The 72089-nt window shown below is 37.3% G+C and overlaps 1 protein-coding gene and 1 long non-coding RNA gene across 2 annotated transcripts; one reads left to right on the forward strand and one right to left on the reverse strand.

Moving 5' to 3' along the window:
* Positions 1-10068: 10068 nt before the first annotated feature.
* LOC130460757 (uncharacterized) lies at positions 10069-11268 on the reverse strand. Its single transcript, XR_008920879.1, has 3 exons — positions 11204-11268; positions 10266-10373; positions 10069-10148 (listed from the first exon to the last, which is right to left on the reverse strand). It is a non-coding gene; the product is annotated as an uncharacterized lncRNA (long non-coding RNA).
* Positions 11269-32462: 21194 nt separating this feature from the next.
* Positions 32463-37322, forward strand: LOC110778617 (mitotic spindle checkpoint protein BUBR1). Its single transcript, XM_021983165.2, has 11 exons — positions 32463-32867; positions 32954-33013; positions 33096-33240; positions 33336-33493; positions 35669-35753; positions 35839-35905; positions 36008-36056; positions 36166-36334; positions 36460-36539; positions 36803-36877; positions 36955-37322. The coding sequence occupies exons 1-11, from the start codon at positions 32620-32622 to the stop codon at positions 37016-37018; spliced, it is 1200 nt and encodes a 399-aa protein (XP_021838857.1). The 5' UTR covers positions 32463-32619; the 3' UTR covers positions 37019-37322.
* Positions 37323-72089: the final 34767 nt, after the last annotated feature.

Genomic DNA, 72089 nt, shown 5'->3' on the forward strand with positions numbered 1-72089 from the left:
AAACTTCAAGTTTCCCATCCTTGTCCTTTTTCAGTTTGAAAACCCATTTGCTTCCAATGGCTTGGTAGCCATCTGGCAAATCGACCAAATCCCATACTTGGTTTTCAGACATGGAGTCTAATTCAGATTGCATGGCTTCTTGCCACTGCTTGGAGCTAGGGCTCGTCATAGCTTGCTTGTAAGTCGCAGGTTCATCACTTTCAAGTAATAGAACGTCATAGCTCTCGTTCGTCAAAATACCTAAGTACCTTTCCGGTTGAGATCTATATCTTTGCGATCTACGCGGGGTAACATTTCTAGATTGACCATGATTCTCACCAGATTCTTCTAAAGATCTCTGAGTTTCATCCTGAATGTCATCTTGAGCATTCTCTAGAGTTTGTTGTTCGACCCGAATTTCTTCGAGGTCTACTTTTCTCCCACTTGTCATTTTGGAAATGTGATCCTTCTCCAAAAAGACACCATCTCGAGCAACAAACACTTTGTTCTCAGATGTATTGTAGAAGTAATACCCCTTTGTTTCCTTTGGATAGCCCACAAGGATACATTTGTCAGATTTTGGATGAAGTTTGTCTGAAATTAATCGTTTGACGTATACTTCACATCCCCAAATCTTAAGAAAAGACACATTTGGAGGCTTTCCAAACCATAATTCGTATGGAGTCTTTTCGACAGCTTTAGACGGAGCTCTATTTATAGTGAGTGCAGCTGTATTTAGTGCATGTCCCCAAAATTCTAATGGAAGTTCGGCCTGACCCATCATTGACCTGACCATGTCTAGCAAGGTTCTGTTCCTCCGTTCTGACACACCGTTCCATTGTGGTGTTCCAGGAGGAGTCAATTCTGATAGAATTCCACATTCTTTCAGATGGTCATCAAATTCATAGCTCAGATATTCACCGCCTCTATCAGACCGCAGTGCCTTAATCTTCTTGCCTAATTGATTCTCTACTTCACTCTGAAATTCCTTGAATTTGTCAAAGGATTCAGACTTATGCTTCATTAGGTAGACATAACCATACCTACTGAAGTCATCAGTGAAAGTGATAAAGTAGCTGAAACCACCTCTAACATGTGTACTCATTGGTCCACATACATCTGTATGGATTAAACCCAATAGTTCATTTGCTCTTTCTCCAACTTTAGAGAAAGGTTGCTTTGTCATTTTGCCAAGTAAACATGATTCGCATTTACCATAATCCTCTAAGTCAAATGGTTCTAGAATTCCTTCCCTTTGAAGTCTTTCTAAGCGTTTCAAGTTTATATGGCCTAATCGACAATGCCACAGATAGGTGAGATCTGAATCATCCTTTTTGGCCTTTTTGGTATTTATGTTATATACTTGTTTGTCGTGATCTAATAAATAAAGTCCATTGACTAATCTAGCAGATCCATAAAACATCTCTTTAAAATAAAACGAACAACTATTGTCTTTTATTAAAAAGGAAAATCCCTTAGCATCTAAGCAAGAAACTGAAATGATGTTTTTAGTAAGACTTGGAACATGGAAACATTCTTCCAGTTCCAAAACTAGCCCGGAGGGCAACGACAAATAGTAAGTTCCTACGGCTAATGCAGCAATCCGTGCTCCATTTCCCACTCGTAGGTCGACTTCACCCTTGCTTAACTTTCTACTTCTTCTTAGTCCCTGTGGATTGGAACATAAGTGTGAGCCACAACCTGTATCTAATACCCAAGAAGTTGAATTAGCAAGTATACAGTCTATAACGAAAATACCTGAAGATGGAACGACTGTTCCGTTCTTCTGATCTTCCTTTAGCTTTGGACATTCTCTTTTGTAATGGCCTATTCCATCACAATAAAGACAGCTTGATGTGGACTTGTCCTGCTTTGATTTAGCATTGCCCTTGGACTTTCCACCTTTCTTGAATGGTCTCTTTCTAGCCTTGAGTAAATCTTTGGCTTCACAGTCCAGTACTATTTCAGCCTTTCTGACAAGGTGAATAAATTCTGCAACTGTTTCTTCTCTTGGTTCACTTAGGTATAGTTGCTTGAAGCGACCAAACCCACTGTGTAGTGAATTGAGCAAGACAGAGACTGCCATCCTTTCGCTTATTGGTGTTCCTAGTAGACTTAGGCGATCAAAATATGAACACATAAGATCCACATGGAACCTCAGTGGGACGCCTACCCTCTGTTTAGTGCGAAGGAGCTGAACATGTGTTTCTTGGACCTCCATCCTATAACACCTGTTGGGAGAACTAACCTTTAGACCAGACATTGATTCAATCAACTCATGGACGTTCAGGTCCCTGTCCTCCGTACTTCCACGACAGATATCCCTCAGATTCTTGATGAGCGTAAAAGGTTCATAGGCTACAAACCTTTTAGCCCAATCATCAGGGATATTGTTCAGCATGAGATTCATAACCTTTTTGAGATCCGCATCCCAGGCGTAAAATCTCTCAGGGGTCATGTCTCTGGCATAGTAGCTTGGCATGGGATGTGACAGTACATACTCAAGTCCATTGAGTTTGACTATTTCAACTAGCTTAGCTTCCCATTCAAGAAAATTTGTCAGGTTCAGCTTGACCATAAGCTCAGAACCCATGATGATGTTTTGATTGTTGTTTGCCATATTAATACTACAATTGAAAAGAATAAACAAATAAATAACCATTCATAGTTTCTCTTAATAAACTTAAATTCTAGCATACATGCATAATTCAATGTTTATTAAGCATTTTATTCAAATTATGTGTTCCGGCAGGTGTGAATAAAATGATTCCAAGATCCTAAAATCATTGAAGAACTAAGCACAGTTTGTCGACTTAATCCTAGAACATCTTAGGTAAGCAAAAGCCTTTTGCTAATAGTCTAGAAACTATTCTTGGTTGATAGGTACGTCTAAGAACTTATTAGGTAAACCTATCGAATTTGCCACGACATAAAAGGACTCCTTACTTATATCGTTGAGTTTCACCAAAACTAACATGTACTCACAATTATTTGTGTACCTTGCCCCTTTAGGACCAATAAGTAACACCTCGCTGAGCGAAAACTATTACTAGATTGATGTAAAGGATATCCAAGCAAGTGTATATTTTGGCATGGCACCTTTTAACTCAATTTTTAAGTTTGGAACTTAAGGTTCTTACTATGTTGGTTAGATTTTAAGTGAACTAAAATCCTTAATCATGCAACATAATCAAGCTTTTGATCTCATGCATTTTAAGACATATTTAAAACAATAAATAACTTAAAGCATGCATAAGATAAATGTGATCTAGTATGGCCCGACTTCATCTTGAAGCTTTGACTTCAAAGTCCGTCTTGAAAATCTCCGTGGGAGGCACCATTTTCTTCAAATAGGATAAGCTATAACTAATTACAACTATTTGATGGTTCGCATACCATATTTGAATTGAAAAACAACTTTGGTACTTTAGACCAATTACATTCAAATTAATGGTACGCAGACCATATTTTCTATCCTATTTGGGCCATACTAGTCACTTCATAACCTGCAAAACAGTACATATACAATATATACCATTCACCCATTCATTATCATGAATGGCCCACATAGCTGGTTAGTAAAACACATTATGCATCACGTAAACATTTGCAGCAATTAATCAAGGGCACCAATAATCTACCAATTATTCAGTCCTTATTAATTCTAATCAAGTTGTTTTAACCTTAAGGATTTGTAGACCTAATCAAGAGTTTATGACTAAAAAACGCTCCCACTTAAACCAATAAATTTATATGCTTTACTAATTTTAAACATAAAAATGTATTTCTAGTCTAACCGGAAACATACAAATTTAATTAAAATTTAAAGCTCATATAAATTTATAATTGAATCCAAAAAGTTTAATTTAATTTCAGTCGTATTTAAATTAATTCATGATTTTAATTTTAGTAAAATAATTAGAATAAATAAAATTTATTATAATTACAATATTCAAAATTAAAATCCAAGAAAATAATTTAAATTATTAATTTTAAAATTAATTAAAATTACGTGAACTGAAATTTTCAAATTAAACATTCAAAACGATCTTTAATCGTAACGCAAACACCCTACGCGTTGCACGCCCATGGGCCGCACGCACACAACCATTGCTGGCCATGTGCGCGCAGCCCATGCGCTCGTCGCATAGCTGCTGCATCCCCATCGCAAGCCTTCGCACGCATTGGTGCTCGCTGCGCGCGCCAGCGCTCATCGCACGCGAGCTATCGCTCGCAGTGCGCGCGCGACATCGCTCGCTGGGCGGGCGACATCGCTCGCTGGGCGCGCGAGCAATGCTGGGCGCAGCGCTCGTGGAACGCGAGCTTGCGCTCGCTGCGCGAGAGGCTGCGCGCTCTTGTGCGAGGCAGCGCGCATTGTGGCGCAGCTCGCTTGCTGCCCACACGCGACTGCCTTGGCTCGCCCTTCGCCCATGCCCATTCGTCCATTGCTCGTGGCACACGACACAAGGCAGGGCTGCTGCCTTGTGCTCGTGCACTACGCCCTTGCTCATTGCATTCGTGCCGCACGGGCGACGAGCTCCCTTGCTCGTCGTCGCATGCCCGCATTATACAACACCCCTTAAGGGTAACACGAAGCGTCCATTGCTTCGTGCGTGCAAGTTTTATGAACGAATCGCATAAAAATTTAAAATTTATATTTAAAATTAATGACAAATTAATAAATAATATTAATTTCATAATTTTAGGGCGAAAAAATCGAAAATTTATTATCCAATTGATTTCCGATTGTTATGGATTCAAGTCTAGGTCATAAAAATTTAAAATTTATCATAAATTTACAATTTTTATGGTGGTTTTTAATCATAGGTTTCTAATTAAATTACAATTAATTATGAAAATCAAATTAATTCTAAATTATTCTAATTTTCAACAAATTAATCATAATTACAAATTAGATTGCATAATTAACAAGACTAGGCATTCAAACTTGTTAAACATATGCAGTAGGTCAATCAAAAATTCAAGATTTATCAACAAGAATCGCAAATATTTAATTTAACATCTTAAATTTACGAAATTTTGCATTCGAAAAACTAAAACCTTCGAAAAGTCATAGTTAGGCTTCGAATTTGAGAATTCTGGGTTCGGCAGAAAAATATTATTTTTGTCAAAATTTTAGAATGCCTTTTACATGCGGAATTGACACAAAAATCACTCAATTCGGATGAGTAACGAAGAAACTGCCGAAAAACTGCGTACGTATAATTAAATAAACGCAATTTGTAATTAATTAACAATTACGAAAATTAATCACCCCTTTTAATTCTTGCAAATTTGTAATATTTAACCATGTTCATACAATTTAGATTATGAAAATAATAAGGGGCTCGTGATACCACTGTTAGGTTATGATACATATGACATTACATAGATCATGCAGAAACAACCATTAACCCAGGACAACATATTATTTACACATAATCATATAGCATAATTTAGATGCATACTCTTTGTTGCGTGCCCTCCCTAGCTGCGCCCGAACCGAACAAGAACAAGTCTTTAGGACTCCAAGTGTCGTCCCTCCGTAGATAGTTCACAGCACGTCCGGATCCGCCTTAAGATTGACCAACTAGAATCGCCCTTAAGGTACTAGAAAATTTCGGCAGTTTTATGAGCAAGATGTGTGTTTTAATTTTCTCTCAAAAACTCACTTTTGAATACTTTGAAACTTGTTATAAATTGTGAGCCCTAGCCTCATATTTATAGGGGTATGGAAAGGGAATCGAAATCCTATTCAGATACAAATTAATTAAACCTAGAATCCTACAAGAACTCTAATTTAATTAATTTATCAAATAGAATTAGGAATTTAATCATTAACCGAACTCTGCACGTTTTAGGAAACGTGCACGAACACAAACACTTGCACACACACGCACGGCAGCCACGATGGGCCCCATGCGTGCGCGCGAGCAGCAGCCCACGCAGCGCCCGCGCGCGCTGCGCGCTGCGCGTGCTGTGCGCGCTGTGTGCGCTGCGCAGCCTGCTGGGCCTGGCCTTGCGCTGGGCCTGGCGTGGCTGTTTGTGCGGCGCGCTTGGTAGAGCTGGCAAAAATTGACCCAACCCACCAACCCAACCCGAACCCAACCCAATAATAAAGGGTTGGGTCAAGATTTTCAACCCGTTTAATTAAATGGGTCAACCCAACCCAACCCGTTTAATTAAATGGGTTGGGTCAGGTTGAAATTTTCAACCCGAAAATAACCCGTCTAACCCGTTTAAGTGCAAGCAAGTATGTAATATATATATGTATAATGTGATTTGAAAGATTTTATTTCTCATTTTCTCTTCAACATTGAATAATTATTTGACGTTTTGATTCATGTCAAATACATATTGAAAAATTACTTTTTGCAATGAGATATGCCATAACAAAATCACCTCGCAATTCTATAGTCAAATCAATTTACAATTTAAAGTGGGAAAAAAAATTAAACGGGTCAACTTCAGGTCAACCCGTTTATAGTTGGGTTGGGTTGGGTTGAAAATCTCAACCCGTTTAATTAAACAGGTCGGGTTGGGTTGGGAAAATCTCAACCCGTTTATAAATGGGTCGACCTGATTTCGACCCAACCCAACCCATTGCCAGCTCTAGCGCTTGGCTTGCTGGGCGATGGCCTGGCTTCGTGCTGGGCCTCGTCTGGCAGGCCTCGTCCGATGCTTATTCGTACGATGCGCTTCCGATTAAATTTTCCGATTCCGGAATTCATTTCCGATACGAACAATATTTAATATTTCCGATTTCGGAATTAATTTCCGTTTCGAACAAATATTTAATATTTCCGTTTCCGGAATTATTTTCCGATTCCGGTAATATTTCCGATTCTGACAATATTTCCGTTTCCGGCAATATTTCCGATTCTGGCAATATTTCCATTTCCGATAATATTTTCCGATACGTACCATGTTTCTGTTTCCGGCAACATCTACGACTTGGATAATATTTATATTTCCGATACGATCCACATTTCCGTTTCCGGCAATATCATCGTTTCCGGAGTATTCATTTCTTGCCTGTGACGATCTTAGCTCCCACTGAAACCAAGATCCGTTGGTTCCGAATATTCATAGATGGAGTATTTAATGCCATTAAATACTTGATCCGTTTATGTACTATTTGTGTGACCCTACGGGTTCAGTCAAGAGTAAGCTGTGGATTAATATCATTAATTCCACTTGAACTGAAGCGGCCTCTAGCTAGGCATTCAGCTCACTTGATCTCACTGAATTATTAACTTGTTAATTAATACTGAACCGCATTTATTAGACTTAACATAGAATGCATACTTGGACCAAGGGCATTATTTCCTTCATATATATCTGTTATTTGAGTATTCTAATTTTGTAATAAGTAATCATGATTGTAATTTTTTCTATAAAAAAATTATTCTTTGACTTTACTTGACTGCAATCATCACTACTATATTAAAAAAAACAAACATGATTTGACTTTACTTGACCGCAATCCTCTCTAATATATACGAAGTATTAGAAAAATCTCACTTTTATATAGTGAAAGTTAACAAAAAAGAACCTACAACAAAATATTTTACTATTTTTATAGAAATAATCTCACAGAATCATTTATTTCATTATTTTTTAAAATTAAAAGAGAGGCCAATCAATGAGTGACATTTGTCATCACCACATTAATTTCCTCTCTTTTAGTATATTATACTAGTCTTATATACACGCGATGCGTGCGAGATTATACACAAACTAAAATTAAAAATGGATATATTGTCACAAACCAGACCACATTACATAATTCAGGGTAACTTTCCTTAAAATAAGAAATGAACACAATTTATTCAAATTCAATACTAAAAAGTAAAAACAACTAAAACAGTTCAAAATTTGCATCAGATTACTTAATTTCTTCTTTCGTAGATTTTTTTCCTGGATTGTTGATTTTTCTCCTTGATGCGTCTCCACTTTTGATCGAACTGGAAAAAAAAATCAGAAAAATTCTAAAATAAAGAAATGACCAATTAACTCATAAATTTAGAAAATAATCCCAAAAATTTCAGAAAAGTTAAATTAACTAAATGAACCTCATAATACAGAACACCAAACTGCTTGATCAAATTAAACCCGGAAAATGTATTCACCCCCAATTTCAATCAACCAACTTAAGTATAAAATTCAAATCTCTATTATATAAATGAAGAGATTGTTTGGTTTCTCCAATGGATCAAATTACAGAAAATAAAGCTTACAATCTAAAGCACAAAATTTGAAGAACTCTGGCTTATAAACCTTCAATGTCATAATGATTAAAAATAAAATTCGAATCGACTTTAGCTCCAATCTCCGTCGAATGCTCGAAATTATCCATAGACAATACACAAATTTTAGCATGAACAATAAGCTATGTTTACTTTCATCTCATTTCAGATTTGCAAGTTTGAAAATATTCTACTTCAGTGCATTAACGGTCAAAACTCTAATACATGTTCAACTGCAAACTTCAATACATCCTAAATATAGATTTACTCATATTAAGTACAACTTGTCACTAAGATTGAAGGTAAAATCGAAAAGAGCAGAACAACACATCATCAGAGAGAGAAATAGAAGGAAAAAAGCATTGATACCATCTGCGTTTTGTCAATAGAAGAAACAAAATGCCACTCACCAGTCCCAGCAGAAGTGACAGGCTGCCTATACTTCTTGTCTTGAACATCATTAGCAGCAAAACACCTTTAACATTGGTCTTTGTCGTCCACGGTGTATCACCACATATCCATCAGCATCCAACTCCAGCTGCCCACCCAAAAACTTAGTATGCGGTTCATTTCCTATAGCAAAAAACAACCCAGAAACTTGCAAATCCTTAACCTGATATTTCACCCTTGTCTCGGCTTTGTTCCTGCAAACAACGAACCACAGTTGCATTCAGAATAAACGCGAAACAATAACAGAGGAAAAACAGAATTCTGACTGCAAGAAAAACTGCAGAAAATCTACAACAGAAATTTCAAAGGTTTTTTTTTTCAATAACAAAGAAGCTGATTATATAACAACCGCAGGCCAAACTCTCGGGTTGTAATACTTTTTTTTTTCTCCAGAGAAATTAAAAATTATATAATCAACTAAAAACATGAAAGAAAAGTTGTACATCTTCAGCAAATTGGGATTATAAAAATGAGGTAATGTAATAAGCTACTGCGTAATTTTCCAGCTCAATTAGACGTGTCTCTCTAAACAGGTGATAACCTTAACATATTTATATTCTAAATAAATAAATATGTAAAAAAGAACTACGTATATGATCATGTCCAAGATGTCAATGGTCAGACATAACTTGAACATGTGATCAGAGGATGTGCTCTCTCAGGGGAGGGGAGGCATGTGATAAGAAGTCATGTGATAACCATATCCATATCAATCCAGATCAACAGCTAGCCATATTCATTTACAGCGACCAATTGAGGAACTCAATGACAGCCATATCCATATATCTGATGATATTCTTATGCATCCCTACATTTATTACAACTTAAAAGATAAAGTAAAAGTTCAATGACCCTTTTTAGTTATTTGAAGGATACAAAAGCATCATAGAGAGAACAATACAATGTTCCAAAGCCTGACAATTAGAGATTAGCAGTTCAAAGAAAAAGTAGTCTTCTTCTCAAAATAGCAAAAATCAAAGCATTTAAAATTGCATTGAATCAGACCATACAATTTCAATAATAATCATAGTAAAGCCTGATATTTTAATAATTATCAATATTTTAAAAATAATCACACAGAAAATAAAGGAAATAAATAAAGATTATCATAAAAGAATTAACCTTTGAAAGAATAATATCAAGCAGCTTTGCCCAAGCTTTCAAATCGTTCATCTCTGAAGTATTACTGCATAATAAAATGATCAATTAAAATCAAATAATTCCTCAAATTTATAACTCAAACTAAAAATTAAGGGAAAAATAAAAACAAACGGCCCAAAAAAGGGAGCTTTAAAGGCATATATCATAGTTGAATGTTTAAGAGTACTGTCTAACTCCTTATCAAAGGGTGAAATTAAGAAGAAAACATTACCTTCTAGCATCATCACAACCTTTTGCATCAATTTCTTTGTTAGGTGGATATATTGGAAAAGTTGATGGATCGCACGCATAGGGTTTGCTGTTGAAATACTGACAATTAGACCAAAAGATATCTCTATTAAGTGACATTGTCATAAACATTAAATTACAATGTGAAGGAAATATTCGAAAGGGATGAATTTGAATCAAACTAAGTACTCCTAATACCTCAGAACATAGAGCAGAAGAAGCATTTCCACGCATAAAAGTACTTGTTGTGTTGACTCACCTCCATCTTCTTAATCTGCTTACGCAGATTAGCACCATAACGGGTACCTAAACAAAACAATATAATGATATTAATTAATTGTGATAATAAATTTCATCCACTCAGCCAAATCAGACAACAAAAGTAAGACGATAACTCACTCCTAATTCAAAATAATCAAGCAGAAACAATTACACAGGAAAGTCTTGAACTAACTTCTCATTATCCTACACCACTTCAATATGAAGCTGTCTTCTCCCAGCCTACTACTAAGAGCTTGACAACCACCAGAGTCGTGAGACAGGTTACCCAAGACAGAAAAAACAAATTTAGCATTCTACAATTATTTCAGATGCATAAAATTAATACCCCAATCACCAGAACATCACAAATGTGAACTACAAACTCAATCAAGCTATTGACACATAACCAAATCAATCAAACTACAAATATTAGGTGTACCCAAATCAATCAAATTTAAACCGAAAAATCTTTAAGTTGGAGGAAATAGACAGAAAGGTTAACTCCAAATCAAATTTAAGTTACTAAATTGAGATTGAATTTATGTCTAGCTATTTAATGTAATTTAATCCAAAATCAATTGAAATCAATCAATTGAAGTATTATATGAAAATTTCGAAATCAGATTAACAAAAAAAGAATTTAATAATTACCTGACAATCAGAACACAATCACAATCTTACACATTTTAATCAAATTCTAAAAACAACTAAGATCCAAGTTTTGAATAATAACTTGGAATCTTTGGTAAAACAACGAAAATTCAGCATCACATTATGAACAAACAATCCCAATTCACAGAAATGCCCTGGAAATTACATCTTATCAAACTTTCAATATTAAACCTTAAAAAGGTAGTAGTGCAAAGGAGCAAAACCTGGGCAAGAACTTGTTTATTCAAGCCAGATCCTTGAAAAAAAGTGACGGGCTTCGGCACCACCAATCCGACCATCATGATCCAAATCAACCCAAATTTCTGAAATTTCTCCATTCAATAGAACAAACTCCATCAATATCAAACAAATTACCAAAAAGACCAACAAAAACACCCAATTATCGGACGACTTTGGTGAACGATGGGTTCCGATTATCGGAAAATACAAAACCTCCTTCACTTAGTTGATCAATTCCCTAACATACAATTCCAAGAAACCATATCACAGGATATTCAACAAAATAAAACCAAATTAAGACAACATGAAATCACATTCCCATATCACTAACATTTTCTGCTTGTATACCACCAGTTTTCATAGAAAATACAGGATTCGCCTGTAAAACTGAAGACCTCTGATCATTCTTGCTCAACGGAGCAGAAACACCAGCAGCAGGACCCTCACTTTGCCCTTCACTGACTGGGATTTCTCCTTTAGACGCCTCCCCTGAAGGAAATAATGCCCTTGGTCCAAGTATGCATTCAATGTTAAGTCTGATAAATGCGGTTCAGTATTAATTAACAAGTTAATAATTCAGTGAGATCAAGTGAGCTGAATGCCTAGCTAGAGGCCGCTTCAGTTCAAGTGGAATTAATGATATTAATCCACAGTTTACTCTTGACTGAACCCGTAGGGTCACACAAATAGTACGTAAACGGATCAAGTATTTAATGGCATTAAATACTCCATCTATGGATATTCGGAATCGACGGATCTTGGTTTCAGTGGGAGCTGAGATCGTCACAGGCAAGAAATGAATACTCCGGAAACGATGATATTGCCGGAAACGGAAATATGGATCGTATCGGAAATATAAATATTATCCAAGTCGTAGATGTTGCCGGAAACGGAAACATGGTACGTATCGGAAAATATTATCGGAAATGGAAATATTGCCGGAATCAGAAATATTGCCGGAAACGGAAATATTGTCAGAAACGGAAATATTATCGGAATCAGAAATAAATTCCGGAATCGGGAATTTAATCGAAAGCGTATCGTACGAATTAGCATCGGACGAGGCTCGCTAGACGAAGGCCCAGCACGAAGCCAGGCCATCGCCCAGCAAGCCACACGCATCACCAACACACGCCAAAGCCTCGACCAGGCCCAGCGCAAGCCAGGCCCAGCCGAAGCCATGGGCGCGCGCGGATAGTAGCGTGGGCCGAGCGCTGTGCGCTCAGCGTGGGCCGCAAGGCCTGCGCGGGTGTACGGTGCTCGTGCGATGCTCGTGTGCGAATCCTAAAGCTATCGGGATTCAATAAAAGATTAAATCCTAAACCTATTAGATAAAGTTTATTTAAATAGAGTCCTAGCAGGATTCTAATTAAATAAATTAGTATCCTAATAGGATTCCAATTCTCTTTCCATACCTCTATAAATAAGGGCCTAGGGTCATTGTTTATACATAAGTTTTCAAGTATTCAAAACTAGGATTTTTAAGCACAAAAATCAGCCATAATTCTTGCCCATTTAGCCGAAAATAAGTAGAACCTTAAGGGCGATTCTAGTTGGTCAATCTTAAGGCGGATCCGGACGTGCTGTGGACTATCTACGGAGGGACGACACTTGGAGTCCTAAAGACTTTTTCTTGTTCGGTTCGGGCGCAGCTAGGGAGGGCACGCAACAAAGAGTATGCATCTAAACTATGCTAAATGATTATGTGTAAATAATATGTTTTCCTGGCTTTATGGTTTTTTTCCGCATGATTTATGAATTGTCATATGTATCATAACCTAACAGTGGTATCAGAGCCTCTTATTATTTTCATAATCTAAATTGCATGAACATGGTTAAATATTACAAATTTGCAAGAATTAAAAGGGGTGATTAATTTTCGTAATTGTTAATTAATTGCAAATTGCGTTTATTTAATTATATGTACGCAGTTTTTCGGCAGTTTCTTCGTTACTCATCCAAATCGAGTGATTTTTGTGTCAAATCCGCATGTAAAAGGCGTTCTAAAATTTTGACAAAAATATTCTTTTTCGGCCGAACCCAGAATTCTCAAATTCGAAGCCTAACTATGACTTTTCGGAGGTTTTAGTTTTTCGAATGCAAAATTTCGTAAATTTAAGATGTTAAATTAAATATTTGCGATTCTTGTTGATAAATCTTGAATTTTTGATTGACCTACTGTATATGTTTAACAAGTTTGAATGCCTAGCCTTGTTAATTATGCAATCTAATTTGTAATTATGATTAATTTGTTGAAAATTAGAATAATTTAGAATTAATTTGATTTTCATAATTAATTATAATTTAATTAGATACCTATGATTAAAAACCACCATAAAAATTGTAAATTTATGTTAAATTTTAAATTTTTATGACCTAGACTTGAATCCATGTTAATCGGAAATCAATTGAATAATAAATTTTCAATTTTTCGCCCTAAAATTATGAAATTAATATTATTTATTAATTTGTCATTAATTTTGAATATAAATTTTAAATTTTTATGCGATTCGCTCATATAACTTGCACGCACAAAGCAATGGACGCTACGTGTTACCCTTAAGGGGTGTTGTATAGTGCGGGCATGTGACGACGAGCAAGGGAGCTCGTCGCCCATGCGGTACGAAAGCAATGAGCAAGGCCATGGTGCACGAGCACAAGGCAGCAGCCCTGCCTTGTGTCGTGGGCTGTGTGCGATGGGCGAATGGGCGAGGGCGAGGGCAAGGCACGAGCAGTCGTGTGTGGGCAGCAAGCGAGCTGCGCCACAGCGCGCACTGCCTCGCGTACGCGTGCGGAGCCTCGCGCGCAGCGAGCGTAAGCTCGCGTGCCACGAGTGCTGCGCCAAGCATCGATCGCTCGCGCGCAGCGAGCGCTATTATGCGTGCGACGAGCGCTGCGCCCAGCGATGGTGCGTGCGAGCGCTATTGTGCGTGCGACGAGCGCTGCGCCCAGCGATGGCGTGCGAGTGCTTGTTGTGCGTGCGACGAGCGCTGCGCCCAGCGATGGGCTGCGGGTGCGTGTTGCGACGTGCGACGAGCGCTGCGCCCAGCGATGGGCTGCGGCAGCATGCTCGTGCGTCGAGTGCTGGCGCGCGCAGCGAGCACCAGCTCGCGTGATGCCTTGCGATGGTTAGCAGCAGCGATGCGAGGCAGCGCATGGGCTGCGCGCACATGGCCAGCGATGGCTGTGTGCGTGTGGCCCATGGGCGTGCGTTGCGTGGGATTGTTGCGTTGCGATTAGATCGTTTTGAAATTTTAATTTGAAATTTTCAGTTTACGTAATTTTAATTAATTTTAAAATTGATAATTTAAATTATTTTCTTGGATTTTAATTTTGAATATTGTAATTATAATAAATTTTATTTATTCTAATTATTTTACTAAAATTAAAATCGTGAATTAATTTAAATACGACTGAAATTAAATTAAACTTTTTGGATTCAATTATAAATTTATATGAGCTTTAAATTTTAATTAAATTTGTATGTTTCCGGTTAGACTAGAAATACATTTTTATGTTTAAAATTAGTAAAGCATATGAATTTATTGGTTTAAGTGGGAGCCCTTTTTAGTCATATACTCTTGATTAGGTCTACAAATCCTTAAGGTTAAAACAACTTGATTAGAATTAATAAGGACTGAATAATTGGTAGATTATTGGTGCCCTTGATTAATTGCTGCAAATGTTTACGTGATGCATAATGTGTTTTACTAACCAGCTATGTGGGCCATTCATGATAATGAATGGGTGAATGGTATATATTGTATATGTACTGTTTTGCAGGTTATGAAGTGACTAGTATGGCCCAAATAGGATAGAAAATATGGTCTGCGTACCATTAATTTGAATGTAATTGGTCTAAAGTACCAAAGTTGTTTTTCAATTCAAATATGGTCTGCGTACCATCAAATAGTTGTAATTAGTTTTAATTATAGCTTATTCTATTTGAAGAAAATGGTGCCTCCCACGGAGATTTTCAAGACGGACTTTGAAGTTAAAGCTTCAAGATGAAGTCGGGCCATACTAGATCACATTTATCTTATGCATGTTTTAAGTTATTTATTGCTTTTAAATATGTCTTAAAATGCATGAGATCAAAAGCTTGATTATGTTGCATGATTAAGGATTTTAGTTCACTTAAAATCTAACCAACATAGTAAGAGCCTTAAGTTCCAAACTTAAAAAAAAATTGAGTTAAAAGGTGCCATGCCAAAATATACACTTGCTTGGATATCCTTTACATCAATCTAGTAATAGTTTTCGCTCAGCGAGGTGTTACTTATTGGTCCTAAAGGGGCAAGGTACACAAATAATTGTGAGTACATGTTAGTTTTGGTGAAACTCAACGATATAAGTAAGGAGTCCTTTTATGTCGTGGCAAAATCGATAGGTTTACCTAATAAGTTCTTAGACGTACCTATCAACCAAGAATAGTTTCTAGACTATTAGCAAAAGGCTTTTGCTTACCTAAGATGTTTTAGGATTAAGTCGACAAACTGTGCTTAGTTCTTCAATGATTTTAGGATCTTGGAATCATTTTATTCACACCTGCCGGAACACATAACTTGAATAAAATGCTTAATGAACATTGAATTATGCATGTATGCTAGAATTTAAGTTTATTAAGAGAAACTGTGAATGGTTATTTATTTGTTTATTCTTTTCAATTGTAGTTTTAAATATGGCAAACAATAATCAAAACATCATCATGGGTTCTGAGCTTATGGTCAAGCTGAACCTGGCAAATTTTCTTGAATGGGAAGCTAAGCTAGTTGAAATAGTCAAACTCAATGGACTTGAGTATGTACTATCACATCCCATGCCAAGCTACTATGCCAGAGACATGACCCCTGAGAGATTTTACGCCTGGGATGCGGATCTCAAAAAGGTTATGAGTCTCATGCTGAACAATATCCCTGATGATTGGGCTAGAAGGTTTGTAGCCTATGAACCTTTTTCGCTCATCAAGAATCTGAGGGATATCTGTCGTGGAAGCACGGAGGACAGGGACCTGAACGTCCATGAGTTGATTGAATCAATGTCTGGTCTAAAGGTTAGTTCTCCCAACAGGTGTTATAGGATGGAAGTCCAAGAAACACATGTTCAGCTCCTTCGCACTAAACAGAGGGTAGGCGTCCCACTGAGGTTCCATGTGGATCTTATGCGTTCATACTTTGATCGCCTAAGTCTACTAGGAACACCAATAAGCGAAAGGATGGCAGTCTCTATCTTGCTCAATTCACTACACAGTGGGTTTGGTCGCTTCAAGCAACTATACCTAAGTGAACCAAGAGAAGAAACAGTTGCAGAATTTGTTCACCTTGTCAGAAAGGCTGAAATAATACTGGACTGTGAAGCCAAAGTTTTACTCAAGGCTAAAAAGAGACCGTTCAAGAAAAGTGGAAAGTCCAAGGGCGATGCTAAATCAAAACAGGACAAGTCCACATCAAGCTGTCTTTATTGTGATGGAATAGGCCATTACAAAAGAGAATGTCCAAAGCTAAAGGAAGATCAGAAGAACGGAACAGTCGTTCCATCTTCAGGTATTTTCGTTATAGACTGTATACTTGCTAATTCAACTTCTTGGGTATTAGATACAGGTTGTGGCTCACACTTATGTTCCAATCCACAGGGACTAAGAAGAAGTAGAAAGTTAAGCAAGGGTGAAGTCGACCTACGAGTGGGAAATGGAGCACGGATTACTGCATTAGCTGTAGGAACTTATTATTTGTCGTTGCCCTCCGGGCTAGTTTTGGAACTGGAAGAGTGTTTCCATGTTCCAAGTCTTACTAAAAACATCATTTCAGTTTCTTGCTTAGATGCAAAGGGATTTTCCTTTTTAATAAAAGACAATAGTTGTTCGTTTTATTTTAAAGAGATGTTTTATGGATCTGCTAGATTAGTCAATGGACTTTATTTATTAGATCACGACAAACAAGTATATAACATAAATACCAAAAAGGCCAAAAAGGATGATTCAAATCTCACCTATCTGTGGCATTGTCGATTAGGCCATATAAACTTGAAACGCTTAGAAAGACTTCAAAAGGAAGGAATTCTAGAACCATTTGACTTAGAGGATTATGGTAAATGCGAATCATGTTTACTTGGCAAAATGACAAAGCAACCTTTCTCTAAAGTTGGAGAAAGAGCAAATGAACTATTGGGTTTAATCCATACAGATGTATGTGGACCAATGAGTACAAATGCTAGAGGTGGTTTCAGCTACTTTATCACTTTCACTGATGACTTCAGTAGATATGGTTATGTCTACCTAATGAAGCATAAGTCTGAATCCTTTGACAAATTCAAGGAATTTCAGAGTGAAGTAGAGAATCAATTAGGCAAGAAGATTAAGGCACTGCGGTCTGATAGAGGCGGTGAATATCTGAGCTATGAATTTGATGACCATCTGAAAGAATGTGGAATTCTATCAGAATTGACTCCTCCTGGAACACCACAATGAAACGGTGTGTCGGAACGGAGGAACAGAACCTTGCTAAACATGGTTGTTAGGTTATGATACATATGACAATTCATAAATCATGCGGAAACAACCATTAAGCCAGGAATACATATTATTTACACATAATCATATAGCATAGTTTAGAAGCATACTCTTTGTTGCGTGCCTTCCCTAGCTGCGCCCGAACCGAACAAGAACAAGTCTTTAGGACTCCAAGTGTCGTCCCTCCGTAGATAGTCCACAACACGTCCGGATCCGCCTTAAGATTGACCAACTAGAATCGCCCTTAAGGTACTAATAATTTCGGCACTTTTAGGCAAGGTATGTGACTGAATTTTTCTCTCAAAAACTCACTTTGAATACTTGAAAACTCGTTATAAATTGTGAACCCAGGCCACATATTTATAGGGGTATGGAAAGAGAATTGGAATCCTACTAGGATACGAATTAATTAAATTAGAATCCTAGTGTAACTCTTATTTAATTAATTTATCTTTTAGGATTAGGAATTTAATCATTAAACGAATTCTATACGCTTTAGGATTCGAGTAACACACTTCGAGTAATACGCTAGCACCGCACGCAGGCCTTGCGGCCCACGCACAGCCCCAGCCCACTCGTCGCAGCCCCCCGCGCGCGCCCAAGCTTCGGCTGGGCCTGGCTTTTGCGCTGGGCCTGGTCGCATGCTTGGCGTGTGGTTGTTGCGCTTGGCTTGTTGGGCGATGGCCCGGCTTCGTGCTGGGCCTTCGTCTGGCAGGCCTCGTCCGATGCTAATTCGTACGATACGCTTCCGATTAAATTCTCGATTCCGGAATTCATTTCCGATACGAACAATATTTAATATTTCCGATTCCGGAATTAATTTCCGTTTCGAACAAATATTTAATATTTCCGTTTCCGGAATTATTTTCCGATTCCGATAATATTTCCGATTCTGACAATATTTCCGTTTCCGGCAATATTTCCGATTCCGGCAATATTTCTATTTCCGATAATATTTTCCGATACGTACCATGTTTCCGTTTCCGGCAACATCTACGACTTGGATAATATTTATATTTCCGATACGATCCATATTTCCGTTTCCGGCAATATCATCGTTTCCGGAGTATTCATTTGCTTGCCTTTGACGATCTCAGCTCCCACTGGAACCAAGATCCGTCGATTCCGAATATCCATAGATGGAGTATTTAATGCCATTAAATACTTGATCCGTTTACGTACTATTTGTGTGACCCTACGGGTTCAGTCAAGAGTAAGCTGTGGATTAATATCATTAATTCCACTTGAACTGAAGCGGCCACTAGCCAGGCATTCAGCTCACTTGATCTCACTGAATTATTAACTTGTTAATTAATACTGAACCGCATTTATTAGACTTAACATTGAATGCATACTTGGACCAAGGGCATTATTTCCTTCAGTCTCCCACTTGTCCTTAGGGACAAGTGTGCATTTCCTAATTCCTTTGTCGCTCGATGCTTGCTCTTGAACATAAGGTAAGAGTTGTCATCCTTATTATGTCCAGAGGTGTTCCTCGGTTTCAGAGTTCAACTGATCAAATAAACAGATAATCATAGCCTATGATTCATCCGAGCACGGCCATGCATTTCACAGTTTCTAGCTCTCCGAGTGGCCTTGTACAACTTTTAAGCATCTCATCCCGATTTATGGGAGGACAATCCCAATCTTGCGATCTTGAGATTAGACTTCGTTTGATAGGTGATTACCTGAGCGTTGCCTTTATAGCCTCCTTTTATGGTGTGACGGTTGGTCAACGTCAAAGCAACCAGTTCTCAAACAAGTAATCTCAAATCACTCAGGTATTGAGGATTTAGTGTCTAATAATTTTAATGAAATTTACTTATGACAGATTTTCATCTCTTACAGTAAAGTTTCATAGGTCTTGTCCGATACTAGTCTTCCCAAAGTAAGTATCTATGCAAATGATTATGACATTGCCATGTCCACATAGTTCAAGAAACAGAACCACTAGTCATCTTGCATTCTAGTCGTCTAACATTTTCTATGCGTCCAATTTTATAGAAAACTCCGACTAGGGACCATTTTCAACCTTTGACATTCAAGTTCACTTGATAGACATTTCTTAGTCACAGGACTGGTCCTGACAGTCTATCTTGAATATATCGTCAAATTTGAAGGGACTCATCATTTAATACTAAACCAAGATTAAATGGAATATGAAAATACATTTCATATATGATAAATGTTCAACCCCAATGTTTTATAACCATGGGCCTCAAACCCATCTTCTAAAACAATTCATGGAATTCAAAGCTATGCTTGATTTCCAGTGCTACAACGTGAGTGTTGCTTCTCACTTGTTGCATAGGTTTAGTTATCATGCTTTGCCAATCTTAATATCCTTTTCATCGAATGTTCTTCGAGATATGATGATAAGATCTTTTCGAGTTTGTTTATTATGTGATCTAGTCTTTTCTTACTTCGATGGTGGTTTTACTCATTTTGCAATGAAGAACCATCAAGTTAGCAGACGTTTTTCTTGCTTCAAGAGTGGTTCTACGCATTTTTCAATGAAGAACCATCAAGCCAGCAGATAGGTGATCTACCCAAGTTCAGTGAAGAACTTTAAACAACCCTGTTTTATTGCTTCTTAGGCAATAAGTACTTTTACTTCAACTTTTTAGGTTGCTAGTGATGCTTTGTTTGGATTTGCTTATCCAAGCAGTTCACAGATATGTGGAAGACTTTCCAGCTGTATCTTAGAACATAGAAATTAATATTTTAATTTCCCACGCAACAACTCATGGTCTCCAATCCATGTTGCCATTTCGAAACACGATGCTCTTTAGCTCGTCCTTGTCAATGGTTAACTCCAAAGGGTCTCGCTTGATCCTTTGCCAGTGTTTATGCGTGTAGCATCAATATTTAGCATATCTTTATTTCCTTGAATCAAGAACTATTCCTATGTACCTTTTCAAGTACCATAAGTATTCTTGATCTCAATATAGTTGATCTTTACTTAGATCAATAGAGATTGGTATATGTTCGTCATGGCTAAAGTCATACGATACGTTTTTGGCGATCCTCATATTATATCATACATGATAAATTCTTTTGCAGAATAATTCCCAATTGAATTCTATTCATGTAACTTTAGCTTATCTAGTTTCAGTAGATACTAAATTCAGCTAAATTCTTTGACATATAATATAGGTTAAGAATCTTATTTAGATCCTTTGATGTTTAACTTAGTAAATGCTTATACATAGTTCAAACATCCTTTACTTAGATTTATTCACATGGGTCGAATATCTCCAATGGAGACTTTCGTGTTTGATTTAGTAAATGCCATTACTTAATCCAAAACAATATCATAAGATCTTTGTAAATAGATCTTAATACCCAGTATGTACTAAGTTTCGCCATGGTCCATCATTGATGAATAATTTCAAATCTAAGTCATTAGCATTTGAATGTTGTTTCACAATAGAGAGATATGTGTGTAATACACATAGGACCAATTAAGTTTTAAGTACTCCCACTAAACTTCTTATATATCTATAAGAATCATGTATATTTTATGAAACTAAAATGCTTATTAGCTTCACTTAAAATACAGTTCCAATTCCCAATTGCTTGCTTAAATCTGTACTTAGATTTTATAAGCTAGCTTTTCTTTTCAAGCATTTATTTGGATCCACAAATCCTATGACATACCATGTACATAGTTTATTCCAACATTTGATTGAGGAATACGTTTTGTCATCCAATTGCTATATGTACCAATATGCAATCATTGCTTGAATATAGACTTGAGCATTACGATTATGCATGAGGTTTCAACACAATCCATGTCATGAATTTGCTTGTAACCTTTAGCAACTAATCTAGCTTTGTGTGTGAACACAATTCCATGTTTGATGGTTTTTATCCTTAAAACAAACTTGCAACCAATAGGTGTGAAACTATTCTTGCAAATCAACAAAATTTTAATTTTGTCATCAAAACATTGAGTATGTTTTATGGCCTCTAACCATTAAACATTTGAGTCTATATATGGCCTCTAACCATTTTAGGGAATTTGGGTTTCGTCATAGCTTTCTTACAGGTCACAAACTCATTAATTTACATGATAATAGTTTGACTGCAAGTTGTAGGTTTCTTCACTATCTAATAGAAGAATATCATAGTTTCATTGACCAGAACTCTATGTTTCTTTACTATCTAATAGAAGAATCTCATAGTTCCAGTGACTTGAACTCTATGCCTACTTGGGTATAGAACATCAAACAATAGAATATCAACAGGCACTTTGAGAGTCCTTTGAATATTCTATTCTCCTTGAAGCACTTGTAAAGTCTTCTAAGAGATGTCTATTCTTTAAAGCCACTTGTAAAGTCCTTACAGAATAAGTTCGGATTTTCTGAAGCACTTCGAAAAGCCTCCGGAATGTCCGTTTATGTTTGTTGTTCGCCTTGAAGACTTTCGAGGTCTATTTTCTCCGACTTGTCATTTTGGAAACGAATCTCCAAAAGGACATTATTTCGAGCAAACAAACATTATGTTCTCAAAAATTCGTGGTAGAAACAATACCCTTGTGTCTCATTTGAATAAATCACAATGAAACATATATCTAGACTTGGGCCTTAGTTTGTTGAATAACAAACACTAAGCTCCCACTGAGTTTAGCAACTCTTTAGATATATATAATTGAAAAGATATCCTGAAATTACTTTTCAATAGCTTTGACGAATTTGGTTTAGTTTGGTGGTAGTTGAGCATTTTGTTTTAGAAATTATAGGAAAAGTCTTTATGATTCATCATTGATCGAATCAAGTACTAATTGACTTCGATTATTCCAACTACGATATGCCATATCTTATGGACCTAGATTGTGAAATTACAACACACAATCATTGATGATCATATTTGGTCTCAAGTAATCATCAACATGATCTAACCTAGATCTTTATGATTTCTTGCCAAGTGGATTTTATACTTCTGAATCTTGGAACTACCCAAACAGATTCAACTTATATCACATTTGAGTCAATAAACCTATATTCACTCAAATCCATGTGAAATAATAAAGTCATAAAATCTTTCTTTAGCTTTGAACTCTATCGTCTAGGCGTTCTAACAATAGTTCATATCTTTTGTTACTTTCAACAAGTAAGACTAGCTTGTCTTAAGTTGATCTAGAAATCAACCAACTTTCAAAAGTCCATTAAAATAGAGCTTTTGAATGTTAACTTGTTGATATGGTCTAAGCAACAATGCCAAAGATTAGTGGAACTCAAATCAAGGGGTTGATTTGAACCTAGTAAAGTTCTTTAAAGAGTTGTTTGTTTTAATCAAGCATATTGACTCATTCCGTAAATGACCATTTCATTCAAATAAACAAACAAACAAGCATTGTTTTTGTTCTTCTGAATGTGAGTCTTTCTGTGTTTGAAGCAGAAATTTAGGTATGCTGATTATGGAACAAAATAGCCATTTAGTTCCAGCCTTTGAAAGGACTTAAAACAAACTAGATGACCCTACAACTAATGTAGCATTGCCATGCTTCATTTCCCACTTGTAGGTCATTAGTGTATCCTAGCTTCCATTGTTTGAGTTATTACCGAAGTAAGAACCTCAAGCGGTATATGATACCAAGGAAGTTTGATTGCTAGGTCACTTCTCTTTAAACATAAATTTATAGGTAGAAACGGAATCGTAAATTCCTTTCATTTGTTCCTCGTTTTCCTATTTCTTGTACCCTTTCTTATAGTCTTAAGAGTTGAATTCTTTAGTGTTGACTTTTATACTTTGTTAGACATGTCCAATGTCACCAACAAGGTTCTTTACCATTTTAATTTATGTTGAATATTTTGTTTCAACTAGATGATCTTACCAGAAGCTTCTAAAGTTCTCTAAGCATCGATCTATTCGAATGTCTAGGGACTAGACTCATTCGAGAATTAAATGGACAAAGATATTAGGTTGTTAACCATTGGTAAAGCTGAGCGTATTAAACTCAATGCTTTATGATCTCAAAACTACATTGTATTTTGAATTCACAAGCACCAATTGGTTTGCCATTCGATTTTGATATTCGAAAACAACCATAAAAGTCGCTAAAAGAAACGTACATTTTAAATTGCTCACTTTCTCTCATTTTCGTGAATCGTTCTTGGATTCACTACCAATCGAGGAAATTTACTGTTACCTTTCTTAAAGGATTTATTGCAGTGCAAGATATTTAATTATAAACAATAATTAAAACATACATTGAAGCATGCGAAGTCTAAACATTTATCATGAATAATAACTTGAAAATCAAAGCAATCATGCAATTTCACAAGTTATTAGCATTTTATTCGAATTTATTGTTCCGGCAGGTGTGAATAAAATGATTCCAAGATCCTAAAATCATTGAAGAACTAAGCACAGTTTGTCGACTTAATCCTAAAACATCTTAGGTAAGCAAAAGCCTTTTGCTAATAGTCTAGAAACTACTCTTGGTTGATAGGTACGTCTAAGAACTTATTAGGTAAACCTATCGATTTTGCCACGACATAAAAGGACTTACTTATATCGTTGAGTTTCACCAAAACTAACATGTACTCACAATTATTTGTGTACCTTGCCCCTTTAGGACCAATAAGTAACACCTCGCTGAGCGAAAACTATTACTAGATTGATGTAAAGGATATCCAAGCAAGTGTATATTTTGGCATGGCACCTTTTAACTCAATTTTTAAGTTTGGAACTTAAGGCTCTTACTATGTTGGTTAGATTTTAAGTGAACTAAAATCCTTAATCATGCAACATAATCAAGCTTTTGATCTCATGCATTTTAAGACATATTTAAAAGCAATAAATAACTTAAAACATGCATAAGATAAGTGTGATCTAGTATGGCCCGACTTCATCTTGAAGCTTTAACTTCAAAGTCCGTCTTGAAAATCTCCGTGGGAGGCACCATTTTCTTCAAATAGGATAAGCTATAATTAAAACTAATTACAACTATTTGATGGTACGCAGACCATATTTGAATTAAAAAACGACTTTGGTACTTTAGACCAATTACATTCAAATTAATGGTACGCAGACCATATTTTCTATCCTATTTGGGCCATACTAGTCACTTCATAACCTGCAAAACAGTACATATACAATATATACCATTCACCCATTCATTATTATGAATGGCCCACATAGCTGGTTAGTAAAACACATTATGCATCACGTAAACATTTGCAGCAATTAATCAAGGGCACCAATAATCTACCAATTATTCAGTCCTTATTAATTCTAATCAAGTTGTTTTAACCTTAAGGTTTTGTAGACCAAATCAAGAGTTTATGACTAAAAGGGCTCCCACTTAAACCAATAAATTCATATGCTTTACTAATTTTAAACATAAAAATGTATTTCTAGTCTAACCGGAAACATACAAATTTAATTAAAATTTAAAGCTCATATAAATTTATAATTGAATCCACAAAGTTTAATTTAATTTCAGTCGTATTTAAATTAATTCATGATTTTAATTTTAGTAAAATAATTAGAATAAATAAAATTTATTATAATTACAATATTCAAAATTAAAATCCAAGAAAATAATTTAAATTATTAATTTTAAAATTAATTAAAATTATGTAAACTGAAAATTTCAAATTAAAATTTCAAAACGATCTAATCGTAACGCAACAACCTTACGCATCGCACGCCCATGGGCCACACGCACACAACCATCGCTGGCCATGTGCGCGCAGCCCATGCGCTGCGTCGCATAGCTGCTGCTTCTACCCTTCGCAAGCCATCGCGCGAGCTGGTGCTCGCTGCGCGCGCGCCAGCGCTCGATGCACGCGAGCATGTGCTAGCTGCGCGCGCGCCAGCGCTCGATGCACGCGAGCCATCGCTCGCTGCGTTCGCTCGCTGGCGCTCGCTGCACGCGGGCCAGCGCTCGCTTCGTGCGCTCGCCAGCGCATGCTGTGCGCGCTTGCTAGCGCTCGCTTCGTGCGAGCCAGCGCTCGCTGCGCGCGGCATCGACGCTGGGCGCAGCACTCGTGGCACGCGAGCTTGAGCTCGCTGCGCGCGCTTGCGCGAGGCAGTGCGCGTTGTGGCGCAGCTCGCTTGCTTCCCACACGCGACTGCCGTGCCTTGCCTTCGCCCATGCCCATTCGTCCATTGCTTTGTGCGTGCAAGTTATATGAACAAATCGCTCATTGCATTCGTGTCGCATGGGCGACGAGCTCCCTTGCTCGTCGTCACATGCCCGCACTATACAACACCCCTTAAGGGTAACACGTAGCGTCCATTGCTTTGTGCGTGCAAGTTATATGAACGAATCGCATAAAATTTAAAAAATTTATATTTAAAATTAATGACAAATTAATAAATTAATATTAATTTCATAATTTTAGGGCGAAAAATCGAAAATTTATTATTCAATTGATTTCCGATTAACATGGATTCAGGTCTAGGTCATAAAAATTTAAAATTTATCATAAATTTACAATTTTTATGGTGATTTTTAATCATAGGTATCTAATTAAATTATAATTAATTATGAAAATCAAATTAATTCTAAATTATTCTAATTTTCAACAAATTAATCATAATTACAAATTAGATTGCATAATTAACAAGGCTAGGCATTCAAACTTGTTAAACATATACAGTAGGTCAATCAAAAATTCAAGATTTACCAACAAGAATTGCAAATATTTAATTTAACATCTTAAATTTACGAAATTTTGCATTCGAAAAACTAAAACCTTCGAAAAGTCATAGTTAGGCTTCGAATTTGAGAATTCTGGGTTCGGCCGAAAAATATTACTTTTGTCAAAATTTTAGAATGCCTTTTACATGCGGAATTGACACAAAAATCACTCGATTTGGATGAGTAACGAAGAAACTGCCGAAAAACTGCGTACGTATAATTAAATAAACGCAATTTGCAATTAATTAACAATTACGAAAATTAATCACCCCTTTTAATTCTTGCAAATTTGTAATATTTAACCATGTTCATGCAATTTAGATTATGAAAATAATAAGAGGCTCTGATACCACTGTTAGGTTATGATACATATGACAATTCATAAATCATGCGGAAACAACCATTAAGCCAGGAATACATATTATTTACACATAATCATATAGCATAGTTTAGAAGCATACTCTTTGTTGCGTGCCTTCCCTAGCTGCGCCCGAACCGAACAAGAACAAGTCTTTAGGACTCCAAGTGTCGTCCCTCCGTAGATAGTCCACAGCACGTCCGGATCCGCCTTAAGATTGACCAACTAGAATCGACCTTAAGGTACTAATAATTTCGGCACTTTTAGGCAAGGTATGTGACTGAATTTTTCTCTCAAAAACTCACTTTGAATACTTGAAAACTCGTTATAAATTGTGAACCCAGGCCACATATTTATAGGGGTATGGAAAGAGAATTGGAATCCTACTAGGATACGAATTAATTAAATTAGAATCCTAGTGGAACTCTTATTTAATTAATTTATCTTTTAGGATTAGGAATTTAATCATTAAACGAATTCTATACGCTTTAGGATTCGAGTAACACACTTCGAGTAATACGCTAGCACCGCACGCAGGCCTTGCGGCCCACGCACAGCCCCAGCCCACTCGTCGCAGCCCCGCGCGCGCGCCCAAGCTTCGGCTGGGCCTGGCTTTTGCGCTGGGCCTGGTCGCATGCTTGGCGTGTGGTTGTTGCGCTTGGCTTGCTGGGCGATGGCCCGACTTCGTGCTGGGCCTTCGTCTGGCAGGCCTCGTCCGATGCTAATTCGTACGATACGCTTCCGATTAAATTCTCGATTCCGGAATTCATTTCCGATACGAACAATATTTAATATTTCCGATTCCGGAATTAATTTCCGTTTCGAACAAATATTTAATATTTCCGTTTCCGGAATTATTTTCCGATTCCGATAATATTTCCGATTCTGACAATATTTCCGTTTCCGGCAATATTTCCGATTCCGGCAATATTTCTATTTCCGATAATATTTTCCGATACGTACCATGTTTCCGTTTCCGGCAACATCTACGACTTGGATAATATTTATATTTCCGATACGATCCATATTTCCGTTTCCGGCAATATCATCGTTTCCGGAGTATTCATTTGCTTGCCTTTGACGATCTCAGCTCCCACTGGAACCAAGATCCGTCGATTCCGAATATCCATAGATGGAGTATTTAATGCCATTAAATACTTGATCCGTTTACGTACTATTTGTGTGACCCTACGGGTTCAGTCAAGAGTAAGTTGTGGATTAATATCATTAATTCCACTTGAACTGAAGCGGCCTCTAGCCAGGCATTCAGCTCACTTGATCTCACTGAATTATTAACGTGTTAATTAATACTGAACCGCATTTATTAGACTTAACATTGAATGCATAATTGGACCAAGGGCATTATTTCATTCAGTGGTCAGGTCAATGATGGGTCAGGCCAAACTTCCATTAGAATTTTGGGGACATGCACTAAATACAGCTGCACTCACTATAAATAGAGCTCCGTCAAAAGCTGTCGAAAAGACTCCATACGAATTATGGTTTGGAAAGCCTCCAAATGTGTCTTTTCTTAAGATTTGGGGATGTGAAGTATACGTCAAACGATTAATTTCAGACAAACTTCATCCAAAATCTGACAAAAGTATCCTTGTGGGCTATCCAAAGGAAACAAAGGGGTATTACTTCTACAATACATCTGAGAACAAGGTGTTTGTTGCTCGAGATGGTGTCTTTTTGGAGAAAGATCACATTTCCAAAATGACAAGTGGGAGAAAAGTAGACCTCGAAGAAATTCGAGTCGAACAACAAACTCTAGAGAATGCTCAAGATGACATTCAGGATGAAACTCATAGATCTTTAGAAGAATCTGGTGAGAATCATGGTCAATCTAGAAGTGTTACCCCGCGTAGATCGAAAAGATATAGATCTCAACCGGAAAGGTACTTAGGTATTTTGACGAACGAGAGCTATGACGTTCTATTACTTGAAAGTGATGAACCTGCGACTTACAAACAAGCTATGACGAGCCCTAGCTCCAAGCAATGGCAAGAAGCCATGCAATCTAAGTTAGACTCCATGTCTGAAAACCAAGTAATAACGGAGCTATTGCACAGGCAAAGGAGCCTAGACACCACCAGAGAGTCAAGAATGTACTTCGTAGATTTCACCTTCTACGAGAGTTCGTTGAAAGAAAAGAAGTCGAGATAAACAAGATTGGAACTGATGACAACATATCAGATCCATTGACTAAACCTCTGCCGCAGGCGAAGCACAACTCGCACACTGCAGCTATGGGAATCAAGCATATTGGAGAATGGCTTTGATATTCCTGTTTAATGTTTTAAAGCTTTAGAGTTTAAATCTTTGTAAAACATTATTGGTTAATCATTCACAATAAATGAAAAGAATTCATTTTTCCATTTAATTTGTGGTTTATTAAATGATGAGTCCCTTCAATTTGACAATATATTCAAGATAGACTGTCAGGACCAGTCCTGTGACTAAGAAATGTCTATCAAGTGAACTTGAATGTCAAAGGTTGAAAATGGTCCCTAGTCGGAGTTTTCTATAAAATTGGACGCATAGAAGACGTTAGACGACTAGAATGCAAGATGACTAGTAGTTCTGTTTCTTGAACTATGTGGACATGGCAATGTCATAATCATTTGCATAGATACTTACTTTGGGAAGACTAGTATCGGACAAGACCTATGAAACTTTACTGTAAGAGATGAAAATCTGTCATAAGTAAATTTCATTAAAATTATTAGACACTAAATCCTCAATACCTGAGTGATTTGAGATTACTTGTTTGAGAACTGGTTGCTTTGACGTTGACCAACCGTCGCACCGTAAAAGGAGGCTATAAAGGCAACGCTCAGGTAATCACCTATCAAACGAAGTCTAATCTCAAGATCGCAAGATTGGGATTGTCCTCCCATAAATCGGGATGAGATGCTTAAAAGTTGTACAAGGCCACTCGGAGAGCTAGAAACTGTGAAATGCATGGCCGTGCTCGGATGAATCATAGGCTATGATTATTTGTTTATTTGATCAGTTGAACTCTGAAACCGAGGAACACCTCTGGACATAATAAGGATGACAACTCTTACCTTATGTTCAAGAGCAAGCATCGAGCGACAAAGGAATTAGGAAATGCACACTTGTCCCTAAGGACAAGTGGGAGACTGAAGGAAATAATGCCCTTGGTCCAAGTATGCATTCAATGTTAAGTCTAATAAATGCAGTTCAGTATTAATTAACAAATTAATAATTCAGTGAGATCAAGTGAGCTGAATGCCTAGCTAGAGGCCGCTTCAGTTCAAGTGGAATTAATGATATTAATCCACAACTTACTCTTGACTGAACCCGTAGGGTCACACAAATAGTACGTAAACAGATCAAGTATTTAATGGCATTAAATACTCCATCTATGGATATTCGGAATCGACGGATCTTGGTTTCAGTGGGAGCTGAGATCGTCACAGGCAAGAAATGAATACTCCGGAAACGATGATATTGCCGGAAACGGAAATATGGATCGTGTCGGAAATATAAATATTATACAAGTCGTAGATGTTGCCGGAAACGGAAACATGGTACGTATCGGAAAATATTATCGGAAATGAAAATATTGCCGGAATCAGAAATAATATTGCCGGAAACGGAAATATTGTCAGAAACGGAAATATTATCAGAATCGGAAATAAATTCCGGAATCGGGAATTTAATCGAAAGTGTATCGTACGAATTAGCATCGGACGAGGCTCGCTAGACGAAGGCCCAGCACGAAGCCAGGCCATCGCCCAGCAAGCCACACGCATCACCAACACACGCCAAAGCCTCGACCAGGCCCAGCGCAAGCCAGGCCCAGCCGAAGCCATGGGCGCGCGCGGATAGTAGCGTGGGCCGAGCGCTGTGCGCTCAGCGTGGGCCGCAAGGCCTGCCCGGGTGTACGGTGCTCGTGCGATGCTCGTGTGCGAATCCTAAAGCTATCGGGATTCAATAAAAGATTAAATCCTAAACCTATTAGATAAAGTTTATTTAAATAGAGTCCTAGCAGGATTCTATTTAAATAAATTAGTATCCTAATAGGATTCCAATTCTCTTTCCATACCTCTATAAATAAGGGCCTAGGGTCATTGTTTATAAATAAGTTTTCAAGTATTCAAAACTAGGATTTTTAAGCACAAAAATCAGCTATAATTCTTGCCCATTTAGCCGAAAATAAGTAGAACCTTAAGGGCGATTCTAGTTGGTCAATCTTAAGGCGGATCCGGACGTGCTGTGAACTATCTACGGAGGGACGACACTTGGAGTCCTAAAGACTTGTTCTTGTTCGGTTCGGGCGCAGCTAGGGAGGGCACGCATCAAAGAGTATGCATCTAAACTATGCTAAATGATTATGTGTAAATAATATGTTTTCCTGGCTTTATGGTTTTTTTCCGCATGATTTATGAATTGTCATATGTATCATAACCTAACATCCCCATCATCATCCACCTATATCAAACTTCACCCAGTAAACATCTCTCAAAAATGCAAATCAAGCATAAATTTCAGATTCTAATTAAACCCTCAATTTATGTCATGGACTACAAAATTAGGGCATAATCAATCAAATGACTCAACAAAGAAAATCAAACCTTGACAACTGCGGAACTCAATCGACGCTTTGCAGGAGGCTCGTCCTTCAAATTCGACCTATCAACCTAATTTCAAACAATTAGTTCAGAAATTCTGTAGATTTGTAAAGTCTGTGAGACATAAAAAAGACATAGATGGAGTAATACAGGAACCTCCTTCACTTAGTCAGCTAAAGACAGAGAGAGGAAAAAAATCGCAAAAAAACTACCTGAATGCTGATTTGGGACGCGATTCGGCGAGGAAATGTAACCCTAAAACGACGACAATGGAGACGCGAGGAGAGAGAAACGTGAGAGAGGGGAGAGAGGACACAAATCGCCTCTGAAATGTGAGGAGAGAGAAAAGAGTGCAAGAGATAGAGGCTCAGCGAGCAGCATCAACGAATTCAAGGGTGTTTTGGTAATTTTGTCGGGGGACACGAAAAGTTAAGTTACGAAAAAGCCCTCAGCTCTTGGCTTATATAATAGAGATATAAATTTAAAAACGTAGAGAAAAACTCTAAAAGCGGTCAAAATTAGCCAAGGCCGAGTTTTGGAAGGATTTTGCGAGTCCACTTTGGATTAATTCCAAGTATAACAGGTCCAAATTATACGAAGATGCCTTGAATTATCAAAATTTCAATTATTTTAGTTCAATTTGATCTAGTTAAAGTAAACCGATGAAAAACTGATCAAGATGAGCCCGGCCTGAAATTTCCCGGCCCGGTTTTCAGGCCCGGCTCGGCATGAAATTTTAAATTTTTTGGGCGGGTTTGCGAAACATAAAACTAAACTGTTTAGTTATAAATTTGGCTCGGCCCGAAAATGATCCGAAAGCCCGATATTTTAGGCCCGAAATAACGGGGGTGAGCATAAATTTTTAGCTCAAATCTTGGCCTGTCCCGACATAGCAGGCTGATTTTTTATGCCTCGGCCCGTCCCGAATCCAGCCCGACCCGCCATTTAATCAGGTCTATGAAAAATGCAAGACTCAAATATCAAGGATCCGACACAAGTAGGAGGTTAGGAGCAATCACATAGGGGACCCAAACATTATTGGATCGTGTCACTTGTTAAGAAAAATGGAGGTCCAAAAATGACGTGGTAAAAGGCCCATAGGTGCTCCCAAGTTCCCAACGGATCATTTACTTTCAGAATTTGAAATACCACAAACTCCGCTTCTTTTTCTCTCTCTTCCTCTGTTTCTTCTAGGTTTCAGGTGATTCATCTTCTTTCCTTGCTCAGCTTTGTCATACTCACTCACTGTTCTTTCCTTCTTTGTCAAACAAAATATGGCGACGGAAGGTCATGAAACTATGGATCCAGAATCCCAATTTCTTATGGAAATGCGATTGAAATCAAAAAGACCTCATGAATCTGAAGATAATGATGATGATAATGATAATGATGATTTTGAATGGGATAATTACAAAGAAAATGTGAGGCCATTAAAGCGAGGTCGTAATATCAAGATATTGAATGAATCCCTAAAATCTCACTCAAATATTTCCCTTAAACATTCTCTTCTCCTCAACCGAAGGTATTCAATTTCACTTTTTCACCCGTTTTTTATTTGAATTATCCATATTTTCCCATCAAATTTACTGATTATTTTTTCAATTTCAGGAAATTGATTGCGGAAATTGATGAGTATGAAGGTGATGATCCTCTTCTACCCTGGCTCCAGTAAGTTGCTCTAATTTCAAAACCCTAGCTTTGTTGTGAAATTCTGAAATTTGGATAACACAAACAAGAGTGTGTAATGCAGGTGTATCAAGTGGGTTCAAGAAGCTTTTCCGTCTGCCGGAGATTCCTCCGGCCTCCTGGTGATATACGAGCAGTGCGTTCGGACATTTTGGCACGATGATCGCTATCGCCACGATCTTCGTTACCTTTCAGTCTGGCTTGAATACGTACGTACTTTCCATTTTTATCGATTACTAGTTATTACTGTTAGATTGAAGAGTTGTTATTGTAGGGATTAAGTTTTGTTGGAATTGGATTTCAGGCTGAAAATTGTGCGGATGCTGAAGTAATATATAGGTTTTTGGATGCTAATAATATTGGACAATCTCATTCTTCATACTATATATCTTATGCTTTGTATATGGAGTCCAAACATAAGATCAAAACTGCTAATGAAGTTTTCAATCGAGGCCTGTCAATGTAAGCCTCAAGCTTTATGCATCATTTCTACCCATTTTTTGCCCATTTTTTGCATACTGTATCTGTAGTATATATTTGTATGATAGAAACATAAGTACATAACTTTGTTATTCCTGTGCAAGAGGATAATCAAAGGATCAAGTATATCTTCGGGTTAAGTTTAGATCTGGCCTTCTTGTGCTCATGTTTTGTAGGATGGCCGATTGTTTCGAATGTAATTGGCTAATTATACTTTATATGCATTTTGGAGGCTTTGCTGGCTAGTTAAGGTAGCACCATTTTGTCAATGAAAAAAGGCAAATGTATGTGACCGAATAAGATGGTATAGACATACCTTCGTCTGTTGGATTCCTATCATTCAGATAAAATTGAGTTTTATGAGAGATTACTGGGTGCTTAAAAGTGTGCTTGTTCTAAATGTAAAATCATAAAAGGAGTTGTGACATTTACCTTATGGTGTTGGTAATTGTGCTTGGAACATGGTCTAATGGATTGGAGCCTTGAGTTTGAAACATGTAGTTCTTCATTCTTCTGTTGTCACAGGTTTCATACAACTTCAACCAACCATACGATGCACAGTTGCACACACATGAATTGATTGGCCTAGGAAATTAGTTTATCATTAGGATGACTTTTCTTTGTATCTCATGGGGTTTACCCCATGTGCTTTACTAGGAGTAGCTTTCATTGGTCATTTTTCAATATGGTTGACATTGGCATGGAAGGCTTTATATTCTCATTAGTATTTGTCCCATTCCGTTGCCAAAATCATTGCCTTATTTTGTAGAGCTGCTATCTGCTTCCTTCCATGGGTGTCAATCTTTTTATAACTCTAAATCTATAATATCATACTCGTATCATTGTATGTAATGTAATATTCCAATGATTTTCCTAGTTCCCATCTGAATATAGTGATGCAATGCCATTCTTCACGTCTTCTCTTTAACTTGATTAAGCTGTTCGATAAGGGTAATGAGTGCTTTCTACTCCATTTGATGGTATTTGGTCCAATGCTTTTTCGTATCCTTCCCTCACTTTACATTGACCAAATTACCCACTTTGGATATATTCCGATTTTTCTCCCAATGTTTTCAATTATTAAAGTTAAGATTTTATTCAGACCAAGAAAAATTAAAGAGAAGAGAATAGTGAATTAGCCACTACCCTTCATTCTCATCTCATTGTCACAGCCTTACCCCAATCAGCAACACCACCTGATAACCCCTAGACATGCATGTTTGTGGCATCTGCACGACTGCACTGACAGAAATGGGGTTGATAAATCCGCTTATGACCACTAAAATGTTAATCCACTAGCAAAATGTGTTATCACAGTTCAATGTTTCAAGAATAGTCTGTTGTTAGGAAGGTAGCGAGAAGATTAGGAGGAAGCCAGGGCCCAATGAAGCACTAAGCAGTCGATTAGCAGAGAAGATGAAGAGGGTGGTTGTTTGGGGGAGGGGGGGATTACATGCTGTCGGTAATGGCTAAACATGTACCACTGTAGTCTGTTGTCATCTAAACTTAACAAACCAATGAGGTAATTGTCTATTTTAATTTGAGCACTAGGGTTAGTACGATATCATTCTAGTACTATTGAATCTTACAAAATTGTTTTACGAGCTGCAACAACCATGCTTTGTGATTGTTTACTTGCCCCTCCACTACAATTTCCTGGACAATTGGACTTTCAACTGTATCATATCCCATGTCATCATACCACTATGAAGATATATCAAACCACCCCCCCCCCCCCCCACCCCACCCCCCCTTCCCAACCCTCCTGCAGTAGTTGGCCACCCTATGTTCCAGTAAACTGATAGTGTCATTCAACTAATGACCAAGTCTGAAGTGACCCATTTGACTCAGGTTGGTGTTGTTTGTTTTGAGAGTTTGCATTCAATGTGTTTTGTCAAACTGAGAACTTCTCGAGAAAGTAAGAGAAAGAAAAAATATCCATTTAATGTGTTTCCCCATGTCTATGTTCCTAAATGTCTGGTAGCATTATAAAGTTCAGTAAGAAATTTTCTTGCAAACATGCAACATGATTGCCTTCTTCTTCACTATTTAAACCCGTCGCCTAACCTATTCTTTGCATTCTATCCATTAGCATTTCTGAAGCTTGAGCAACGGTTCATGGATAGGAGATATTCTGATTGGTTTTTCAATGTATAGAAACGCTCAACCACATGTTAAGTTGGAAGCAGCTTACAGGAAATTTCTATGTCGCTCAGTGGGGAGATCTAAAACTTCGGCTGATGTAGGATCTTACACTCTTACTTTTCTGTAGTTTGATGTTTTTACACAATGTTTATGATTTTAAGTCCTTTCTTCCACTCTTCCAGGAAGACGTAACAGAGGATAATCTATCAAATCGAAGCTTTGGCACCGTGCTGTTCAATGGAGAAAATAGTGAGTTTTTTTTCTAGTCTAACCTGAATAGAAGTGCCATAATTTATTTTCGCTACCCTTCTTTGCTGTTCTAATTTCTAAAATGTGTCTCTTCTAATCCAGGAAGAATTGGAGCTTCAGACATTGGCAGGAAAAGTAACAAGGGAAATAGGTAAGCAAAGTTAATTGCCATGATGAGTCAGTACGGTCTGTTGGGATGACTGTTAAGTTTGGTAATTTTACTAGTTTGCAGAACTAACTTGTTTTTCTTATAATTGTAGGGGCGAGGGTATTCCTATTTCTGTCTATAAGGAAGCAGCTGTAGAGAATAGCTCTAGTTATCGGGTAGATTTATCAAAAGTTGGATCAAAACAGTGGGATAGTCTTGCCACTCACAAAGATAGAAACAAAGAGAACAAAGCAATCCCTGCAAAGTGGACATCATTTAAGGTCCATTATTATTAGACTAGCATTTACTATCTCAAATTTTCAAGATGAAAGGTTTTAGCTGTGGATAAACCTTGGATAGATGCTGATGAAGCAAAAACTCTAATAATATACTCCACCATTTACAGGTTTTGCAGAGACCTGGCAGTAGACTTGCAAGAGTTGCCTCTCCTGCAATTGAGGTGTTTGTTGATGAGGAATGTTCTGAGTAAGTATTATGACCATGTATTTTAGTAAAGTGAATGGAACTCGTGTGTATTTTATCAAAAGATTTAAGTTAAGGATGCCGTGGAATTCTCACATTAATACCTCAGACATTTTTTCTATATTGGTGCTTGCAATATGATCAAATATATCAGTTCTAAATTATAAAGTTGTATATCTTCGTTTTATGCTACTAGGCTATGAGAAACCTGTAATGCTGCTAGGCTGGCGTTTTATTTTTCATCTTCTTACTTGTATCTGGTGCAGATTGCAACAACCTGGCGATTCCCAAAACATTTCAAGGTCACTATTGAAGGATAGGGATGAAGATAACATCAAAAGGTAAGATTATCCCAAACTGCTATTGAAGTGTTAGTTATTTGGCGTTCCAAACTCATAACAGAAACGTTGTCTTGCAGAGAAACTGAATTACTCAAGGAAAATCCACTGCGCAACTTCCCTGCTAACAGTTTTCCTCGATGACTTGGTTCGCATATGCACTCATTCTTTGGAGAAGGGATCAACATTTTTCCTCAAGTAGTTCCATTTTACTTGCTGTATCTTTCTTGTATACCACATCATAAGCCGTAACATCTGATATTGTTTGTTGTTTATTGTGCATTAGAAACATTTTGTACCAAGGCTGGCTTTGTATTTTTATATTTCATATGTTCCAGGAATTGGATCATTGAGGTTTGAAAAACTTTGTAATCAATAATGGTGTTGCTTGTTTGCGAAACAAGCTTTGAAATCAATAATCAATCATTTTCTGTTTGCTACATGAAAATAGCAAGTGTTCTATACTGTTTCTGAGTTCCTTAAACGAAATGCAGGATTGCAGGCTATATCATGATTCATGAGTGTGTGGGCATAGCAGAGACATAGAGGCCACCCATGGACTTCCCTTAGAAACTTTCCCCTATATAAATTAGATTTACTTCTCCAGTTTGGAACTAATATACAATGGTCCTGTTTGGCAATTGGCTATCGGCTGTTGGATGTCGGCTGTCGGCTGTTTTACTTGGCTGGTTTGACTGGCTGTTCAAGTTGGCTGCTTTTGTTGGCTGTTTGACTATGGATTGGTTACAAATATGTTTGGTAAAATCAGTTGTTGGCTGTTGGCTGTAGCTATGTAAAATGACATTTAAGGACATTTGATGTCTTTTATTCATTTTTCAATACATACTTTGTATTATGTACGGAGTAAAACGTAATTACAAATAAATAAAATATAAATTAAAAATAAATTACTTTATGCAATAGTATTAATAAATTATTATTTTAATTAATAATTACGGAGTAATAATTAATAGCTAATAATTAATAATCAATGATTAATAATTAATAATTAATAATAATTAAATTTATAATAATTAAATTAATAATAATTAATAATTAATCATAAATAATTAATTATTAATTAATCACTTTTAGTTATTAGTCATTAATTAATACTCCATAATTATTAACTTTTAGTTGTTATTAATTATTAATTATTAGTAAAAAACAAGGACAAAAAAGTAATTTAGATAGTGAAAAGCCAAAAGCCAACTCCAAAAAGCTAGTGTTACTAGCTTTTCATTTTTGGCAGAAAAGCTGGCTTTTCAGCAAGCTAAAAAGCTAGTTACCAAACATATTTTTTGGCTGTTTGACCAGATTAAAAAGCCAACAGCCAAAAGCCAACCAAAAAGCCATTTGCCAAACAAGGCCAATATGAGTATATGACTACTCCCTCCGTATAACACTTGGCCGGACACGAGTATTAAGGAAGAATAGTTGAATGAAATAAAATAACAAAGCAAGTGGGGTTGGCTAAATATTTTAATCAAGTAAAATAAGTGAGAACCATTAAATTTTGAATGGGTGTGAGGTTGGGGGTTTATGAATTTAATTGTTTAATGTGATAGTGGGTCATATGTTAAATTAGATATATTATTTAATTAGATGGTAGGGTTGAAAATTTACTCAAAATATCAAGTGTATCTTCTATTTAAACACGGAGGGAGTATATTAAATGTCAATGTGAGCACTCATCAACAATGGCGTTACGCACTTTCTGATTCTCTTTCATCAACTATTAGACTATTACTCCCTTGGTTTTCTCTCTCACAACTCACAAGTACCAACAATGGGTTCCATCAAACTACTTCTTTGATCGATTAATTGCAGCTTAGTTCTAAATCGAATTCAATTGGGGGAACTTGGTTTTCTAGTTGGAAACCAACTACATTTTATCACAGGTTTCATCTTAAATTTTCTTTTTTTTCTGGTTTTGATTCGTTGGGGCGTAATAGGCGAAAAGTTTTTTTTGGATTTAAATGTTAGTGTGAACATGAACTCCGCCCGGTTAATCTTGATGATTGGCGAACAAAGCAAATTGAAGAGTGTTTTTGTAAATAAATTGTCAAAATATACCATACACTTTTATATTAAATTTTTTATTTGTATTTAAAAAAAAATCAGATATACTGTGTATGCAAATTTTATATCTATATAATTAAAGCGGACTGGTGTAGAATGTGAGAGTTCCAAAACCCCAATTCACATCTCTCACGCACTGTTATTTAAGAAAATGTAATAAATATTTTGAAAAAAAAACAATAAAGTCAACTTAAATATCTTAAACTTTTAAATTTGGAAACTTGAATAACAAAAAAATATATGGCTTGAAAATTTTAAAACTAAATTTTAATCAATCTAATAAATATAGAAAACATCACCTTTTTTTTTTCTTCTATGATTAACTTTCTTCTACTCTAATCAGTTTAATAAAAATAAAAAGCTTTAGTTAAATAATATTAAGGAAAATTTGGTAATATTAATCTAACCTTTGTCCGATTTTCTTTTATTAATCCAACCTACGACATATTTTTTAATAATCTCACCTTTACTACCCACGACTTTTATTGGGCTTAAGTGACCGATAACCGGTGAAAAAATCATCGAAATGGTGATGAATGATGATGATGACTGAATATATCGAGAGAGAGTACTTCCACGTAGGGACATATTACCGCCTACAATAGGTTTATGACGTGTTGGGCCCAATAAAAGTCGTTGGGTGGTAAAGGTGAGATTATTAAAAAATATGTCGTAGGTAGGATTAATAAAAGAAAATCGGCCGAAAGGTTGGATTAATATTACCAAATTTTCCTAATATTAAACCATACACTTTATACTAGAATAAAAATTATACATAGAATAAAAATAACATTCAAAACCTCTTCCCCCACTTTAAAAAAAGTGTTGTTGTATTGTCAATATTGTTAAGCACTCACCAATGTTCAATTCATACCATTTGTAGAGTATATTGTTATTTGTATCATGGATGGGATGAGACGATTTTTATCGACCGGGGGGGGCGCGGGGGGGGGGGGGGGGGGGGGGTTGGGGTGTGGGGGGTTGATTGCAGTTGAATTGGTTGTCTTTGGTGTTGCCAATTTTGCTAATGAGCCCGCACTTGACATAGAAATGGGCAGCACAAGCCTATAAATGAGCCGCACTTGGCCTATAAATGAGCTGCAATTGATCTAGAAATTTGTTATATAACCGATTTTCCTGATATATATAATATACAATTGGACCACGCCACTAGTTAACCTCCATACATGTAACGCCCCGAACTCTAATTCAAGGAATTAAGCAGCGAAATTTACCTTATTCGGTCGGGACATTACTGTCGTAACTCCCTCTTGGAAATTACATGGCAATGTTGCTATTACTATTAAAATTCCTCATTAACATAATAATCCTCTTATTTCATAATAGAAGTACATAACTTTACTTAAAAGCCTTTACTTAAACTATTACAACTTTAAACATTAACTAGGTGAACATTATTAAGGTGGAATCCTCGCCACTACTCGTACCCGTGGTCCCCAACAGTACCTAAAACAGAAAACAAAACGGTGAAACGAAGGCTTAGTAACGAGCTACTCTAGCATCGCAACATCATTTCAATTCATTTTATTTAATAAACAGGAGAATAGAATATAGTAAAACATTTAATAAAACATTACTTCAGAAGCATAATTTCAGAAACGTCATTTCAGGAACATCATTTCTTTAACCTTTTTCCTTTTAACAGTATTATTCTGGTCGTCAGGATTTTACAGGAAAATATGGTAGGACGTCTCCTACGAACAGGGGGAGCCTGGGCTCCATAACAGGGGGAGCCTGGGCTCCATAACAGGGGAAGCCAATGCTTCTTATCAGGGGGAACCTGGGTTCCAAATCAGGGGAAGTCAGTGCTTCTTATCACGGGGAACCTTGGTTCCATATTAGGGGAACTTGACCAGTTCTTACACTTTCATTTATCATGTTTACATTTTTTTTAATGGAACATTCACCAGGAAAATCTCATTCATTCAGGATAGTTCAATAAAACCATTAACTCTCGTTATTTCATAAAATCATTTTTTTGAGGAATAATAATTCATTAAATCAATACTTTTCATAAAGCTGCATTATCATAAAACAATCAATCAAATCCTACTTGTAATCCCGCAAATCATAAAACAACATTATAAAACATCAATCGTTCATAACATCATTCGTACATAAATACATTTCGAAGGGATTGCGGGTACTAGCAATAACCGTTATCTCAATTCCGCGATTTGCTAGCCTTTTCGTTGGTTCTTTCTTCCTGAACTCCGAGTCCGAATTCTTTCACAAGGTTAAATTATTGAATTAATATTAAAACGATAAATAATTTAAAATCAATAACTTCAAAATAATAAATTTATAGATAATGAGTTTAATAAAAATATAGTTTTGTCAATTAATGAAAATATTATTAAACAAAATTTCAATAAATTCATAAATCGATTTAAATAAAATATTATTTAAATTCCATAAATTAACGAAAATATTATTGAAATTAAATTTTCAGCCAAAATATAAATTTGAAATTATCAACCTTGAGAGAAACTTAGGAGTATTACTGCCACGTGATTACGTTAAAGGCTAATTAACTCAACTAATGCAGCGGAAATAAATCAACTACTTTTCTTTATTGAATAATAATAGTCGAAATAATAGTAGTGTATATTCGATAAGCCCTTGAAATTAAAATACTAAAATCTGAATTCACAAATGAAAACCAACTTAGAAATAAATCCTAACTAATGAACTCTCCATTAATCCCGTATGCAAACATGTCACATCATCACATCAAGTTCTTGAAAACTGCTCACCAAAAGATGAACAGGGCCAAGCGAAAACAAATAGGAAATACGGGTTAGCGAAAGCTAAATACGAATATATGCAAGACATGTAAAACATTTATATATAGTTGAACAAACTTTCACGAACCATTTTAAGTCAAACTAGCTTAATTGAAAATCATAGAAGATTCATTTTCCAAAATTAGAAACTTTCCATAAATTGTAACTTTCCAAATATAGTAACGTTTTCAAAAAGTATAAACGTTTCAAGAATACAGATTTTCAAAATAGTAACTTTCCAAAAGTAGAGACATTCTATGAATAGAAATATTCCAAGTATATAAAATTTCCAAATATAACAATATTCCAAAAATAGAAATTTTCCAAAAATAGATTCCAATTAGAATGTGGAAATCAAACACCTCTTCTTTTACATCTTTTACCTTATGTTCAAGAGCAAGCATCGAGCGACAAATGAATTAGGAAATGCACACTTGTCCCTAAGGGAAGTGGGAGACTGAAGGAAATAATGCCCTTGGTCCAAGTATGCATTTAATGTTAAGTCTAATAAATGCGGTTCAGTATTAATTAACAAGTTAATAATTCAGTGAGATCAAGTGAGCTGAATGCCTAGCTAGAGGCCGCTTCAGTTCAAGTGGAATTAATGATATTAATCCACAACTTACTCTTGACTGAACCCGTAGGGTCACACAAATGGTACGTAAACGGATCAAGTATTTAATGGTATTAAATACTCCATCTATGGATATTCGGAATCGACGGATCTTGGTTTCAGTGGGAGCTGAGATCGTCAAAAGCAAGAAATGAATACTCCAGAAACGATGATGTTGCCGGAAACGGAAATATGGATCGTATCGGAAATATAAATATTATCCAAGTCGTAGATGTTGCCGGAAACGGAAACATGGTACGTATCGGAAAATATTATTGGAAATGGAAATATTGCCGGAAACGGAAATATTGTCAGAATCGAAAATATTATCGAAATCGGAAAATAATTCCGGAAACGGAAATATTAAATATTTGTTCGAAACGGAAATTAATTCCGGAATCGAAAATATTAAATATTGTTCGTATCGGAAATGAATTCTGGAATCGGGAATTTAATCGGAAGCGTATCGTACGAATTAGCAACGGACGAGGCTCGCTAGACGAAGGCCCAGCACGAAGCCAGGCCGTCGCCCAGCAGGCCAAGCGCAACAAACCACACGCCTAGCCTCGACCAGGCCCAGCGCAATGCCAGGCCCAGCTAAAGATGGCTGTGGGCCGGGCCGGGCCGTGCTTCGTGCCGAGCCCACGGGCCGTGGGCCTAACCGTGCCGGGCCCACGCCAGGCCCACGTTGTTTCGTGACGTGCCGGGCCGAAAAGTTAAAAATAAGGCCCAGGGCCGGCCCAAGCCCACGTGCTTTCGTGCCGTGCCGGGCCGGCCCGTCGTGCCTAAGGCTAATTTGACTAAATTTAACGTGCTTTGTCGTGCCGGGTCGAGTCGTGCCGTGCCTTGTCGTGCTTTTTCCAAAAAAGTAAGGCCCAGGTCCGGCCCACGACCCACGACTTCGTGCCTGTGCCGGGCCGTGCTTTTTTCGTGCCGGGTCGGGTCGGGCTTCGGGCCGGCCCGGCCAAGAGCCATCTTTAGGCCCAGCCAAGGCCTGTGGCGCGCGCGAAGCAGTCGTGGGCTGCGACGATGGGCTGCGAGCAAGTGCAGCTCGCGTGGGCCGCGAGGCTTGCGCGGGCTGTGCTCGTGCTCATGCTCGTGTACGGTTGTGTGCAGAACAAATCCTAAAGCTATTAGAATTTGTCATATGATTAAATCCTAATCCTAATAGATAAAGTTTATTTAATAGAGTCCTAGCAGGATTCTAATTAACCTAAACTAGTATTCTAATAGGATTATAAGTCCTTTTCCATAACTCTATAAATAGGGGCCTAGGGTCACAAATTTATATACAACGTTGAAGTATTCAAAGGTAAGATTTTGGAGCAAAAATCAGCCAAACACTTGCAACCATTTAGCCGAAATTCCTAGGAACCTTAAGGGCGATTCTAATTGGTCAAGCTTAAGGCGGATCCGGACATGCTGTGGACTATCTACGGAGGGACGACACTTGGAGTCCTAAAGACTTGTTCTTGTTCGGTTCGGGCGCAGCTAGGGAGGGCACGCTACAAAGTGTATGCACCTAAATTATGCTATATGATTATGTGTAAATAATATGTTTTCTGGCATTAAGGTTTTCCGCATGATTTATGTTTTGTCATATGTATCATAACATAACAGTGGTATCACGAGCCTCTTATTATTTACATAATCTAAATTGCATGACATGGTTAAATTTTACAAATTTGCAAAGAATTAAAAGGGGTGATTAATTTTCGTAATTGTTAATTAATTGCAAATTGCGTTTATTTAATTATATGTACGCAGTTTTCGGCAGTTTCTTCGTTATCCAAATCGAGTGATTTTTGTGTCAATTTCGCATGTAAAAGGCATTCTAAAATTTTGACAAAAAAATATTTTTCGCCGAAACCCAGAATTCCCAAATTCGAGCAACGAGCTATGCGGCACGCAAGGCTCTAGGCCTAGGCGTGCGTGCAGGGCGATGGGCGAGGGTAGTGGGAACACAACGCTGAGCACGATGCGTGTGGGCAGCAGTGCGCTGCGCCACGACGCACCAAGCTCGCCAAGGGGCAGCAGCCACGACGCAACACGAAGCTGCGCGCAGCGTAGCCCGCAAGGCTGCGTGTGTGCGTGGCATGGGGCGTGCGTGCGTATGGCTGTGCAGGCTATGTGCAACGGTCAATGGCACGAGGCATGGGCCTCGTAGCTCGATGGGGCTTGGGCGCAAGCCCAAGTGCCTCGTCTTGCAAACTATTGATGCGTTTAGTTTTAATTTTAAATTTTCAGTTCGGAAATAATTTTAATTAATTTTAAAATTAATAGTTTAAATTGTTTTCTTGGATTTTAATTTTGAATATTATAATTATTATTAATTTTTATTTATACTAATTATTTTACTAAAATTAAACCTTGAATTAATTTAAATTTATTCAACTGAAAAATAAATTAAATAAATGGATTTGATTATAATTTTATATGAGCTTTAAAATTTAATTAAATTTGTATGTTTCCAGTTAGACTAAAAATACATTTTTATGTTTAAAATTAGTAAAGCATATAAAGTTATTGGTTTAAGTGGGAGAAATTTTAGTCATAAACTCTTGATTAGGTCTACAAATCCTTTAAGGTTAAACAACTTGATTAGAATTAATAAGGACTGAATAATTGGTACATTATTGGTGCCCTTGATTAATTGCTGCAAATATTTATGTGATGCATACAACGTGTTTTTACTAACCAACTATGTGGGCCACTCATGATAATGAATGGGTGAATGGTATATATTGTATATGTACTGTTTTGCAGGTTATGAAGTGACTAGTATGGCACAAATAGGATAGAAAATATGGTCTGCGTACCATTAATTTGAATATAATTGGTCTAAAGCACCAAATTTGTTTTTTTTAATTCAAATATGGTCTGCGTACCATCAAATAATTGTAATTAGTTTAATTATAGCTGATCCTATTTGAAGAAAATGGGGCCTCCCACGGAGAAATTCAAGACGGAGTTTCCAATCCATTTTCAAGACGGACTTTGAAGTTGAAGCTTCAAGATGAAGTCGGGCCATACTAGTTCACATTTATCTTATGCATGCTGTAAGTTATTTATTGCTTTTAAATATGTCTTAAATATGCATGATATTGTGGCTTGATTATGTTGCATGATTAAGGATTTTAGTTCACTTAAAATCTAACCAACATAGTAAGAGCCTTAAGTTCCAAACTTAAAAATTGAGTTAAAAGGTGCCATGCCAAAATAACACTTACTTGGATAACCTTTACATCAATCTAGTAATAGTTTTACGCTCAGCGAGGTGTTACTTATTGATCCTAAAGGGGTAAGGTACACAAATAATTGTGAGTACATGTTAGTTTTGGTGAAACTCAACGATATAAGTAAGGAGTCCTTTTATTGTTAGGTTATGATACATATGATATTACATAAATCATGCGGAAACAACCATTAACCCAGGATTACATATTATTTACACATAATCATATAGCATAATTTAGATGCATACTCTTTGTTGCGTGCCCTCCCTAGCTGCGCCCGAACCGAACAAGAACAAGTCTTTAGGACTCCAAGTGTCGTCCCTCCGTAGATAGTCCACAGCACGTCCGGATCCGCCTTAAGATTGACCAACTAGAATCGCCCTTAAGGTACTAGAATTTTCGGCACTTTTGAGCAAGATGTGTGGCTGAATTTTTCTCTCAAAAACTCACTTTGAATACTTTGAAACTCGTTATGAATTGTGAACCCAGGCCACATATTTATAGGGTTATGGAAAGGGAATTGGAATCCTATTCAGATACAAATTAATTAAACCTAGAATCCTACAAGAACTCTAATTTAATTAATTTATCAAATAGAATTAGGAATTTAATCATTAACCGAACTCTGCACGTTTTAGGAAACGTGCACGAACACAAACACTTACGCACACACACACGGCAGCCACGATGGGCCGCCCATGCGTGCGTGCGAGCAGCAGCCCATGCAGCGAGGCCTACGCGAGCTACAAGCCCACGCAAGCACCCGCGCGCGCTGCGCGCGCTGTGCGCGCTGCCACGGCCTGCTGGGCCTGGCCTTGCGCTGGGCCTGGCGTGGCTGTTTGTGTGGCGCGCTTGGCTTGCTGGGCGATGGCCTGGCTTCGTGCTGGGCCCTCGTCCGGCAGGCCTCGTCCGATGCTTATTCGTACGATACGCTTCCGATTAAATTTCCGATTCCGGAATTCTTTTCCGATACGAACAATATTTAACATTTCCGATTCCGGAATTAATTTCCGTTTCGAACAAATATTTAATATTTCCGTTTCCGGAATTATTTTCTGATTCCGGTAATATTTCCGATTCTGACAATATTTCCGTTTCCGGCAATATTTCCGATTCTGGTAATATTTCCATTTCCGATAATATTTTCCGATACGTACCATGTTTCCGTTTCCGGCAACATCTGCGACTTGGATAATATTTATATTTCCGATACGATCCATATTTCCGTTTCCGGTAATATCATCGTTTCCGGAGTATTCATTTCTTGCCTGTGACGATCTCAGCTCCCACTGAAACCAAGATCCGTCGATTTCGAATATCCATAGATAGAGTATTTAATGCCATTAAATACTTGATCCGTTTACGTACTATTTGTGTGACCCTACGGGTTCAGTCAAGAGTAAGCTGTGGATTAATATCATTAATTCCACTTGAACTGAAGCGGCCTCTAGCTAGGCATTCAGCTCACTTGATCTCACTGAATTATTAACTTGTTAATTAATACTGAACCGCATTTATTAGACTTATCATAGAATGCATACTTGGACCAAGGGCATTATTTCCTTCAGTCTCCCACTTGTCCTTAGGGACAAGTGTGCATTTCCTAATTCCTTTGTCGCTCGATGCTTGCTCTTGAACATAAGGTAAGAGTTGTCATCCTTATTATGTCCAGAGGTGTTCCTCGGTTTCAGAGTTCAACTGATCAAATAAACAGATAATCATAGCCTATGATTCATCCGAGCACGGCCATGCATTTCACAGTTTCTAGCTCTCCGAGTGGCCTTGTACAACTTTTAAGCATCTCATCCCGATTTATGGGAGGACAATCCCAATCCTGCGATCTTGAGATTAGACTTCGTTTGATAGGTGATTACCTGAGCGTTGCCTTTATAGCCTCCTTTTACGGTGCGACGGTTGGTCAACGTCAAAGCAACCAGTTCTCAAACAAGTAATCTCAAATCACTCAGGTATTGAGGATTTAGTGTCTAATAATTTAATGAAATTTACTTATGACAGACTTTCATCTCTTACAGTAAAGTTTCATAGGTCTTGTCCGATACTAGTCTTCCCAAAGTAAGTATCTATGCAAATGATTATGACATTGCCATGTCCACATAGTTCAAGAAACAGAACTACTAGTCATCTTGCTTTCTAATCGTCTAACGTTTTCTATGCGTCCAATTTTATAGAAAACTTCGACTAGGGACCATTTTCAACTTTTGACATTCAAGTTCACTTGATAGACATTTCTTAGTCACAGGACTGGTCCTGACAGTCTATCTTGAATATATCGTCAAATTGAAGGGACTCATCATTTAATAAACCACAAATTAAATGGAAAAATGAATTCTTTTCATTTATTGTGAATGATTAACCAATAATGTTTTACAAAGATTTAAACTCTAAAACTTTAAAACATTAAATAGAGACATCAAAGCCATTCTCCAATATGCTTGATTCCCATAGCTGCAGTGTGCGAGTTGTGCTTCGCTTGCGGCAGAGGTTTAATTAATGGATCTGATATGTTGTCATCAGTTCCAATCTTGCTTATCTCGACTTCTTTTCTTTCAACGAACTCTCGTAGAAGGTGAAATCTACGAAGTACATGCTTGACTCTCTGGTGGTGTCTAGGCTCTTTTGCCTGTGCAATAGCTCCGTTATTGTCACAATACAGGGCTATTGGTCCTTTAATGGAGGGGACTACACCAAGTTCACCTATGAACTTCCTTAGCCATATAGCTTCCTTTGCTGCTTGATGTGCAGCAATGTACTCCGCTTCAGTTGTAGAATCCGCAATGGTGCTTTGCTTAGCACTTTTCCAGCTTACTGCTCCTCCGTTGAGGCAGAAGACAAACCCAGACTGTGATCTGAAATCATCTTTGTCGGTTTGGAAACTTGCGTCCGTATAGCCTTTAACAATTAATTCATCATCTCCACCATAGACCAGGAAGTCATCTTTGTGCCTTTTCAGGTACTTCAGAATGTTCTTGGCAGCAGTCCAATGCGCCTCTCCTGGGTCTGACTGGTATCTGCCCGTAGCACTGAGTGCGTACGCAACATCCGGGCGTGTACATATCATAGCATACATTATTGAACCAATTAATGATGCATATGGAATCCCATTCATTCGTCTACGCTCATCAAGTGTTTTTGGGCACTGAGTCTTGCTTAGAGTCATTCCATGAGACATGGGTAGGTAGCCTCGCTTGGAGTCCGCCATCTTGAACCTATCAAGCACCTTATTGATATAAGTGCTTTGACTAAGTCCAATCATCTTTTTAGATCTATCTCTGTAAATCTTGATGCCCAATATGTACTGTGCTTCTCCTAGATCCTTCATCGAAAAACATTTCCCAAGCCAAATCTTGACAGAGTTCAAGATAGGAATGTCATTTCCGATAAGCAATATGTCGTCGACATATAATACTAGGAAAGCAATTTTGCTCCCACTGACCTTCTTGTATACACAAGATTCGTCTGCGTTCTTGATGAAACCAAAGTCACTGACTGCTTCATCAAAACGTATATTCCAGCTCCTGGATGCCTGCTTCAATCCGTAGATTGATTTCTTTAGCTTGCATACCTTTTTAGCATTCTTTGGATCCTCAAAACCTTCAGGCTGTGTCATAAACACAGTTTCTGTTAAAACGCCGTTTAAGAAAGCAGTTTTGACATCCATCTGCCATATTTCGTAATCGTAATATGCAGCGATTGCTAACATTATCCGAATAGACTTTAGCATTGCAACTGGTGAAAAGGTTTCATCGTAATCCACACCGTGGACTTGCCTGTAACCTTTTGCAACCAATCTAGCTTTGAAAACTTCAAGTTTCCCATCCTTGTCCTTTTTCAGTTTGAAAACCCATTTGCTTCCAATGGCTTGATAGCCATCTGGCAAATCGACCAAATCCCATACTTGGTTTTCAGACATGGAGTCCAATTCAGATTGCATGGCTTCTTGCCATTGCTTGGAGCTAGGGCTCGTCATAGCTTGTTTGTAAGTCGCAGGTTCATTACTTTCAAGTAATAGAACGTCATAGCTCTCGTTCGTCAAAATACCTAAGTACCTTTCCGGTTGAGATCTATATCTTTGCGATCTACGCGGGGTAACATTTCTAGATAGACCATGATTCTCACCAGATTCTTCTAAAGATCTCTGAGTTTCATCCTGAATGTCATCTTGAGCATTCTCTAGAGTTTGTTGTTCGACTCGAATTTCTTCGAGGTCTATTTTTCTCCCACTTGTCATTTTGGAAATATGATCTTTCTCCAAAAAGACACCATCTCGAGCAACAAACACTTTGTTCTCAGATGTATTGTAGAAGTAATACCCCTTTGTTTCCTTTGGATAGCCCACAAGGATACATTTGTCAGATTTTGGATGAAGTTTGTCTGAAATTAATCGTTTGACGTATACTTCACATCCCCAAATCTTAAGAAAAGACACATTTGGAGGCTTTCCAAACCATAATTCGTATGGAGTCTTTTCGACAGCTTTAGACGGAGCTCTATTTATAGTGAGTGCAGCTGTATTTAGTGCATGTCCCCAAAATTCTAATGGAAGTTCGGCCTGACCCATCATTGACCTGACCATGTCTAGCAAGGTTCTGTTCCTCCGTTCCGACACACCGTTCCATTGTGGTGTTCCAGGAGGAGTCAACTCTGATAGAATTCCACATTCTTTCAGATGGTCATCAAATTCATAGCTCAGATATTCACCGCCTCTATCAGACCGCAGTGCCTTAATCTTCTTGCCTAATTGATTCTCTACTTCACTCTGAAATTCCTTGAATTTGTCAAAGGATTCAGACTTATGCTTCATTAGGTAGACATAACCATACCTACTGAAGTCATCAGTGAAAGTGATAAAGTAGCTGAAACCACCTCTAGCATTTGTACTCATTGGTCCACATACATCTGTATGGATTAAACCCAATAGTTCATTTGCTCTTTCTCCAACTTTAGAGAAAGGTTGCTTTGTCATTTTGCCAAGTAAACATGATTCGCATTTACCATAATCCTCTAAGTCAAATGGTTCTAGAATTCCTTCCTTTTGAAGTCTTTCTAAGCGTTTCAAGTTTATATGGCCTAATCGACAATGCCACAGATAGGTGAGATCGGAATCATTCTTTTTGGCCTTTTTGGTATTTATGTTATATACTTGTTTGTCGTGATCTAATAAATAAAGTCCATTGACTAATCTAGCAGATCCATAAAACATCTCTTTAAAATAAAACGAACAACTATTGTCTTTTATTAAAAAGGAAAATCCCTTAGCATCTAAGCAAGAAACTGAAATGATGTTTTTAGTGAGACTTGGAACATGGAAACATTCTTCCAGTTCCAAAACTAGCCCGGAGGGCAACGACAAATAGTAAGTTCCTACAGCTAATGCAGCAATCCGTGCTCCATTTCCCACTCGTAGGTCGACTTCACCCTTGCTTAACTTTCTACTTCTTCTTAGTCCCTGTGGATTGGAACATAAGTGTGAGCCACAACCTGTATCTAATACCCAAGAAGTTGAATTAGCAAGTATACAGTCTATAACGAAAATACCTGAAGATGGAACGACTGTTCCGTTCTTCTGATCTTCCTTTAGCTTCAAGCAATCTCTCTTCCAATGCCCCTTCTTCTTGCAGTAGAAGCATTCGGATTCAGAAGTGGGTTGACTGACCTTCCTCTTTGCAGATTTGGCGCCAGTTTGCTTAGTTGGGCTGGCCTTGTTGCCACCTTTCTTAGCATTCCTCTTCTTTCCAGATTTCTTGAACTTGCCCCCACGCACCATAAGCACATCCTGCTTATCACTTTTGAGCGTCTTTTCAGCGGTCTTCAGCATACCGTGAAGCTCAGTGAGCGTTTTGTCCAGACTATTCATACTGTAGTTCAGTTTGAACTGATCATACCCGCTATGAAGAGAATGGAGGATGGTGTCTATAGCCATTTCATGAGAAAATTGCTGATCCAGCCGACTCATATTCTCAATGAGTCCAATCATTTTGAGAACATGTGGACTTACGGGCTCGCCTTTCTTAAGTTTGGTCTCAAGAATTTGCCTATGAGTCTTGAATCTTTCGACTCGAGCCAGATCTTGGAACATGTTCTTCAACTCACTGATGATTGTGAAAGCATCTGAGTTGATGAACGTTTTCTGCAGATCCGCACTCATGGTGGCGAGCATTAGACATTTCACATCCTTGTTGGCATCAATCCAACGATTGAGGGCTGCCTGAGTGACCCCGTCTCCTGCAGCTTCGGGCATCGCCTCATCTAGGACATACTCCTTTTCTTCCTGCATAAGAACTATTTGCAAGTTCCTTTGCCAGTCAAGGAAGTTTTTCCCGTTCAACTTCTCCTTTTCGAGAATTGATCGAATGTTGAATGAATTGTTGTTTGCCATATTAAAAACTACAATTGAAAAGAATAAACAAATAAATAACCATTCACAGTTTCTCTTAATAAACTTAAATTCTAGCATACATGCATAATTCAATGTTTATTAAGCATTTTATTCAAATTATGTGTTCCGGCAGGTGTGAATAAAATGATTCCAAGATCCTAAAATCATTGAAGAACTAAGCACAGTTTGTCGACTTAATCCTAGAACATCTTAGGTAAGCAAAAGCCTTTTGCTAATAGTCTAGAAACTATTCTTGGTTGATAGGTACGTCTAAGAACTTATTAGGTAAACCTATCGAATTTGCCACGACATAAAAGGACTCCTTACTTATATCGTTGAGTTTCACCAAAACTAACATGTACTCACAATTATTTGTGTACCTTGCCCCTTTAGGACCAATAAGTAACACCTCGCTGAGCGAAAACTATTACTAGATTGATGTAAAGGATATCCAAGCAAGTGTATATTTTGGCATGGCACCTTTTAACTCAATTTTTAAGTTTGGAACTTAAGGCTCTTACTATGTTGGTTAGATTTTAAGTGAACTAAAATCCTTAATCATGCAACATAATCAAGCTTTTGATCTCATGCATTTTAAGACATATTTAAAAGCAATAAATAACTTAAAACATGCATAAGATATTTGTGATCTAGTATGGCCCGACTTCATCTTGAAGCTTTGACTTCATAGTCCGTCTTGAAAATCTCCGTGGGAGGCACCATTTTCTTCAAATAGGATAAGCTATAACTAATTACAACTATTTGATGGTACGCAGACCATATTTGAATTGAAAAACAACTTTGGTACTTTAGACCAATTACATTCAAATTAATGGTACGCAGACCATATTTTCTATCCTATTTGGGCCATACTAGTCACTTCATAACCTGCAAAACAGTACATATACAATATATACCATTCACCCATTCATTATCATGAATGGCCCACTTAGCTGGTTAGTAAAACACATTATGCATCACGTAAATATTTGCAGCAATTAATCAAGGGCACCAATAATCTACCAATTATTCAGTCCTTATTAATTCTAATCAAGTTGTTTTAACCTTAAGGATTTGTAGACCTAATCAAGAGTTTATGACTAAAAGCGCTCCCACTCAAACCAATAAATTCATATGCTTTACTAATTTTAAACATAAAAATGTATTTCTAGTCTAACCGGAAACATACAAATTTAATTAAAATTTAAAGCTCATATAAATTTATAATTGAATCCAAAAGTTTAATTTAATTTCAGTCGTGTTTAAATTAATTCATGATTTTAATTTTAGTAAAATAATTAGAATAAATAAAATTTATTATAATTACAATATTCAAAATTAAAATCCAAAAAAATAATTTAAATTATTAATTTTAAAATTAATTAAAATTACGTGAACTGAAATTTTCAAATTAAACATTCAAAACGATCTAATCGTAACGCAAACACCCTACGCATTGCACGCCCATGGGCCGCACGCACACAGCCATCGCTGGCCATGTGCGCGCAGCCCATGCGCTCGTCGCATAGCTGCTGCATCTCCATCGCAAGCCATCGCACGCTGTGGTGCCTGCTGCGCGCGCGCCAGCGCTCGTCGCACGCGAGCCATTGCTCGCAGTGCGCGCGAGCCATCGCTCGCTGGGCGCGCGACATCGCTCGCTGTGCGCGCGAGCCATCGCTCGCTGTGCGCGCGAGCCATCGCTCGCTGTGCGCGCGAGCCATCGCTCGCTGTGCGCGCGAGCCATCGCTCGCTGTGCGCGCGAGCCATCGCTCGCTGTGCGCGCGAGCCATCGCTCGCTGTGCGCGCGAGCCATCGCTCGCTGTGCGCGCGAGCCATCGCTCGCTGGGCGCGCGATATCGCTCGCTGTGCGCGCGACATCGCTCGCTGTGCGCGCGAACCATCGCTCGCTGTGCGCGCGAGCAACGCTGGGCGCAGCGCTCGTGGCACGCGAGCTTGCGCTCGCTGCGCGCGAGGCTGCGCGCTCTTGCGCGAGGCAGTGCGCGTTGTGGCGCAGCTCGCTTGCTGCCCACACGCGACTGCCTTGGCTCGCCCTTCGCCCATGCCCATTCGTCCATTGCTCGTGGCCCACGACACAAGGCAGGGCTGCTGCCTTGTGCTCGTGCACTACGCCCTTGCTCATTGCATTCGTGCCGCACGGGCGACGAGCTCCCTTGCTCGTCGTCGCATGCCCGCATTATACAACACCCCTTAAGGGTAACACGAAGCGTCCATTGCTGTGTGCGTGCAAGTTATATGAACGAATCGCATAAAAAATTTAAAATTTATAAAATTAATGACAAATTTATTAATTTCATAATTTTAGGGCGAAAAAATCGAAAATTTATTATCCAATTGATTTCCGATTGTTATGGATTCAAGTCTAGGTCATAAAAATTTAAAATTTATCATAAATTTACAATTTTTATGGTGGTTTTTAATCATAGGTTTCTAATTAAATTACAATTAATTATGAAAATCAAATTAATTCTAAATTATTCTAATTTTCAACAAATTAATCATAATTACAAATTAGATTGCATAATTAACAAGACTAGGCATTCAAACTTGTTAAACATATGCAGTAGGTCAATCAAAAATTCAAGATTTATCAACAAGAATCGCAAATATTTAATTTAACATCTTAAATTTACGAAATTTTGCATTCGAAAAACTAAAACCTTCTAAAAGTCATAGTTAGGCTTCGAATTTGAGAATTCTGGGTTCGGCAGAAAAATATTATTTTTGTCAAAATTTTAGAATGCCTTTTACATGCGGAATTGACACAAAAATCACTCGATTTGGATGAGTAACGAAGAAACTGCCGAAAAACTGCGTACGTATAATTAAATAAACGCAATTTGCAATTAATTAACAATTACGAAAATTAATCACCCCTTTTAATTCTTGCAAATTTGTAATATTTAACCATGTTCATGCAATTTAGATTATGAAAATAATAAGGGGCTCGTGATACCACTGTTAGGTTATGATACATATGATATTACATAAATCATGCGGAAACAACCATTAACCCAGGATTACATATTATTTACACATAATCATATAGCATAATTTAGATGCATACTCTTTGTTGCGTGCCCTCCCTAGCTGCGCCCGAACCGAACAAGAAAAAGTCTTTAGGACTCCAAGTGTCGTCCCTCCGTAGATAGTCCACAGCACGTCCGGATCCGCCTTAAGATTGACCAACTAGAATCGCCCTTAAGGTACTAGAATTTTCGGCACTTTTGAGCAAGATGTGTGGCTGAATTTTTCTCTCAAAAACTCACTTTGAATACTTTGAAACTCGTTATGAATTGTGAACCCAGGCCACATATTTATAGGGTTATGGAAAGGGAATTGGAATCCTATTCAGATACAAATTAATTAAACCTAGAATCCTACAAGAACTCTAATTTAATTAATTTATCAAATAGAATTAGGAATTTAATCATTAACCGAACTCTGCACGTTTTAGGAAACGTGCACGAACACAAACACTTACGCACACACACACGGCAGCCACGATGGGCCGCCCATGCGTGCGTGCGAGCAGCAGCCCACGCAGCGAGGCCTACGCGAGCTACAAGCCCACGCAAGCACCCGCGCGCGCTGCGCGCGCTGTGCGCGCTGCCACGGCCTGCTGGGCCTGGCCTTGCGCTGGGCCTGGCGTGGCTGTTTGTGTGGCGCGCTTGGCTTGCTGGGCGATGGCCTGGCTTCGTGCTGGGCCCTCGTCCGGCAGGCCTCGTCCGATGCTTATTCGTACGATACGCTTCCGATTAAATTTCCGATTCCGGAATTCATTTCCGATACGAACAATATTTAACATTTCCGATTCCGGAATTAATTTCCGTTTCGAACAAATATTTAATATTTCCGTTTCCGGAATTATTTCCTGATTCCGGTAATATTTCCGATTCTGACAATATTTCCGGCAATATTTCCGATTCTGGTAATATTTCCATTTCCGATAATATTTTCCGATACGTACCATGTTTCCGTTTCCGGCAACATCTGCGACTTGGATAATATTTATATTTCCGATACGATCCATATTTCCGTTTCCGGTAATATCATCGTTTCCGGAGTATTCATTTCTTGCCTGTGACGATCTCAGCTCCCACTGAAACCAAGATCCGTCGATTCCGAATATCCATAGATAGAGTATTTAATGCCATTAAATACTTGATCCGTTTACGTACTATTTGTGTGACCCTACGGGTTCAGTCAAGAGTAAGCTGTGGATTAATATCATTAATTCCACTTGAACTGAAGCGGCCTCTAGCTAGGCATTCAGCTCACTTGATCTCACTGAATTATTAACTTGTTAATTAATACTGAACCGCATTTATTAGACTTATCATAGAATGCATACTTGGACCAAGGGCATTATTTCCTTCATTTATGTCGTGGAAAATTCGATAGGTTTACCTAATAAGTTCTTAGACGTACCTATCAACCAAGAGTAGTTTCTAGACTATTAGCAAAAGGCTTTTGCTTACCTAAAATATTTTACAATTGAGTCAAAATACATAATGTTCTTAATTCTTCAATGATTTAAGGATCTTCGAATCATTTTATTCACACCTGCCGGAACAATAAATTCGAATAAAATGCTAATAACTTGTTTAAATTGCATGAATGCTTTAATTTTCAAGTTATTACTCATGATAAATGTTTAGACTTTGCATGCTTCAATGTATGTTTTAATTATTGTTTATAATTAAATATCTTGCACTGCAGTAAACCCTTTTAGAAAGGTAACAGTAAATTTCCTCGATTGGTAGTGAATCCAAGAACGATTCACGGAAATGAGAGAGAATGAGCAATTTAAAATGTACGTTTCTTTTAGCGACTTTTATGGTTGTTTTCGAGTATCAAAGTCGAATGGCATACCGATTGGTGCTTGTGAATTCAAAATACCATGTAGTTTTGAGACAATAAAGCATTGAGTTTAAACGCTCATCTTTACCAATGGTTAACAACCTAATATCTTTTTCCATTTAATTCTCGAATGAGTCTAGTCCCTAGACATTCGAATAGATCGATGCTTAGAGAACTTTAGAAGCTTCTGGTAAGATCATCTAGTTGAACCAGAATATTCAACATAAATGGCAAGAACTTTGTTGGAGTTACATTGGACATGTCTAAACAAAGTATAAAAGTCAACACTAGAGAATTCAATTCTTAAGGCTATTAGAAAGGGTACAAGAAATAGGAAAACAAGGAACAAATGAAAGGAATTTACGATTCCGTTTCTACCTATAAGTTTATGTTTAAAGAGCAGTGACCTAGCAATCAAACTTCCTTGGTATCATTTACCGCTTGAGGTTCTTACTTCGGTAGTAACTCAAATAATGGAAGCTAGGCTACACTAATGGCCTACAAGTGGGAAATGAAGCATGGCAATGCTACATTAGTTGTAGGGTCATCTAGTTTGTTTTAAGTCCTTTCAAGGCTGGAACTTAATGGCTATTTTGTTCCATAATCAACATACCTAAATTTCTGTTTTCAAACGCAGAAAGACTCACATTCAAAAAGGCAAAAACAAGGTTTGTTTGTTTATTTGAATGAAAATGGTCATTTACGGGTTGAGTCAATATGCTTGATTAAAACAAACAACTCTTTAACAATAATAACTTTACTAGGTTCAAATCAATCTCTTGATCTGAGTTCGACTAATCTTTGGCATTGTTGCTTAGACCATATCAACAAGTTAACATTCAAAAGCTCTATTTTGATGGACTTTTGAAAGTTGATTGATTTCTAGATCATTCAAGACAAGCAAGTCTTACTTGTTGAAAGTAACAAAAGATATGAACTATTGTTAGAACACCTAGACAATGGAATTCAAAGCTAAAGAAAGGTTTTATGACTTTATTATTTCACACAGATTTGAGTGAATATAGGTTTATTTACTCAATGTGATATAAGTTTGAATCTGTTTGGCTAGTTCAAAGATTCAGAAGTATAAAATCCCACTTGACAAGAAATCATAAAGATCTAGGTTAGATCATGTTGATGATTACTTGAGTAAAAAATGATCATCAATGATTGTGTATTGTAATTTCACGATCTAGCTCCATTAGATATGGCATATCTACGTTGGAATGATCGAAGTCAATTAGTTCTTGATTCGATCAATGATGAATCATAAAGACTTTTCCTATAATTTCTAAAACAAAATGCTCAACTACCACCAAACTAAACCAAATTCGTCAAAGCTATTGAAAAGTAATTTCAGAATATCTTTTCATAATATATATATATCTAAAGAGTTCCTAAACTCAGTGGGAGCTTAGCGTTTGTTATTCAACAAACTAAGGCCCAAGTATAGATATATGTTTCATTGTGATTTATTCAAATGAGACATAAGGGTATTGTTTCTACCACGAATTTTTTGAGAACATAATGTTTGTTTGCTCGAAATAATTTCCTTTTGGAGATTCGTTTCCAAAATGACAAGTGGGAGAAAATAGACCTCGGAAGTCTTCGAGGCGAACAACAAACATAAACGGACATTCCGGAGGCTTTTCGAAGTTCTTCGAGAAAATCCGAACACTTATTCTTTAAGGACTTTAGAAGTGGCGTTAAAGAATAGACATCTCTTAGAAGACTTTACAAGTGCTTCAAGGAGAACGGAATATTCAAAGGACTTTCAAGTGGCTATTGATATTATATTGTTTGATGTTCTATACCCAAGTAGGCATAGAGTTCAGGTCACTGAAACTATGCGATTCTTCTATTAGATAGCGAAGAAACCTACAACTTGCAGTCAAACTATTATCATGTATATTAATGAGTTTGTAACTTGTAAGAAAGCTATGACGAAACCTAGATTCCCTAAAATGGTTAGAGGCCATATATAGACTCAAATGTTTTAGATGGTTAAAGGCCATAAAACATAACCAATGTTTTGATGACAAAATTGATTTTGTTGATTTGCAAGAATAGATTAAACACCTATTGGTTGCAAATTAGTTTTAAGGATAAAAACCATCAAACATGAAATTGTGTTCACAACAAAAAGCTAGATTAGTTGCTAAAGGTTACAAGCAAATTCACGGCGTGGATTGTGTTGAAACCTCATGCATAATCGTAATGCTCAAGTCTATAAATCAAGCAATGATTGCATATTGGTACATATGGCAATTGGATGACAAAACGTATTCCTCAATCAAATGTTGGAATAACTATGTACATGGCATGTCATAGGATTCGTGGATCCAAATAAATGCTTGAAAAGGAAAGCTAGCTTATGAAATCTAAGTAAAGATTTAAGCAAGCAATTGGGAATTAGAAATGTATTTTAGTGAAGTTAATAAGTATTTTAGTTTCATAAAATGTACATGATTCTTATAGATATATAAGAAGTTTAGTGAGAGTACATAAAACTTAATTGGTCCTATGTGTATCACACACATATCTCTCTATTGTAAAATAACATTCAAATGGTAATGACTTAGATTTGAAATTATTCATCAATGATGGACCTGATATACGATGAAACCTTGTTAATAAATCTTGAATTTTTGATTGAACTACTGTATATGCTTAACAAGTTTGAATGCCTAGCCTTGTTAATTATGCAATCTAATTTGTAATTATGATTAATTTGTTGAAAATTGGAATAATTTAGAATTAGTTTGATTTTCATAATTAGTTAATAATTTAATTAGATACCTATGATTAAAAACCACCATAAAAATTGTAAATTTATGTTAAATTTTAAATTTTTATGACCTAGACTTGAATCCATGTTAATCGGAAATCAATTAATTAATAAATTTTTGATTTTTCGCCCTAAAATTATGAAATTAATATGTTTTATTAATTCATGATTAATTTTGAATTAAATTTTTTTAATTTTTATGCAATCGCTCATAAAACTTGCACGCACAAAGCAATGGACGCTACGTGTTACCCTTAAGGGGTGTTGTATAGTGCGGGCGTGCGACGACGAGCAAGGGAGCTCATCGCCCACGCGGTACGAATGTAGTGAGCAAGGCGATGGCGCGCGAGCACAAGGCAGCAGCCCTGCCTTGTGTCGAACGCTGTGCGCGATGGGCGATGGGGCGAAGCCATGGCACGCTGTGGGCGCGCGAGCGAGCGAGAGCTGGTCCCCCAGCGATCGCTGCTCTGCGCACCACAACGCGTGGCCTCGAGCGAGCGAGCGAGCGAGCGAGGAGCATCGTAGCTGCTGCGATGCTATGGGCAGGCAGGCTGCGCGCAAGCGTGGCTTGCCTTGCTGCCTTGCGCGTGGCTGCTGCGATGTTGTGCCATGGACATCGATAGGTCGTGCACTCGACGGGGCTTGGGCGCAAGCCCAAGTGCTCGTCATGTCACGATTGTCGAGTTTTAAAATTTTAATTTGAAATTTTCAGTTTACGTAATTTTAATTAATTTTAAAATTAATAATTTAAATTGTTTTCTTGGATTTTATTTTTGAATATTATAATTATAATAAATTTCATTTATTTTAATTATTTTACTAAAATTAAAATCATGAATTAATTTAAATACGACTGAAAAATAAATTAAATAAGCGGATTCAATTATAAATTTATATGAGCTTTAAATTTTAATTAAATTTGTATGTTTCCGGTTAGACTAGAAATACATTTTTATGTTTAAAATTAGTAAAGCATATGAATTTATTGGTTTAAGTGGGAGCCCTTTTAGTCATAAACTCTTGATTAGGTCTACAAATCCTTAAGGTTAAAACAACTTGATTAGAATTAATAAGGACTGAATAATTTGTAGATTATTGGTGCCCTTGATTAATTGTTGCAAATGTTTATGTGATGCATAATGTGTTTTACTAACCAGCTATGTGGGCCATTCATGATAATGAATGAGTGAATGGTATATATTGTATATGTACTGTTTTGCAGGTTATGAAGTGACTAGTATGGCCCAAATAGGATAGAAAATATGGTCTGCGTACCATTAATTTGAATGTAATTGGTCTAAAGTACCAAAATTGTTTTTCAATTCAAATATGGTCTGCGTACCATCAAATAGTTGTAATTAGTTTAATTATAGCTTATCCTATTTGAAGAAAATGGTGCCTCCCACGGAGATTTTCGTGACGGACTTTGAAGTTGAAGCTTCAAGATGAAGTCGGGCCATACTAGATCACATTTATCTTATGCATGCTTTAAGTTATTTATTGCTTTAAATATGTCTTAATTATGCATGAGATTGCGGCTTGATTATGTTGCATGATTAGAATTTTAGTTCACTTAAAATCTAACCAACATAGTAAGAGCCTTAAGTTCCAAACTTAAAAATTGAGTTAAAAGGTGCCATGCCAAAATATACACTTGCTTGGATATCCTTTACATCAATCTAGTAATAGTTTTCGCTCAGCGAGGTGTTACTTATTGGTCCTAAAGGGGCAAGGTACACAAATAATTGTGAGTACATATTAGTTTTGGTGAAACTCAACGATATAAGTAAGGAGTCCTTTTATGTCGTGGCAAAATCGATAGGTTTACCTAATAACCTTAGACGTGCCTATCAACCAAGAATAGTTTCTAGACTATTAGCAAAAGGTTTTTGCTTACCTAAGATGTTTTAGGATTAAGTCGACAAACTGTGCTTAATTCTTCAATGGATTTTAGGATCTTGGAATCATTTTAGTCACACCTGCCGGAACACATAACTTGAATAAAATGCTTAATGAACATTGAATTATGCATGTATGCAAGAATTTAAGTTTATTAAGAGAAACTGTGAATGGTTATTTATTTGTTTATTCTTTTCAATTGTAGTTTTAATTATGGCAAACAACAATTCATTCAACATTCGATCAATTCTCGAAAAGGAGAAGTTGAGCGGGAAAAACTTCCTTGACTGGCAAAGGAACTTGCAAATAGTTCTTATGCAGGAAGAAAAGGAGTATGTCCTGGAAGAGGCGATGCCCGAAGCCGCAGGCGACGGGGTCACTCAGGCAGCCCTCAATCGTTGGATTGATGCCAACAAGGATGTGAAATGTCTAATGCTCGCCACCATGAGTGCAGATCTGCAGAAAACGTTCATCAACTCAGATGCTTTCACAATCATCAGTGAGTTAAAGAACATGTTCCAAGATCTGGCTCGAGTCGAAAGATTCGAGACTCATAGGCAAATTCTTGAGACTAAGCTTAAGAAAGGCGAGCCCGTAAGTCCACATGTTCTCAAAATGATTGGACTCATTGAGAATATGAGTCGGCTGGATCAGCAATGCTTTCAGGAAATCGCTGTAGGCACCATCCTCCATTCTCTTCATAACGGGTATGATCAGTTAAAACTGAACTACAGTATGAATAGTCTGGACAAAACGCTCACTGAGCTTCACGGTATGCTATAGACCGCTGAAAAGACGCTCAAAAGTGATAAGCAAGATGTGCTTATGGTGCGTGGGGGCAAGTTCAAGAAATCTGGAAAGAAGAGGAATGCTAAGAAAGGTGGCAACAAGGCCAGCCCAACTAAGCAAACTGGCGCCAAGTCTGAAAAGAGGAAGGTTAGTCAACCCACTTCTGAATCTGAATGCTTCTACTGCAAGAAGAAGGGGCATTGGAAGAGAGATTGCTTGAAGCTAAAGGTTGATCAGAAGAACGGAATAGTCGTTCCATCTTCAGGTATTTTCGTTATAGACTGTATACTTGCTAATTCAACTTCTTGGGTATTAGATACAGGTTGTGGCTCACACTTATGTTCCAATCCACAGGGACTAAGAAGAAGTAGAAAGTTAAGCAAGGGTGAAGTTGACCTACGAGTGGGAAATGGAGCACGGATTGCTGCATTAGCTGTAGGAACTTATTATTTGTCGTTGCCATCTGGGCTAGTTTTGGAACTGGAAGAGTGTTTCCATGTTTCAAGTCTTACTAAAAACATCATTTCAGTTTCTTGCTTAGATGCTAAGGGATTTTCCTTTTTAATAAAAGACAATAGTTGTTCGTTTTATTTTAAAGAGATGTTTTATGGATCTGCTAGGTTAGCCAATGGACTTTATTTATTAGATCACGACAAACAAGTTTATAACATAAATACCAAAAAGGCCAAAAAGGATGATTCAGATCTCACCTATCTGTGGCATTGTCGATTAGGCCATATAAACTTGAAACGCTTAGAAAGACTTCAAAAGGAAGGAATTCTAGAACTATTTGACTTAGAGGATTATGGTAAATGCGAATCATGTTTACTTGGCAAAATGACAAAGCAACCTTTCTCTAAAGTTGGAGAAAGAGCAACTGAACTATTGGGTTTAATCCATACAGATGTATGTGGACCAATGAGTACAAATGCTAGAGGTGGTTTCAGCTACTTTATCACTTTCATTGATGACTTCAGTAGATATGGTTATGTCTACCTAATAAAGCATAAGTCTGAATCCTTTGACAAATTCAAGGAATTTCAGAGTGAAGTAGAGAATCAATTAGGCAAGAAGATTAAGGCACTGCGGTCTGATAGAGGCGGTGAATATCTGAGCTATGAATTTGATGACCATCTAAAAGAATGTGGAATTCTGTCATAATTAACTCCTCCTGGAACACCGCAATGGAATGGTGTTTCGGAACGGAGGAACAGAACCTTGCTAGACATGGTCAGGTCAATGATGGGTCAGGCCGAACTTCCAATAGAATTTTGGGGACATGCACTAAATACAGCTGCACTCACTATAAATAGAGCTCCGTCTAAAGCTGTCGAAAAGACTCCATATGAGTTATGGTTTGGAAAGCCACCAAATGTGTCTTTTCTTAAGATTTGGGAATGTGAAGTATACGTCAAACGATTAATTTCGGACAAACTTCATCCGAAATCTGACAAATGTATCCTTGTGGGCTATCCAAAGGAAACAAAGGGGTATTACTTCTACAATACATCTGAGAACAAAGTGTTTGTTGCTCGAGATGGTGTCTTTTTGGAGAAGAATCACATTTCCAAAATGACAAGTGGGAGAAAAGTAGACCTCGAAGAAATTCGAGTCCAACAACAAACTCTAGAGAATGCTCAAGATGACATTCAGGATGAAACTCAGAGATCTTTAGAAGAATCTGGTGAGAATCATGGTCAATCTAAAAATGTTACCCCGCGTAGATCGCAAAGATATAGATCTCAACCGGAAAGGTACTTAGGTATTTTAACGAACGAGAGCTATGACGTTCTATTACTTGAAAGTCATGAAATACCCCCGAATTTTGGCGTAATTCACCAAATGCCCCTCGACTTTCAGAAATTCACCAAATGCCCCTCACAAATGACTTAATACCCAAAATACCCTTACTAATGATGCGCCGTTAGTCCTCCGTTAACCTAATTTTCAAATTCACCAAATACCCCTATTTTAATACTTATTTCACCAAATACCCTTATTCAGAAACTTAATTCACCAAATACCAATAACTTAAAATTACTCATTTTGATGCTCAACGGCTAGTTTTTGTGTTTGAAAATTAGCCGTTGCTTATTGTTTGCTTATAAATACTCTTTTTCTGACGGTTTATTGTAGTTTTCCTATTATTTTGTTAATTTCATATCATTTTTGTCATGAGTTTTCTTTCAAAATCATCATCCACACCCAATGAGTTCACATATGTAAGAGTCCCAAATAAATTTTGTTATCATGGGAGAAAATTTGACATCCGAATATCTGATACAACACTCAATCTGAAGCTCCGGTACAACACTAAAACATAAAACACTCCTAAAAACACCTCAAAACGTCGCAACTCTTCAAGAAAATAGCTACTTCTTTTGTACCTTATTCTTTATGTGACCAATTAATTATATTTACCATGCAATCGGAAGGTATTCCTTTTTCAATATGGGAAATATCTTTAACATATGCAAACAGATTAAAAATAAAGCTCTTATTAATTTTATTCTAACGCATATGTTCCAGCTACCTCGGCTTCTATTGCTTCCATGCCACATATTTAACGTTAACTCCCTTTTGTCTCCTGTCTCTACTGCCTCCAAACATCTTTCTTCAATCTCCTAACTTTCTCTCAACCTTACAGTCGAGGCATAAAGGTTTTCCCACTTTTCTTTTGAGCTAGGTCCTATTGACATGGTCAGATTTATGGACAAATGTCTATTTTTGGATTTGAGGGAACAAGAAAAAAAAATGAAACTAAGGTATGTTCCAAAGCTCATGAACCAGTGAAAAAACATGAATCTTGGCACAAAGATTTGCCTCCAAACTCAAGATTTTCACATCATGAATCCAAGTTGAAATCGAGGTTGTGATAAAAATATATGTGTTATTGAACTTGATTTCTTAGTTTCTTTACCATTCGGACAATAAGAAAATTAAGGTGTTAGCTTTAGATTGAATTACTTCAGCTTCACTTACATAAGATCCCTTTGAAAATGGGGTTTTTTGGCCTTTTGCTCAGCTAAAGTGCATTGTCTTTACTGGATGAGGCCTGAACTTATTGGATCATAATTGAAACTTACTGAGTGTTGTATCGGAGCCTCAGATGGAAATTTCCTCCCATAATATTAGAAATTGTTTGGGACTCTTACATATGTGGATTCATGGGTGTGGATGATGATTTTGAAAGAAAACTCATGACAAAAATGATATGAAATTAACAAAACAATAGAAAAACTACAATAAATAGTCAGAAAAGGGGTTTTTATAAGCAAACAATAAGCAACGGCTAATTTTCAAACATAAAAACTAGCCGCTGAGCATCAAAATGGGTAATTTTAAGTTATGTGTATTTGGTGAATTAAGTTTCAGAATAGGGGTATTATATGAAATAAGTTATAAAATAGGGGTATTTGGTGAATTTAAAAATTAGGCTAACGGAGGACTAACGGCGCGTCATTAGTAAGGGTATTTTGGGTATTAAGTCATTTGTGAGGGGCATTTGGTGAATTTCTGAAAGTCGAGGGGCATTTGGTGAATTACGCCATAATTCGGGGGTATTTCATGAAAAATCCGAACAAGCTATGACGAGCCCTAGCTCCAAGCAATGGCAAGAAGCCATGCAATCTGAATTAGACTCCATGTCTGAAAACCAAGTATGGGATTTGGTCGATTTGCCAGATGGCTACCAAGCCATTGGAAGCAAATGGGTTTTCAAACTGAAAAAGGACAAGGATGGGAAACTTGAAGTTTTCAAAGCTAGATTGGTTGCAAAAGGTTACTGGCAAGTCCACGGTGTGGATTACGATGAAACCTTTTCACCAGTTGCAATGCTAAAGTCTATTCGGATAATGTTAGCAATCGCTGCATATTACGATTACGAAATATGGCAGATGGATGTCAAAACCGCTTTCTTAAACGGCGTTTTAACAGAAACTGTGTTCATGACACAGCCTGAAGGTTTTGAGGATCCAAAGAATGCTAAAAAGGTATGCAAGCTAAAGAAATTAATCTACGGATTGAAGCAGGCATCCAGGAGCTGGAATATACGTTTTGATGAAGCAGTCAGTGACTTTGGTTTCATAAAAAACGCAGACGAATCTTGTGTATACAAGAAGGTCAGTGGGAGCAAAATTTCTTTCCTAGTATTATATGTCGACGACATATTACTTATCGGAAATGACATTCCTATCTTGAACTCTGTCAAGATTTGGCTTGGGAAATGTTTTTCGATGAAGGATCTAGGAGAAGCACAGTACATATTGGGCATCAAGATATACAGAGATAGATCTAAAAAGATGATTGGACTTAGTCAAAGCACTTATATCAATAAGGTGCTTGATAGGTTCAAGATGGCAGACTCCAAGCGAGGCTACCTACCCATGTCTCATGGAATAACTTTAAGCAAGACTCAGTGCCCAAAAACACTTGATGAGCGTAGACGAATGAATGGGATTCCATATGCATCATTGATTGGTTCAATAATGTATGCTATGATATGTACACGCCCGGATGTTGCGTACGCACTCAGTGCTACGAGCAGATACCAGTCAGACCCAGGAGAGGCACATTGGACTGCTGCCAAGAATATTCTGAAGTACCTGAAAAGGCACAAAGATGACTTCCTGGTCTATGGTGGAGATGATGAATTAATTGTTAAAGGCTATACGGACGCAAGTTTCCAAACCGACAAAGATGATTTCAGATCACAGTCTGGGTTTGTCTTCTGCCTCAACGGAGGTGCAGTAAGCTGGAAAAGTGCTAAGCAAAGCACCATTGCGGATTCTACAACTGAAGCGGAGTACATTGCTGCACATGAAGCAGCAAAGGAAGCTATATGGCTAAGGAAGTTCATAGGTGAACTAGGTGTAGTCCCCTCCATTAAAGGACCAATAGCCCTGTATTGTGATAACAACGGAGCTATTGCACAGGCAAAGGAGCCTAGACACCACCAAAGAGTCAAGCATGTACTTCGTAGATTTCACCTTCTACGAGAGTTCGTTGAAAGAAAAGAAATCGAGATAAGCAAGATTGGAACTGATGGCAACATATCAGATCCATTGACTAAACCTCTGCCGCAGGCGAAGCACAACTCGCACACTGCAGCTATGGGAATCAAGCATATTGGAGAATCGCTTTGATGTCCTTATTTAATGTTTTAAAGTTTTAGAGTTTAAATCTTTGTAAAACATTATTAGTTAATCATTCACAATAAATGAATAGAATTCATTTTTCCATTTAATTTGTGGTTTATTAAATGATGAGTCCCTTCAATTTGACGATATATTCAAGATAGACTGTCAGGACCAGTCCTGTGACTAAGAAATGTCTATCAAGTGAACTTGAATGTCAAAAGTTGAAAATGGTCCCTGGTCGGAGTTTTCTATAAAATGGACACATAGAAAACGTTAGACGACTAGAATGCAAGATGACTAGTAGTTCTGTTTCTTGAACTATGTGGACATGGCAATGTCATAATCATTTGCATAGATACTTACTTTGGGAAGACTAGTATAGGACAGACCTATGAAACTTTACTGTAAGAGATGAAAATCCGTCATAAGTAAATTTCATTAAAATTATTAGACACTAAATCCTCAATACCCGAGTGATTTGAGATTACTTGTTTGAGAACTAGTTGCTTTGACGTTGACCAACCGTCGCACCGTAAAAGGAGGCTATAAAGGCAACGCTCAGGTAATCACCTATCAAACGAAGTCTAATCTCAAGATCGCAAGATTGGGATTGTCCTCCCATAAATCGGGATGAGATGCTTAAAAGTTGTACAAGGCCACTCGGAGAGCTAGAAACTGTGAAATGCATGGCCGTGCTAGGATGAATCATAGGCTATGATTATCTGTTTATTTGATCAGTTGAACTCTGAAACCGAGAAACACCTCTGGATATAATAAGGATGACAACTCTTACCTTATGTTCAAGAGCAAGCATCGAGCGAAAAAGGAATTAGGAAATGCACACTTGTCCCTAAGGACAAGTGGGAGACTGAAGGACATAATGCCCTTGGTCCAAGTATGCATTCAATGTTAAGTCTAATAAATGCGGTTCAGTATTAATTAACAAGTTAATAATTGAGTGAGATCAAGTGAGCTGAATGCCTAGCTAGAGGCCGCTTCAGTTCAAGTGGAATTAATGATATTAATCCACAGCTTACTCTTGACTGAACCCTTAGGGTCACACAAATAGTACGTAAACGGATCAAGTATTTAATAGCATTAAATACTCTATCTATGGATATTCGGAATCGACGGATCTTGGTTTCAGTGGGAGCTGAGATCGTCACAAGCAAGAAATGAATACTCCGGAAACGATGATATTGCCGGAAACGGAAATATGGATCGTATCGGAAATATAAATATTATCCAAGTCGTAGATGTTGCCGAAAACGGAAACATAGTACGTATCGGAAAATATTATCGGAAATGGAAATATTGCCGGAATCGGAAATATTTCCGGAAACGGAAATATTGTCAGAATCGGAAATATTATCGGAATCGGAAAATAAATTCCGGAAACGGAAATATTAAATATTTGTTCGAAACGGAATTTAATTCTGGAATCGGAAATATTAAATATTGTTCGTATCGGGAATTTAATCGGAAGCGTATCGTACGAATTAGCATCGGACGAGGCTCGCTAGACAAAGGCCCAGCACGAAGCCAGGCCATCGCCCAGCAAGCCACGCGCATCACCAACACACGCCAAAGCCTCGACCAGGCCCAGCGCAAGCCAGGCCCAGCCGAAGCATGGGCGCGCGCGGACAGCAGCTTGGGCCGAGCGCTGTGCGCTCAGCGTGGGCTGCAAGGCCTGCGCGGGTGTACGGTGCTCGTGCGATGCTCGTGTGCGAATCCTAAAGCTATCGGGATTCGATAAAAGATTAAATCCTAAACCTATTAGATAAAGTTTATTTAAATAGAGTCCTAGCAGGATTCTAATTAAATTAATTAGTATCCTAATAGGATTCCAGTTCCTTTTCCATGCCTCTATAAATAAGTACCTAGGGTCATTATTTACAGATACAATTGAAGTATTCAAAAGGGTAAGTTTTGAAAGAAAATTCAGCCACTCTCTTGCACTAATAGCCGAAAATTCCTAAGCACCTTAAGGGCGATTCTAGTTGGTCAATCTTGAGGCGGATCCGGACGTACTGTGGACTATCTACGGAGGGACGACACTTGGAGTCCTAAAGACTTGTTCTTGTTCGGTTCGGGCGCAGCTAGGGAAGGCACGCTACAAAGTGTATGCATCTATACTATGCTAAATGATTATGTGTAAATAATATGCTTTCCTGGCTTTATGGTTTTTCCGCATGATTAATGTATTGTCATATGTATCATAACCTAACAGTGGTATCAAAGCTAAATAGACAAACAGATTCAAGTTTATATCACTTTGAGTAAATAAATTTATATTCACTCAAATCCATGTGAAATAATAAAGTCATAAATTCTTTCTTTAGCTTTGAACTCTATCGTCTAGGCGTTCTAACAATAGTTCATATTCTTTGTTACTTTCTACAAGTAAGATTAGCTTGTCTTAAGTTGATCTAGAAATCAACCAACTTTGAAAAGTCCATTAAAATAGAGCTTGTGAATGTTAACTTGTTGATATGGTCTAAGTAACAATGCCAAAGATTTGTGGAACTCAAATCAAGAGATTGATTTGAACCTAGTAAAGTTCTTTAAAGAGTTGTTTGTTTTAATCAAGCATATTGACTCAACCTGTAATTGACCATTTCATTCAAATAAACAAACAAACATTGTTTTTGTTTTTCTTGAATGTGAGTCTTTCTGTGTTTGAAAACAGAAATTTAGGTATGTTGATTATGGAACAAAATAGCCATTAAGTTCCAGCCTTTGAAAGGACTTAAAACAAACTAGATGACCCTACAACTAATGTAATTTTGCCATGCTTCATTTCCTACTTGTAGCTCATTAGTGTATCCTAGCTTCCATTGTTTGAGTTATTGCCGAAGTAAGAACCTCAAGCGGTATATGATACCAAGGAAGTTTGATTGCTAGGTCACTTCTCTTTAAACATAAACTTATAGGTAGAAACGGAATCGTAAATTCCTTTCATTTGTTCCTCGTTTTCCTATTTCTTGTACCCTTTCTTATAGTCTTAAGAGTTGAATTCTTTAGTGTTGACTTTTATACTTTGTTAGACATGTCCAATGTCACTTCAACAAGGTTCTTACCATTTAATTTATGTTGAATATTCTGTTTCAACTAGATGATCTTACCAGAAGCTTCTAAAGTTCTCTAAGCATCGATCTATTCGAATGTCTAGGGACTAGACTCATTCGAGAATTAAATGGACAAAGATATTAGGTTGTTAACCATTGGTAAAGCTGAATGTTTAAACTCAATGCTTTATGATCTCAAAACTACATTGTATTTTGAATTCACAAGCACCAATCGGTTTGCCATTCGATTTTGATATTCGAAAACAACCATAAAAGTCGATATAAGAAACGTCCATTTTAAATTGCTCACTTTCTCTCATTTCCGTGAATCGTTCTTGGATTCACTACCAATCGAGGAAATTTACTGTTACCTTTCTAAAAGGATTTACTGCAGTGCAAGATATTTAATTATAAACAATAATTAAAACATATATTGAAGCATGCAAAGTCTAAACATTTATCATGTATAATAACTTGAAAATTAAAGCAATCATGCAATTTAAACAAGTTATTAGCATTTTATTCGATTTTATGTGTTCCGGCAGGTGTGAATAAAATGATTCCAAGATCCTAAAACCATTGAAGAATTAAGCACAGTTTGTCGACTCAATCCTAAAACATTTTAGGTAAGCAAAAACCTTTTGCTAATAGTCTAGAAACTATTCTTGGTTGATAGGTACGTCTAAGAACTTATTAGGTAAACCTATCGATTTTGCCACGACATAAAAGGACTCCTTACTTATATCGTTGAGTTTCACCAAAACTAACATGTACTCACAATTATTTGTGTACCTTGCCCCTTTAGGACCAATAAGTAACACCTCGCTGAGCGAAAACTATTACTAGATTGATGTAAAGGATGTCCAAGCAAGTGTATATTTTGGCATGGCACCTTTTAACTCAATTTTTTAAGTTTGGAACTTAAGACTCTTACTATGTTGGTTAGATTTTAAGTGAACTAAAATCCTTAATCATGCAACATAATCAAGCCAATATCTCATGCATAATTAAGACATATTTAAAGCAATAAATAACTTAAAGCATGCATAAGATAAATGTGATCTAGTATGGCCCGACTTCATCTTGAAGCTTCAACTTCAAAGTCCGTCTTGAAAATCTCCGTGGAAGACACCATTTTCTTCAAATAGGATAAGCTATAATTAAACGAATTACAACTATTTGATGGTACGCAGACCATATTTGAATTGAAAAACAATTTTGGTAATTTAGACCAATTACATTCAAATTAATGGTACGCAGACCATATTTTCTATCCTATTTGGGCCATACTAGTCACTTCATAACCTGCAAAACAGTACATATACAATATATACCATTCACCCATTCATTATCATGAATGGCCCACATAGCTGGTTAGTAAAACACGTTATGCATCACATAAACATTTGCAGAAATTAATCAAGGGCACCAATAATCTACAAATTATTCAGTCCTTATTAATTCTAATCAAGTTGTTTTAACCTTAAGGATTTGTAGACCTAATCAAGAGTTTATGA

The sequence above is a fragment of the Spinacia oleracea genome, chromosome 5 (genome assembly GCF_020520425.1).
Source record: "Spinacia oleracea cultivar Varoflay chromosome 5, BTI_SOV_V1, whole genome shotgun sequence".
Classification (NCBI taxonomy): Eukaryota; Viridiplantae; Streptophyta; class Magnoliopsida; order Caryophyllales; family Amaranthaceae; genus Spinacia; species Spinacia oleracea.

Excerpts from the sequence above, each read along its gene's own strand:
- LOC110778617 (XM_021983165.2), top strand. The coding sequence starts at position 32,620 with ATGGCGACGGAAGGTCATGAAACTATGGATCCAGAATCCCAATTTCTT. Across the intron at positions 33,494-35,668 it reads TTCAATCGAGGCCTGTCAAT|AAACGCTCAACCACATGTTA; the intron begins GTAAGCCTCAAG and ends TTCAATGTATAG. Across the intron at positions 36,540-36,802 it reads GTTGATGAGGAATGTTCTGA|ATTGCAACAACCTGGCGATT; the intron begins GTAAGTATTATG and ends TATCTGGTGCAG.